This window comes from Gossypium raimondii, chromosome 2 (genome assembly GCF_025698545.1).
Source record: "Gossypium raimondii isolate GPD5lz chromosome 2, ASM2569854v1, whole genome shotgun sequence".
Lineage (NCBI taxonomy): Eukaryota > Viridiplantae > Streptophyta > Magnoliopsida > Malvales > Malvaceae > Gossypium > Gossypium raimondii.
This window is the reverse complement of record NC_068566.1, coordinates 33335184-33405955: the sequence shown is the minus strand read 5'-3', so window position 1 is coordinate 33405955 and position 70772 is coordinate 33335184. Positions and strand designations below refer to the sequence as shown.

The following is a 70772-nucleotide window of genomic DNA, read 5'->3' as shown; positions in this document are numbered from 1 at the left end:
TCAAAATAAGATTCACATTGTGGAAGATCAACTTCTTTAAGCGAACTTAAGATGTCTTAGAATATGAGTATTGGGATAGTTAGCCTCTAAATAGAGTTGTAAGAAGTCTATTGTAAATAAACAATTAGATTTGAGATCAAAATTAAGGGACTAAGTATTTAGTGGCTTAAAGCGTTAGTTGTAAGAATTATTATTTTTAATTTTATTATTAGATTGTTTTATTTTTAGGTTGTTTTATAGTAGTTTAGTTAGAAAATATTAAGTATATGTCCATTTGTGACGCTCCATACTTGGATCAGATGAATATGGGTCAGGCATAGGGTGTTACAATTTGAGTGGTATCAAAGCATAAGTTTAGCCAGTCCTTTGACCTAGAAGAATGGAAAGAAGTACCCTTATGTAAATGGAGATCGAACTGGCTAAATCCCTTAAGTCCTCAATATGGATAAGATATTATATGCAATTTGTTGATGCATGCACCTAGATTGGCGAACCAGAGGTAAGTACCAATAGTTGAATGTAAGAAATATACGTAGAAGTTATAATTAAGAAGATGTGATAGTAGAAATTCTAGTAAATATATGTTTAGAGGATACAAGAATATTACAAATAAGTAGATATATTGATGAAAAGTACAAGTATTAGTGAAAGGAAATTTCCCTAAATAAAAAGGTACAAAAGGAATTAAAGCTTTTTAATTCGCAAGTGGCTTGCCACGTCAATGGCGGGTATAATTCTTCTTAACTAGTCTTTAGGAAGAAGTAGGTATGAACTCACTTGGTCCTTGCAGGTGGAACACAAGGATGGTATGGTGAGTTTGCTTACACAAGAGGAGAGGCTATGATAAGTGGCTCCTAGAAGCCAACTTACTTGGCTTTACTTCCTCTCTAGAGGGTGAGTGAGGATACACCTTGCCTTGTCAAATGAAAAGGGAAGTGAATGGTGTTGGCATGGTTTCCTCACCATGGTACAGAATGAGCTGCAACAAACTGGGTATAGGGGAGGAACCTCTCCAGTATTTAAAAGAGCTTTTGCTATATTCTAGGTTGACTGAAAGTAAAACAAGTATATAATCTCCAATGGTATAACTTCTCCTATAGGAGAGGATGGAATAGTCGGTGGTAGTACATGTTTGACACTTCTCTCGATTTATGCCAAGACCATAAGTAAGGTAAGCAAGACTAATTTTCTGGGGCAACAAGAAAACCCCTATATAGTATTATATTATTAGAGCAGAAAAAAGAGGTTGAGGAAATTAGTTTCAGAGAAAACTTTGGTGCTGGGAGTAGCAGGGGAAACTATACTCTAGTATTGTATTTAAGTGAGAAAAGAAAGATAGGAGAGAAAACTAAAAGATACGTTGAAGAGGAAGCAAGAAAATGGCTTGAAAGAGTATGAACTTCCTCACCATGTCCAAGTTATTTATAATCGAAAGGAGAGCATGAGAAGTTGTGGGAATTTAATGGGTAACAAGAAACTATTCAAACCCACCAATGAGGGTAAGACACTTGTCAGCATTGGAAGAAGGCAACGTCTTTTGGCGGTCTTAAGACGAGGATACGTTCCAACTGTTACCAATAGAGAATAGGTTTTAGTAAGGAAGAATCATTCATAAGACTGTTTAGTAACAATCCTCTTTAAGTAAGGCAAAAAGCTTTGTTTACCATTGGAGTAGGATTTTAGAGTCAGAGTAGTTGCTCGACACTTCGCTAAGATAGTAGTAAAGGATGAGTCATGAGTGAGCTTAGTTGCCTTATGAGATGAATGAATTAACTTATTGGATGGGTAATGTTAGAGTACGAGTAAGCCTTGGAAACTTTGAAATATTCTGCTAGGAATAAAATAAGCTTTAAGTCAACCGGTGCTTGTTCCCGAGCATCCACCAAATTAAAAGATGAAAGAAAGGATTAATGATTAAAGTAGCGCAGCGAAAGAATCAAAGGTCAGCAATGAGCTAGTAACTGAGATTCGCCATTGCTAAGGATCCACAAAAAGGGTGAAGTTAGAGCATGAGTAATTTAGGATTTGCTGAAGCATCCGCCAAAGTAAAGGTTGAAAAGTTGGTAAGCAGACAGTGTTCGCCATGGAACGCTCACCAAATTAAGGTAGTGAAAAAACACCGTGGGACAAGGAATACACGTAGCGGAGTAACTAGGTATCCACTAAGGAATAGAAACTTCTACTTCATTAAGTATAGAAGGAATCCACTAAGATAGCGGAGCAGGGATGAAGTATGGATGTTAAAGGGAACTAAGTTGGGAGAATTTGTAAGAAGGTTGGATGAATATGTATGCGAACCCTATGAGGGTAAAAATAAGAAAGGTTTCTTAAGTTCGCCTCTAAGGTTGGAGTCACGTAAAATATTGGGGATGAAATTTATTTTTTAGAGGGAAGGAGTTGTAAAACCCGGTTTTAAATAAACCCAAAATTAAAAACAATTAAGGGGACTAAATTGAAAGATACCGCAAGTTGGTGGCCTCTATTGGAAGAAATAAAAAAGTTAGAAATTGAATTGGGCATAGTTGAGAACCAAGCCTGGTTCTGTTAGAATAAAACCAGTCGGTTCCTTAGTGGGAGACGTAATAATTAGCAATAGACAGTACTCACGAGGTCGACAATAGAGCGGGAATGGCTATAAATAGCTGGGAAATGGCTTTTAAGGGATGATTTTCTTCCTGAATCAGCTTCATTTTCTCCCTTTCATATTAATCTGTAGCTCAAAAAAGGAATAGCCCTGTAAGGTTTAGCATGGAGTAGACTTCGTAAGGATTGAGGTGGAAAAGTAAGGAAACCAACAACCTGGTAAGGTTCTTAACCCTTTTGGGTACATTAAAGTTAAGGAAATAAAGCTATGAATAGTCAAAACTGTCTTAAGGGTTTTACATGTTATTAAAGTTTAAGCTTTTAAGATAAAGTGCAAGTTTAATCAATAGGTTTTGGTTGTAAATGCTTAGTAGTCAGAAGAGTGGAAGCTTTGGCGCTCGAGGAGGCTAAGCTGTGGAAACGATGAAGTTTCAAGTAAGTTCCTAAAACTCCATGGACGTTATGATTTATGCTATCTAAGCATGCCATGGTTGCCTAAAGATGAAAAATAATGATATGTGCATGCATTACTGTGGGGAAAACCTCAAAGGGATAGATGAAGTTAGGATGGGAATAAGGAGTGACCCTATTAGATACCGCTTTAGGTGAAGCTTTGGGCCTTGTGGAGGGAACACTACGTTGTTCAAGCATCAAGGTTAGGTGGTGTAAAAGTTGTAATAGGAGAAAGATTCGAGAAATTTGTATTATGGAATGGTATTTACCACCACAACGATATCGACTAGTCCTTCGGGCGACACCGTGACGACAGTATATGGTGTAAGACCATAGATGAGAAATGCTATGATAGTTTGGTATGAGGTACGTAGCGTAAGACCATGGATAAAAGATGTTATGGCAACATGGTACACGGTAAAACGTATATGGCATAAGAACATAGATGAAAGACGCCATGGCGGCATGGTATAAGGTATAAAGTATACAGTATACGATGTAAAACCATAGATGAAAGATGCTATGACATTGAGGTATAATGAGTGAGACCATGGATGAAAGACTTCATGGCATCATGTGATAAAACGGCAAGATGAGGAATCAGTGTTAGGCCATGGATAAAAGACTCCATGGTATTTATATAGATAGTCCACCGAGATAGTAAACACGAGATAAAGTCCATCGAGACAGTAAATACGAGGTAAGTCTGCCAAAACAAGAGAAACAAGAAAGAAATGTATAATACCATAGTTGGGCTACTCACCTGACATCACTTATAGTAGTTATTTTAGGTTATTTTTGCACTTAACGAGTTTGTTTTCTAGGTATTATATAACTAATTATTATATTTTTAGTATTAGTAGGTTAGGATTAAAAGTTAATAAAAATAAGAGTTTTTAACACAATTTTTAGTGTTGATGACCTATTTGGCTGACATAGGCCTTAGGAAGGTTTAATTTGGGTATTTAAGGTGTAGGAACTTGAGGTGGGTGATATACAAGCTTCCAGGGCCATGAAAGTACGAGAAAAACATTGAAAGCCACAAAATGCCTTGCGTGGTATGTCACACAATGTCTGTGTTGCAACACGCAACCTTATGTTAGGCCATAGTAGCCTTGTGTTGAGGTATGCAGCTTGAACGTGGGCTGTAAGTAGGGGTGTACAAATTTTGGGTAAAACTGAATTAATTCTGTTAACTGACTGAATTCGGTTAATTGGTCGATTAACCAAATTAATTCGATTGGGAGTTGATTAATAATTTTTTTGAAGTTCGGTTAACAGTTAATTCGGTTCAGAATCGGTCGGTTGACCGAATTAACCGAACTTAATAAATAATATTATAATATCTAAGTATTCGGTGGGTGTCTGTCAGTTCGGTTAATTTTTTGGAAGTATAAATTAATCGATTGATTAATTCTTTCTATGTTTTATACTTCTTTTAACAAAAAAAATTTTTTTTGGTTAATTCGATTAACCGACCAAATTAATCGAAAAAGCTTGGTTCGATTATTTTTTTTAAAATTTTGGTTCGATTAACGGTTAAGGGTTTAAAAGGGTCGGTTAATTTGGTTAATAGTAGTTCGGGTCAGTTAATTCGATTAATAGTAGTTTGGGTCGGTTAACTGAGTGAACACCCCTAGCTGCAAGCAAGGATGATGTCGGCAACCATATTTTGGCAGATTTTCGAATATTTTATTTCTTACTTGTGCCCAATGTATCGAGGGCATATCAGGCATAAAGTGTATATCTTTTAGCCTATAAATAAGAGACTTCTGTACACAAATTAGGGCATGGATCAATCAACCCATTCATCAAACACAAATTTTTTAGTTTTCTTTTCTTTTATGTTTTAGTCAAAACTTTTCTATTCCGATGTGAAGACATTTACGAGTGAAGATTTCTCTAGATCTGCTCTTCAGTATAATTATCAATGAGCATTCTCCTATCTCTCTCTTGTTCTTTAATTTCTATTTTTGTTTCTCTGATCGATTAGCGTTTGTATGAATAATTGAGTAAGTATTATGCATTATTTATATCTTGCATGATTCGTTTATTGAAATAATTAATTAATCAAGTCGATTATTTAACAAAAGTATAAGGGTTCATAATAGGATTAGTTGGTATAAATTATGTGTTCTTAAACTGTTATGCTTGACAACCCTAATAAGTAATCATAGGGGAGACAAATTGGGAGATAAGTTGAATCGAGTAAATCATAATTATTCAGGCAGAGAAAGTGAGGTCGGAAGATAAGTGAGTATCCGCAGATTAATTAATTAGTAGAGCCGGTTTATTAATTATGGATTTAATCGGTCATAGGCTAGAGGCTCGCATTGTTGACACTAAGATTAGGAAAGTCTATTAGATTAGTTTAGGGTAGTTAATTTAATTAGTTTAGTGAAAATATTAATTTGGATTCACACTACTAATTCGTGACTTAATTAGATTACTAATTATTTTCTGTAATTAGTTTAATTTTAATTTCTCCAATTTGCAATCTCTTGGTTACGATCCTCGAAATACTTTCCAGTGTTTCGTTGTAAACTTTACTATATTACAATTTGACCCGTACGCTTGCAGACACTGCTGTTTTTAATTCTTATATTTTGGTGTTATATTTATTCTATAACCGATAACTCGTTTATTGGCGGTGAAGTTGTTGGCGCCATTTTTGGGGATTGAGACAATGAATTTTTTTTATTAGATTGATTAAAATAAAATAATATTAATTGAAAGACGAACGGACTTGATAGTGTTCTAATTTTTATTTAATTTAATTTATTTTATTTTTCGTATTCAAAAAAAATTAATTTTGAATTTTTGTAGTTAAGTAAATATTTTTATTTTTAATTTCCTTGTTGGTTATCAGATTTACTTATGAATCTTGATTTTTATAGGTTAGAGTGCGAACACTACAAATTGAGTTGGTTGTACAGAGATTCAACAAACCAATTGAGTCGAGATTACAAAGACAACCAGTTTGTGTGTTCGGACGAACTCTCACTTAAGTCGAACAACTATACATCTGAGAGTGGTGGAGATCCGACGAATCAACGAAGTTATGATTGCAGGATTGGTGACTAGGATTGTTCATGTAATAGCCTAATTTTCAGTAGTGTCAGAACAGTAATTTGAGATCACTAAATTCGATGAAAAAGTTAGAAAAATTTATTAATTAATAATTATAAGTTAAGCGTGATTTTAGAAATATTTTTTGAATTAGTGAATTTTGTGATTTAAAAGAAATTATTAGGTAAATTGGGTTGAAAATGAGGTATCGAGACCTCGATATTATAAACTGAGCCGTAAATATTTATGGAGTGTCATTAAGGTAGTATTAAAGTTTCGTTAAGAAATTTTAACGTTTCAATGGTTAATTGATTAAAAGGATAAAATTAAAAAAATATTCCCAAGACTCCGGTTCGGTAAATTGGACTCGTAAATATTTATCATAAATATTTACGAAGTTAGTTGTATAGTTAATTAGGTTTTAATTAAGTGAATTTGTCTAAATTGAGGTTAATTATGAAAAGGATTAAATTGCAATAGAGATAAAAGTTTAATTATAGATTAAAGAAAAGTTAAAAGGACCAAATAGGCAATTATGCCTTTTTCTAAAGTTGAGGCGGCATAAGTAGGTATTTTATTTAAAATCTAAAGTTAAAATATATTATAATATTATAATAATATTACTTAAAAGTTAAGTATATATTATATTATATTATATTATATAATAAAAGAAAAATGAAATAAAAGATAGAAAAGAGAATAGAAACAGAGAGTTGAATTAATTGATATTTTGGAATCTTAGAACAAAATGCTACTTGATTTAAGTTGAAATTTTGAAAGTTAGTAAATTTTTAGATGTTGTTCATGTTGAATTAATTGATGAATTAGGGGTTAAATTGATTGAATTTCAAGTTAGAAGTTAGTAAAAGGTTGATTTGTAAAATAAAACATAAGTTTTGAATTAATAGGGACTAAATTGAGAGAATTTTGAAATTAGGAATTTATGGTGAACATGAAGAGTTAAAATGAGTTTATAGTAAGGATTAAGAGATAATATGAAGTTAGATTGGGAAAATAAAATTAGTATTGATAAGGGATTAAATTAGAATTTAGGTAAAGTTTAGGTATAAATGGAAATATTTTGATGAAATTGTCTATTAATGATTTTTAATTGTTTAATTACGTAGCTAATGTCGTGCAAGAGTCATTGTCCAAGAAAGGAAAGGAGAAGGTGGACAATGAGTGATTCGAGAAAATTTTGGTTAGTATTACCATAATTCGAATTTAATTATTAATTGTTATAATTTAAATTAATATACAAGATAAGCAAATTGAGGTAAGTATCATGATTGAATTGAATAAAAAAATACGTATTGATAATGAGTTTATTAATAGTAATTGTTGAATTTTGAATAATATGTTTAATAAATAAAAATAAGGTGAATTTCGATATTGAATTAAATGATATTGAATTGTTTGTGAATTGAAATAATAGATGTTTCAAATTGATTGAATATTTTAAATTGTTGTGGAAATGAATTTGAAATTGGAAAAGTAAAATAATACCCTATTAACTTATTGGACTAGATTGGATACAAATGGCATGCCATAGGATTTGTGATGTGATGAGGAGATTTGTAGTTCGGCCGAGAAGATGATTCTGCTATTATATGCTTCGGTTTATTCGAAGAGGCATCTAATGCCTTATTAGTGTGTTTGGGAGGATATGATATACTGGTGCGTTAAGGAGGATTTATATTATTCCGGGTGTGTTAGGTTGGATATTCTGGTGTGTTTGGTTGGATCCGTGTATCCATCAAAGTCCAAGTCTTGTTAATAGGGGTAAATAATTGAAATTAGAAATTTTGAATAAGTGTGATTGATTGAGCTATGGAAAGAAATGAGAAAGTGAAATTGTGAATTGATAAGTGAATTGGAAATCGAGATATGAGATTTGAAGATATGAACCCAAAGTTCATGAAGTGAAATGAACTATTGGAATGAGATGTGAAAATTTTAATGGAATTGAGATAGTGAAATAAGGTATGAATACAATTAAATACAAGATTTGAAATATTGCTTATTGTTATTAATTATCAAGTTGATTTAAAATATGAGATAATTAATGAATAATTATATACATAAATTAAATGTATATAATTTATTGATTAATTTTATAAATTTGAATTATGGTAATACCATTGAGTATTCTCATACTCAGCTTACGGTTGTTTCTATGCGCAGGTTAGTAGAAAGCCAGTGTCCGGTCCAGCATCCAGAGCAATCTCGACCTCAGATAAATTTTAGTGATGTACCTTTCTTTTGATAATGTGGCATGTACCTAGGTGATGTATAGGTTAAGTATAAGAGTTTTGTGATTACGGTTGTAGAATGATGTTTAAATTGGTTATAAGTATGAAATGGAACTAAAATGACATAATTTATACAAATATGAAATGAAAATGATTAAAGTATGCTATGTCTGTTATTTAGTTGTGAATTAGTTATAAGTTATCTGATATGTCCGGTAATGCTCCGTAACCCGGTTTCGGCGACGGATACAAGTTGGGGGTGTTACAGTTCATCTGGGCTCCATTTTAGGTTGGATTTATACAAGTCCCTTCTCCACAATCTTGAAGTCGAAAAAATTCTGAAACAGGTAGACCAATTAGTGGAACCACTCCAAAAGCAAATAGTATAGATTCCATTGGAATAGATATTAGAACGACATTTGGGAACATCTGAATATCTAACCGAAACTCCTTGTGATTCATATGATGATATATCCAAACAAGAAATCTGCAAATGAGAATTCAAAACTAAATTGAAGTGAAAACATCAACAATTAGTTCAATTAAAGGAATTCTTCTGAAAAATTCTCAAGCAAGTACTCCATTGGAAGAGGTCATACATGATGTATCCAATTCCGATTTGAGAGACCAATGTATCACTAAAAACCAACTGAAATTAAATCTTGAAAATCAACAAGAGTCTGGATCCGAAGATGAGATTGAATTGAATACAACCGAGGAAATCTCTGATATGATTAACATGGATATAGATGTAGAATTAGAGGTAGAGGAGCTACAAACGATTAGGAATGAAAGTGTAGATGAGGTGCCAACCAAAGAAATAGATGAGTTCATCTCATTCTCATTTGATGAAGAAGAGAAAGCTCAAGTTGATCGAACCTCGTGTGATATGGAGGCGAAGTGGCTCAAGGTAATAATACCCAGATTATAATTTGGGGTTGGCTTAGATTTGGCACCAAGTGGCTCGTGATATGGATGTTGTGCTGGTATAAGATAAGGCGAGACCATTGAAATAGACCGAGGATTTTGGTTTATATCTTTTGACGAACGAACAAACGACAAATCAAAATCTTGAGAACCAACTAGAAGGTCTTCTTCGAGGGTGATATGGATCGTCCTGACTCCGAAAAAAGGACTTTACTTTTAAATTTTATTTAATTTAAAATTTAATTTTTCATTTTTTTATTTTTCAGTTAGATTTTAGGATTTAGATCTTTAATTTGATTTTAGAATTGGAAGAAAATAGGTTTCCGGGAGTAACGGAGGAGTTAGAAGTAATTTGGGGTCAAGTATGGACAACTTGAGGACTTCAAGATGTGTGGAAGAAGTGCAGGAGAGGTCGTGTCATGCCATACACATTCTATGGCATGATATACACACTTTAAAGCAAACATAAGGGCATGAACTCACTTCGTGTCGCGCCATGCCTTCCCTATGGCGCGACACACAAGCCAATTTCAACAACTTTCCATTCTTGGTTTGATGCGATCTTTAGAGATATTCCTCAAGTGGAACGACATGTCAAGCCCTAAACGATATATTATCCTTATTAGAAGACACACCCTCCAAGCCTCCACAAGTAATCGAACACCCATCGCTATCCTCTTCTTTGGGATTCTGCGAATTCTCAACCTTTCAACTGTTCCAGGACTGTCCTCTAAAGAGAGATGAAATCTCGATACAGAGGGTTGATTTCCCTTTTTTGAATCGGTCATTGCATAACGTTCCAATATCTTGTCTATTTATGAATCTTGATACAATGCTATCACTTTGTTGTTTTGATCCTTTAGGATTCAAATACCTAGAATAAAATTAGCTTATCCTAAGTCCTTCATGCCAAACTATTGGGTTAACCATAGTTTAACCGATAAGAATGTCCTTACATCATTTCCAATGAGTAGAATGTCATCGACATATAAAACGAGAATGACCATATTTCTATCCTCTAAATGTTTGTAATCGCAAAGTTCATCTATGTTTTGCTCAAATCCAAAATTTTTGATCGCTTGATCAAATCTTTGATTCCATGATCGGGATGCTTGTTTAAGTCTATATGTGGATCTAACAGTCTGCAAATTTATGCTTGTTTCCTTTAGCTATATATCTGGTGGGTTGCTTCATGTAGATTCTCTTTTCAAGATAGTTGTTCAAAAACGTTGTCTTGACATCCATTTGTAAAATCTTGTAATTGAGAGCCATTGTAATGGATAATAATATGCAGATTGAATTGATTGTTTGTAATCAAGTAAATATGTTTGCATTTTTATAACATTACATAACAAATCTTAGATTGTGCTATACATGTTATTATTTGTTACTACTATTATTGGGGAAGAAATTGTTGTTTGTGGTTGGTAGCAGGTGCAGGATAAAGAAGAGAAGAGAAAAAGGATAGGAAAATGAATGAAGTGAAATATTGCCATAATAAAATGTTGGTTAGATTGACAATACAAATGCCATGGCAATTTCAGGAAGATGACGCAACACTCAGTCCACGTCACTCTCAGTTAGCTGTACTTATACCAGATAAACCACCCTTTAAAAGAGGAAGCAAAAGGTGTGTGTTGAGAGGGAGGGAGCTACTCAATAAGGAAGAAAGAAAAGAGAAAAGCAAATCGAGGATTACGAAAAAAAGAAAAAAGGAGAGGAAAACAATTTTTAATCTCTTTACATTAGATTCTTGTGAAATCTTAGAGAAAGAGTGGTGAGGGTAGAAGCTTACGAAGTAGAAGAATTACAGACACAAGGAAAGGGAAGAGAAATCTGCCTTGGGTTTTGCATCAAATCTCATTATTAAAGTGAAAGCTGGAGTAGCGAAAGCTTCCTGCAGTTTTGCCTTCATTTTCTGATTTGAACCTATGATTCGTAAATTTAAACAATGATGTTGAATGGTTTTGTTATGGATTTGAATGTTCAGCCCATGAGCTAATTTTCTCTGGTTTGGAATTATTATGGGTGAATTTTTATTAACTTTAATGCCCTTGTTTTGATTTTGAGTAGGGTACTATTGTTAGAGTATGCCCAAAGATCAATCATGAGATGGTTGTAATAACATACTTGATTTATCATGTTTATTAATATAAGGCGTTACCATTATTATTTGATTTCTTTTACGTGTATATAAATAAACTGCTTTATAATAATGTCCAGAGAATAATATGATTATTCTTAAAAGTTCCTTAGTCAAGTATTATTGTTGGATAGGACAACGATAATGGATTAAGACTAACATGTAGTTGATTGATGATAAAGAGTTGTTATTGATATGGAATGTCGAATCATTACATGAATATGTGTGTTAGAGAAAACATATTGGGTGACCCGTTATGAGTATGTTTCTTGGATTATTATGTAATTGTCACGACATTACTCATAATGATTAATATTTATATGATCCTCGGACTTGAGATCATCATAATCCCAACATCGTGAGTTGTATATTTTGATACTGATCAAGCGTGCATCGTGGCTCGGTTGTTCTATAAAGACGATGTTGGATATACCACAATCTATGTAGAGGGATATGATTGGTCGATATAGGATAAGTCCCTCCTACATAATAGGAGTAATATCTTAGGCCACTTGATTAAGTGAGACTAGAAATGCATGGCCATGCTCAAATAAGTTGATATTAGATGTCATACTTATTTGTATATCGTAGTCTGCTTAAGATATCAAGGAACATGGAATGGACAATGCAAGTGTGTCTATTCCATGACTTGTGTCCAATCCAGATATAAAGGACTTAAGGATTATTGCATAAAAGGTTAATCATAAAAAAAGGTTATGTCGAATCATGATCTCTTGTGACTTAGGTAGCAATGATGCATTGCTAGATGCCACTCATTGTTTGTAGCATTAGAATCATTCTAGTGTTACTGCTAACGTTACAGGAACCTACAGGGTCACACCCTATAGTTGAAATGAACGGAATAAACCATAGTTGGTATTGTTTTTGGGTCGCTTGAATTAAATTAATTATAGAATTAATTTAATTCGGTAATCAAATTTCCAACACATTATGTACAAGGTTGTTGTATGTATAATGACGACATGAATTTGGTTAGCATAAGAATTCAAATAAATATATGGTTTACCGAACTTATATTATAATTAATGTAATTATAATTTTCGATACAAAAAATATTATTATATTTATTTAATTCCTAAAAACCCTAAAACAAAAGGATATATATATAATCCCGTTTTTCTTTGTTTGAGCCTAGCAGCCGTCAAAGAAAAATAACTCTCAAAACTGTTTTGGGGATTCCTTCCGTTTGTAGTCAACTGGGTGGATTACGTAGAGGCCGGGATCATGATAGATTGTGACTTGGTTTGACAGCAGATCAGACTACTCGTTGTTGAGGTGTTGCTGTCTACTCTGAATAAACATTAGGTAATTTCGTAACCTTGATCACCCCGATTCGTTCCTCACACATGGATCCATGGTTAGGGTAGCCGATTTTATTTTTTTCGCTGCGCCGTAGGGGTGCTGGCGATCCAACAGTGGTGTCAGAGCCACTTGTGTGATACGGACTCGGGTTTAAATACTTCGGTGATGCAATTGTATGAGATGCATGCTTTAATTTTAGTGAATTTCGATTGTGTAAATCGTTTAATAGTAACCTGATAACCGTTCCTTTTAACAATGGATTAAATGTTAATCATGATGTTATGGCCTATTTGGTTTTATGTTATTACAGTTAAGTGTTAACAGATCTATAATGGTGCGATGGTGGTGTTGACAGTTTCCAGAATGGATTACATGTTTGTGGAACAAGGGTTGTTCCGGCATGAAACCTCAGGGATTAAAATCCCGAAAACACGATTCTGTTGATAAAAGTTATCAAATCGTGAGGTTTCACTTGAATGAGGTATGGGGTTCGTACCGCGGGGGCTCCGCCCCCGCACCCCCTATTCCTGTCATATTTTGGGGATGGGTATCTAAGGACGGCTCCAGTCACGGGCTTTCGGCTCGCTCCCTCTGCCGCCTCAGCCCCCATCTTCTTAATTTATGTTTATGATAAATAAAACTTGGTAGGCCACAAAAGTTGAAAGGATATGTACACCTTAATAAAGTGTTTAATTATGTATGCTATTTTTGACTTGCACGGTGTTTGAAATGCATAGTTATAGCCCAACGGCCCATTTGATAAAAAGGTTGTAATTTTATAAATACGGCCTGCGTGTCGTGCCTTGCTACTATTCTCTTGTATTTCTCTTCTCATCTTACTCCCTCGTATGTAAAACGAGTTTCTACATATTGTAATTTGTAAGGGTTACTGTGGGCTAGCCGAGAAGGAAGATGGGCCAACCAGTGTGGACTGATAGCTTGAAAATCGGCTTACACCTTTAGGTTTCCTTTTGGTTCTCCCATTGGCTTGGGTTGCGCCACCTTAGTTTATGGGCTATAACTATTGCATTTATTTATTGCTTTATTCCTGTATGAGATGCTATGGATGTCTAAAGCATGCCAAATTTTAAACATGTTAAAATTTGATAATAATAAACCACATTAATTGATGAGATCAATTAAATGGCTAAATGGACTATAGTAAACCATAATTGGTGAGATGAAACGATCTTAATAAAATCCCTCTATTAAAATATTAAATCAACATAGCCGTCCAATTTTGCCCTCGTTAAGGCCTCGATCAATACTGTGTAGGTTTGCTAAAGCGAAGTACTAGTATTTATCTTGGTTAAACGCGAAGAATAAACAAGTGATATTCGCAGGTTAAAATTGGTTAATGACTTGACTAGGTTATTCTAATAGGATTAGAAACCTAGAGGCAAGTAATTTGGATAAATCATAAGATAATTAGAACAAGAGTTGTTCACCAAACTTTAGGAGTTACATATGATGTAATTAGCAAGTGTTGCTTACCTAGATAACCATAATCTTGAGAGTAAAGCCAAAGCTGACTTAAGAGGAGGTGAAATATGAATCCTTAACCCACTTGAAATGCTTTTCTAGAAAGCCTTTCCGAAACTAACGTATGAGGGTATTAGTTTTGTAGTAAAATAGTGGGAACATCATTTAATTAAGTCCTTTTAATGATTAATATAAATTTGATAAATTTTCACACGCATAATTTCATTGTTGTAGATATATTATGGCTGCAAACACAAATACACTATCATTGCGATCGGTCCTTGAGAAGGACAAGTTGAATGGTTTAAATTTTCTTGATTGGTTCCGTAACTTGAGGATTGTCCTCAAACAAGAACGGAAATTATATGTCATTGAACAACCAGCTCCTAACGAGCCACCCACTAATGCCTCGAGGGCTGATAGAGACGCTTACAGGAAGCATCTCGATGACATGGTAGACGTTGGATGTCTTATGCTTGCCACTATGAATCCGGAGCTTCAGAAGCAACATGAGGACATGATTGCTTATGAAATGATTGAGCACCTGAAAGAACTTTATCAAGGGCAAGCACGGCAAGAGAGGTTCGATATCTCTAAGGCCCTATTCCAATGTAAGCTGGCTGAAGGAAGCCCAGTAGGACCTCATGTCCTTAAGATGATTGGCTATATTGAAAGCCTGTCTAAGCTTGGGTTTCCATTGAGCCAAGAGTTGGCCACTGATGTTATTCTGCAATCGTTGCCAGATAGCTACAGTCAGTTTGTCCTTAATTTCAATATGAATGAAATTGATAAGACTCTGCCACAGTTGCTCAGTATGTTACGAACTACTGAAGGCAACATGAAAAAGGTTGGACCCAAGCCTATACTGATGGTCCGTAATAATAAGGGCAAGGGAAAGGCCAAAGTTCAGACAAAGCCCAATGGCAAAGGTAGGACCAAGCCTGGAAAAGTAACGGCTACATTGAAACCTAAAGGAGGGGTGGCTAAGGAAGGAAACTGTTTTCATTGTGGTGTGACTGGACATTGGAAGCAGAACTGCCCTATCTATATTGAGGAAGTCAAGAAGGCCAAAATAAGCGGAACATCTGCTTCAGGTATTTATGTTATTGATATTAATTTATCAACTACTACTTCATGGGTATTAGATACTGGTTGTGGTTCTCACATTTGTACTTCATGTGGACCGCAAAGGAGTAGGACTTTAGCTAGAGGAGATGTGGACCTCTGAGTTGGAAATGGAGCAAAAGTTCTTTGCATTAGTCGTGGGAACATATAATTTATCTTTGCCTAGTGGACTTGGTTTATGTTTAGAGGATTGTTATTATGTGCCCAGTTTGACTAAAAACATTATTTCAATTTCTTGTTTAGACAAAATTGGTTTTGAGATAATTATTAAGAATAATTGTTGTTCCTTTTATCTCAATAATGTTTTCTATGGTTCGGCACAATTGAATAATGGCCTCTATGTTTTAGATCAAATGAATCCCATCTACAACATAAATACTAAAAGATCAAAAATAAATGACTCAAATCAAACTTATCTATGGCATTGTCGTTTGGGCCACATAAGTGAGGAACGCATATCCAAGCTCCATAAAGATGGTTTCTTGGATTCATTTGTTTTTGAACAATTTGAAGTATGTGAATCTTGCTTATTGGGAAAATGACTAAGTCTCCTTTTCTTGGTAAAAGTGAACGAGCTAGTGATTTATTGGGCCTAATACATTCTGATGTATGTGGGCCAATAAATATACAGGCTAGAGGAGGATTTCATTACTTCATCACTTTCACTGATGATTTCAGTAGATATGGGTATGTCTATATCATGCGCCATAAGTCTGAATCCCTTGGAAAGTTCAAGGAATTCAAAAATGAAGTACAAAATCAACTAGGAAAAACTATCAAGACACTTCGATCTGATCGAGGTGGGGAGTATATGAGCTTAGAGTTTGATAATCTTTTGAAGCAATGTGTGATTGTCTCACAACTTACTCCTCCTGGTACTCCTCAATGGAATGGAGTTTCTGAAAGAAGAAATCGGACTTTGTTAGACATGGTTCGATCCATGATGAGTCATGCTGATCTGTCGACTTCCTTTTGGGGACAGGCACTTGAGACAGCTGCTTTCATACTAAATCGTGTTCCATCTAAATCGGTTCAAAAGACACCATATGAGATATGGACTGAGAAACGTCCCAGTATGTCTTTTATGAAAATTTGGGGTTACGAAGCTTATGTTAAACGTCAGACGTCTAATAAGCTTGAACCCAAATCTGAAAAATGTATTTTTGTGGGGTATCCAAAAGAAACCAAAGGATATTATTTCTTTAATCCCACTGAGAACAAAATACTTGTTGCTCGGACTGGTGTCTTCCTAGAGAGAGAATTTGTTTCTAGAAAAGGAAGTGGGAAAAAGATTGAACTTGATGAAGTTCGAGAATCGCAAAATACCACTGAACCAGAGATAGAACAACAGCAAGTTCCACAAGGGGTTGAGGAACAAGTAATTGCTGTAGAAACACAACCACCGCGTAGATCTTTAAGGGAACGCCAAGCACCTGAGAGATATGGATTTCTCGTTACAACGCATGGTGACGTTCTACTGATAGATCAAGATGAGCCTAGGACTTATCAAGAAGCGGTGACGAGCCCAGACTCTGAGAAATGGCTTGAAGCCATGAGATCTGAAATGGATTTCATGTATGAAAACCAAGTATGGACTTTGGTTGACTCACCCGAAGGGGTTAAGCCCATAGGGTGCAAGTGGGTTTTCAAAAATAAAACCGACATGGATGGTAATGTAAAAACATACAAGGGGCGATTAGTCGCTAAAGGTTTTCACCAAGTTCATGGTGTTGACTATGATGAAACCTTTTCTCCTGTAGCTATGTTTAAATCCATCAGGATCTTGCTAGCTATAGCTGCATTTCATGACTATGAAATCTGGCAGATGGGCGTCAAAACACCTTTCCTTAACGGGAAACTTGAAGAGGATGTGTACATGACACAACCTGAAGGTTTTGTCAATCCAAAGGATGCTGGAAAGGTATGTAAGCTACAAAGATCCATTTATGGATTAAAGCAAGCTTCTCGAAGTTGGAATCTTCGTTTTAATGATGCAATCAAAGAGTTTGGTTTTATAAAAAATGAAGATGAGCCATGTGTTTACAAGAAAGTTAGTGGGAGCACTATAACATTCTTGGTACTGTATGTGGATGACATACTTGTCATAGGAAATGACATACCTATCTTGCAGTCTATTAAGACTTGGTTAGGAAGTTGTTTTTCTATGAAGGACTTGGTGAAGCAACTTACATCTTAGGAGTAAAGATCTATAGAGATAGATCAAGACGACTACTAGGTCTAAGCCAAAGTACATACATAGACAAAGTAATCGAAAGGTTCAGTATGGAAGAATCTAAGAGAGGATTCCTACCTATGAGACATGGTATTTCACTCTCAAAGGAAATGTGTCCTTCAACTCCACAGGAGAGAGAACGCATGAGTAAAATTCCATATGCTTCCGCTATTGGATCTATCATGTATGCCATGTTATGTACCCGTCCGGATGTCTCATATGCCTTAAGCATGACGAGGATACCAAGTAGATCCGGTGAAGGTCATGGACCACGACCAAGAATATCCTTAAGTACTTGAGAAGAACTAAGGATGTTTTCCTAATATATGGAGGTGAGGAAGAGTTAAGTGTAAAAGGTTACACTGATGCTAGCGTCCAAACCGATCAGGACGATTCTCGATCACAATCGGGTTTTGTGTTTTTCCTTAATGGTGGTCTTTGTGAGTGGAAGAGTTCAAAGCAAAGCACAAGATGTCGATTCTACAACAGAGGTGAGTATATTGCGACCAAGTGAGGCGACAAAAGAAGCGGTTTGGATCAAAAAGTTCCTTACTGAACTAGGGGTTGTGCCTAGCATATCAGATGCTATAGAACTCCGATGTGATAACAATGGAGCCATTGCACAAGCTAAAGAACCTAGATCTCACCAGCGATCCAAACATATACTTAGGCGCTACCATCTTATTCAAGAGATTATCGATCGAGGGGATGTAGAGATATGCAGAGTACCTACAGATGATAACATTGCTGATCCCTTGACCAAGCCTCTGACACAGCAGAAGCATGATCGTCACACTAAGTCACTTGGTATTAGATATATAAGTGATTGGTCTTAGTGCTAGTGGGAGATTGTTAGAGTATGCCCAAAGATCAATCATGAGATGGTTGTAATAACATACTTGATTTATCATGTTTATTAATATAAGGCGTTACCATTATTATTTTAGTTTCTTTTCTGTGTATATAAATAAACTGTTTTATAACAATGTCCTGAGAATAATATGATTATTCTTAAAAGTTCCTTAGTCAAGTATTATTGTTGGATAGGACAACGATAATGCATTAAGACTAACATGTAGTTGATTGATGATAAAGAGTTGTCATTGATATGGAATGTCGAATCATTACATGAATATGTGTGTTAGAGAAAACATATTGGATGACCCGTTATGAGTATGTTTCTTGGATTATTATGTAATTGTCACGACATTACTCATAATGATTAATATTTATATGATCCTCAGACTTAAGATCATCATAATCCCAACATCGTGAGTTGTATATTTTGATACGATCAAACGTGCAATCAGAATCGGTTGTTCTATAAAGACTGATGTTGGATATACCACAATCTATGTAGAGGGATATGGTTGGTTGATATAGGATAAGTCCCTCCTATATAAAAGGAGTAATATCTTAGGCCACTTGATTAAGTGAGACTAGAAATGCATGGCCATGCTTAAATAAGTTGATATTAGATGTCATACTTATTTGTATATCGTAGTCTGCTTAAGATATCAAGGAACATGGAATGGACAATGCAAGTGTGACTATTCCATGACTTGTGTCCAATCCAGATATAAAGGACTTAAGGATTATTACATAAAAGGTTAATCATAAAAAAAGGTTATGTCGAATCATGATCTCTTGTGACTTAGGTAGCAATGATGCATTGCTAGATGCCACTCATTGTTTGTAACATTAGAATCATTCTAGTGTTATTGCTAACGTTCTGAGAACCTCTGAGGTCACACCCTATAGTTGAAATGAACGGAATAAACCATAGTTGGTATTGTTTTTGGGTCGCTTGAATTAAATTAATTATAGAATTAATTTAATTCGGTAATCAAATTTCCAACACATTATGTACAAGGTTGTTGTATGTATAATGACGACATGAATTTGGTTAGCATAAGAATTCAAATAAATATATGGTTTACCGAACTTATATTATAATTAATGTAATTATAATTTTCGGTATAAAAATATTATTATATTTATTTAATTCCTAAAAACCCTAAAACAAAAGGATATATATATAATCCCGTTTTTCTTTGTTTGAGCTTAGCAGCCGTCAAAGAAAAATAACTCTCAAAACTATTTTGAGGTAATTTCGTAACCTTGATCACCCCGATTCGTTCCTCACACATGGATCCATGGTTAGGGTCGCCGATTTTATTTTTTTCGCTGCGCCGTAGGGGTGCCGGCGATCCAACAACTATTTCATTCGATTTGTGATTATTTTTTATGCATGCATGCAGGCTCGAGACATAGATGATTATGTATCATGTTATTAGATCTAATTTAATTTTAAAAATATTAATTAGATTGGATTATGACTGGTTGACACAAGCATGTATTTGAAAGAATATTTGTAGCACTTTAGACATAGAAGTTGCAATCTGTACAGGGAAAGGGAGAAAAATTTGGATATCATTCCTGAGTTTTGTAGACATACAAGTTCCTACACTGAGTTGGAATACATAAAGTCCATCTCAACTTTCATAGCTATTTCCCAGAGCTTGGAATCAGCAATTGGCATTGCTTCATCATATGTGAGTGGGTCATCATCTTTCTGTTCAGCAGACTAAGTGTTAAAAACACTTCCGCCAGATTGAAAGAACTCAGGCCTACCAAAGACCCTTTTTCTACAATGAAGCACCCTATGTTGCTGATCGTCTGCAGGTCTACTATTAGGAGTTGGTTCTGGAACCATTTCATTAAGGTTTTGTATATTTCTCAAAAGTTTCTTACGTACCTCTTTACTTTGAGGTTTGAAGTCATTCATGCAACTTTCTTCAAGGAAAGTAACATGAGTTGAGACTATTACTGTTTGATCTTTTGAGTTATAAGCCACCATTTGTTCCCTTTGGGTATCTTATAAACATGCACAATTCTATCCGCGGGTCCACCTTCCTAGCATTTTTATCCAATACATGGGCCGAACATCCCCAAATCCTAAAATTACCAGGCCTCAATTTGTATGGGGTTTTTGATGCTGCCTTAGTTGGCACATCATTTAGAACATATCAAGCTGTTTGTATAGCATATACCCTGAAAAAGATTGGCAGCTTCGAATAACTTAACATCAAGCGTACCATGTCAAACAACGCTCGGTTCCTTCTCTTTGCCACGCCATTTTGTTATGGAGTGTCCGTCACGGTTAACTGGGATAGAATCTCATTCTCTATGATGTACTCTAATAACTTATTAGATAAATATTCCCCACCTCGATCAGATCGAAGTGCCTATATAGGTAAACCTAGTTATTTCTTCACTTTCGCACAAAACTCTTTGAATTTATAAAGGTTTCACTCTTGCTGTGCATCAGGTATACATACCCATATCTGGAATAGTCATCAATAAATGTTACATAATACTCGTAACAACCTCTTGCACTAAAGCTCATGGGGTCACATACGTCAGTGTGCACAAGTTCTAGGGGTTTTAAAAGATCGTTTAGTCATTTTACCTTCAAAGCAAGATTCACATTATGGAAGATTAACTTCTTTAAGCGAACTTAATATTTCATCTTTCACAAGTCCAGTGATTCTTTCTTGGTTAATATGACCAAGTCTCAAATGCCAAAAATATGCCTCATTAGAGTGAGAAGTTTTATGTCTTTTATTCGATTTTTTAGTCTCAAGCAATGTGTACATATTTAGTTTGATAAAATAGAGATTATTTTCCATCTATCCATTATAGATAAGATTGTGATTTCTAAATATTGCAATTCCATTATTAAAAGTCACGGTCAAGCCGTCTTTATATAAACATGCAACGAAAATTAAGTTTCTTTTAAAACTTGGTACATAGAAAACGTCTTTTAAATTCATGAGTTGTGTAAGCGTCAAGTTTTTGTTGCTAAGGTTATATGCGGCCCAAAAACCAGTAAAATCCTTTGACAAGCTTTTGAACACCATATCAATTTGATTGTTCTAGTCCAAATTTGCCTCATTGTCCGCAGCCTCGGCAAAGTATCCCATAAGAGTGATAATATGGTATTTGACCGGAGTTTTGGGCTTTTGATGGGCATTCATCAAGCTAATTATGGCAGATTGTCGAGGCAAGACAGCTTGGCCTCCGAACATGTCTTCTAGCCTATCTAGAATTGCTTTAGCAGTCTTATAACTCTCTAGTTGCTTATATAGAGTACTAGTCACGCTTGGCAGCATATAGCAACAAGCTATCTCATCAAACTGTTCCTAGCGTTTTCTAGCTTCAGCTTGAGTGGCTGGTAGGCACTTATTATCAAGAACTGTTTTAAGTTTCTCACAACTTAGAAAAATTATCGTGTTCCTTTTCTATTTCTTATAGTCATTTTTGTTCAATTTATTTTTAGCGAGTATGTTTAATAAGGGAGTTGGTGCCATTTTCGAACTGAAAATAAAATATTCATAAATTAATATCTTTGTATTAAAAAAATGTTTGAAAACAGTTTACAACATTATGATATGCATTAAATTGATGCATGTGTCTTACATTAAACCTTGAAAACATTTGTAAGTAGTTGCAATGATAATTCCCACACCAATTGAATCAAACCACCGTGGGGTTATCATGATCATCTAGTAAGAACATGGATTTCCATCCAATTAGTACATGAACCTAATTCCTTAGGTATTCACATGTACTAATAATCATGTAACGTTTGGCCATCATTCTAACTCAAACAGAGCTTTATGGGGAGTTACTTAACTAGAAGATCTTGAGTGTATAATCATCAACTCAACACATATTGCATTATTGTAATGTGTGGTTTGTGCAAGTGTACACAGTCGTTTCAAGTAATAAGTAAAAGAGTTTTCGTCTCCATAGGGGCTGCGTATGTTAATCAATTAATTGGAAAATTAATATTAACAATTTGGTAAGAAAAACTCAATATTCTTGTGGTGATTGATGATTAAATTAAATTAAATAATCTAGAAAGTGATCCCTAATGCAAATTAATCTAAATGCAATGTATGCAATAGGATGAATGAGATGGGTTTAGCAACAAATTCATAATCTTTAACAATTAATAACATGAATATGCTAGAATAATCACATCATTCAACTTAATTCATTTTTATCATGCTTAATAATGTTCTGGAAAATATTCCATTGCAACTCGATCTTTCATAAGCTAGAAACCAATTTAAAGTCATTTCGAAATCTTTTACTTAGAAAAACATGCATACTGCCATGATCATATTTAACTAAGGGTTTCTTAGAATTTATGTGAAGTAACAGGGACGGGTTAGGTTTGAAACAATTTAATCACACAAATCTAAAAGCTATGCAAGGTAATAGAGCTCTCCCGAGTTGTTATGAACCTTTAATTTAATCGGGTTAGGATCTAAATTAAGAATTCACCTTTTAATTATTGTGTCCATTAATCACCATCTGTATAGGATTGATCAACTAATTCTAATGCATTGAATCACATTTTCATGAATGAAATACATGCTTGAGTTTAATTAAAAGCATGAATGACTGGGGCACAACTTTAATTATTTGATGCGATCATTCTAGCTAAACAACTTTAAGCTACCATTGTTGATGAGAAAATAACAAAACAAATTGTGAACATGATTAGTATTAAAAGTAAAACAATGATAAGGAAGAATAAACTCTAATTGATTTGATAGTTCTCTAGAATTTGATCATGGCGGCTTCCTCCAATCTTCGTGTTGCTCCTTCGTAAAATGCTCCTTAAGGTGGCCAGCCAGGAGAGTATTTTCTCAAGGATTTGCTAGCTAATAGAAAGGGAAAATGGTGATGGCTACGCGTGAAAGGAAGGAAATGTGATGAGAATGAGAAATGAAGAATGAATGTTAAGTGATGGATGATTGATGAGGTATGTAGAGGGTAGTATTTATAGTGGATGGATGACTAGTAAGTTTGCTAAAAATAACTAAAAATCCCTTAGGTTTCTCTTTCCCATGGCCGACCATAAATTATAGAGATAGGTGGTTATTAAGTTGCTTGATTCATGCATGAAATCATGCTTGAATCAAACAAGGTGGTGAATAGTTTCAAGGGTAAAGCTTGTGTGTTGATTTTTTTATTTATTTGTAATTGTAAGGATGTCTAATAAATTTACCAAAAGTGGATTTTGAACTGCCCAAATGCCCTTGCCGACTTGGGCTTCATTCTCCCTTATTTGGACGGGTTGATGACCCAAATACTTGCGAGGCTTGTTCATCAATTGCACCAACCTTAATTGGATCAAATTAATTTATTCATTACTCATTTTTCCTTGCCTTTGCCATCCATATAGAGTGAATTTGGCTCATGTCCATGTAGCTTTAATAAATAAGCTATGCATAAGTCCTTGATCCAACTGCAACAATTAAATCAAAATTAATATGTAGCATAAAATAATTAAATTATGCACTAATTTAATGCAAAATAGCACAAAATTTCATTCTTAATTAAATCATGCCCATAATCTTAATATGAAAAAATTTACCTAATTAATTATTAAATACTCAGAATTAATATTATTTTTAAGTAAAAAAGGTGTCATAAACTACTAAAAAACCTGTATAATTTAGAGTTTACAATCATGCACCACAAATGAGTCATTGTGGGACAATCTCACCAAGTAGCATGCTTTGACTAGTTGTCCACTTTTGAAGATAGAATTTCTTGACCTATTGCATGATAATGCCTACCACAAGAGCCGGTCCAATTATCATTTGATCACAAGAGGATTCTTCTTTCTTTTAGGAAATCTCCTTAGTGAAATCCACATAGCAATCCTACCGTGGGGTAGTGCACTTGCCATGCCATCACAAGAGACCATTGATGGAGGCTATAGGTCTTATTTAGGGACCTTCTCCCACTCAATATTTAAAAAACATGTAAGGTTTTTATAATTTCCAGTTGCAATCATGTGTGATCATTATATACATGACAAATACATGTGTAATTCTTTCTTAAACTATATGACATGCTTATCTCATGTATGCATGACATGCTATAAAAAATTTATAATTTTTCACATTCAATTATTTACAATAGTCAATCAAACAATTTTGATTCTCCACAAATTTCTTTTAAGGGAAAAACCGAAGAAGTGAATGTGAACTGTGCACCAGGTAGGTTTCCAGGAAAGGGAGGTGAGTCATATTTTACCATTTAAAAATCAAGCTTTTCCTTGCCAGATCCAATCCCAGATAAGCACCTTTTCATTACCACACTTCTCATAGTAATTGAGTAACCTAAAGAAGTGAATGAAACAATACAACACATGTATTTTTGCATTACCACAATTCTTATCTTTAATAGATCAATAATGAAACATCTCATACATATATATCACAATTATATCATAAATAATTATTAAAATATATATAAAGATATGGGTAATAAAATAAAATTGACAGCCAAGGTTTCCATGGTTCTATTTCTAGAAAATAAATGTCAAAAAATTACATAGTTTTTCAACACAAGGCATTCCTTGTGTCTTCGACCACCATCGCTCCATCTTCTCCTCGTCATGGACTCCTTTTTGGAAAAATTATATTTATGTCCTATGTTTGTTTCCGGCTCACAAGAATTCTAAAAATAAAAAATAATCCTACGTGGAGATGATAGTCCATTCTCTATTTCCTAAGAACCACAACATTGGCAAAAGAATAATAATTATATAAAATATATATAACGTTGCATTTATTCACATATATCTCCATAAACATGCGAATAATTATAAGAATGTCACATCTTATCAAATATTACTCAAACAAGATCAAGAGAGAGATTCGACCTTGGTTTAATCCATAAATATGGCACAAACTGGTTTTGATACCAATTGTTGGAAAAATTCGGTTCGAAAACGGTTTTCTTGCCTAGAGGAAAATTATAATTTTGAAAATCGACCCGGTTTGTGATATTTATAGCAATAAACCTTAATTGAAATCGTACATGTGTTTTTAGATTAAGTGGATCCTTGATGTTTTCCGACTTTTAACCAAATGATCTTCTCTGTTATTCTCGTACCACGAACTGCTTCGAGTGTTGGCTTGAACCAATTGAATCAAAACACAAAACTAGAAAAAGTTTTCCTTTTGGGGTGAAAACTAAAATTCTCTCTTCTTTAATAGAAACCAGTAAAATTGTTATTATGGAAAAATATATTTAAAAGTTGGGAATAAATTTTCTCTATTTTTCTGCAAAAATAAGAGTCTCTTAAAAATTGTATAAATAGCTCTACCGGTGCCATCAATTTATAGGAAGAGAAGGTAGAACCCTTTTAGAGTTGTAAAGGCTTATTTTAAATAAACTTTTTTACCATAACACTATTTTTGTATTCACTTGCTTTGCTTTTGACCCTCACCATGCTTTTATCCAATTTTGTTTGCACGTACTATAAAAGTCTATACCAGCCATATCGAGTCATCTCTTCACTATTCACTCAAGTTCTTTTTATACATTTTTTTACTACATCTACCCTATTAGTCATTTGGAAAACGTTTGGAGAACATTTATACATAATTATTGATCATTTGGAAAACGTTTTCATACATTCTTCACTACCTCTACCCTATTAGTCAATGTAACTAATCGAGTTAAATAATTTATTCGCAGAGAATCTAATTCATCAAACATCATTCAAAATTTGTACCTTCAAAGAATTTATTGCACCAAAAACATGCCACAAAGCATCAATTATCAATTCAATCACATTCAAGCACCATACAAAAACAACAAAAATTTAAGAAACAAAAGAAAAATCTTTTTGAAATTTTTGAAATTTTTTTAAAAATAGAGAAAAAGTTAAAAATAAACATACCAAAACAAAAAAAATTAAAAACTATATGCATCCCCCACACAAACTTAAGTTACACATTGGGGCACATTGTCCTCAATGTGGGCCCAAACTAGGAGTTTAGAAGGTACCAGACTTCCCAAAAAGGAGTGTCAGATTAGCTCGAGTCATTCCCATTCTAGTTGAAGCTTGAAGTTGTTGTGTAACTTTCGAGTGGATGGATGCACATAAAAACAAACAACAAACACACATAAATACATATAAAACTAATAAAGAAAAAATAAAAATCAAGTCCAAATATGAAAATAGAAGAAAAAATAGTTTAGTAGTTTATAGTTTACATGCTGCATAAAATAAAATAAAATCAAAGAAATGCAAAGGCGTGTAACTAATTGTCATTGTCGGAGCGCGAGTTTGGTCTAGCTATTCTTTTCCCCTTGCCTATCACCATCGATCTCTTGTTCGATTGATGTGTAGGTAGTTTTGGGTCTCGAATGACAAAACCTGCTGTGAGGGGCACTCGGGTGCATCTGCCTCCTCGAAGTCATCTTGGTATGGTTCCTGGGTGTCATCCTCTAGCTCTTTGTCATCCTCCTGTTCTTTCCTTTCTTCCTCATTATTGTTGGATGAATCGCTCGACCATTCGGGCCACTATATGCCCTTTATCCCCTGGCTCATCGCCAATTGGTCCATGAATGGCTTCAGCACCTCAAACAATCGAATGTTATAGCGCACGTCATGACACAACCTACGTTGCCACTGTGTAGCTTTATAGGCCTTTTTCATCGTAGTTTTCTTCTTTAATGCCAGAAGCATTTCCATCTTGTGCTTGTGCCTTTGGTTCCACTCTTGTGTTTGCTTCCTTTGCAGCTTACAGAATTGGAGCATCATGGTATCACCTATTATACTCCGTGTTGGGTAGTGAGATTGTTTGGCCAAGTCTATTTTCACCCCATTCTTATGGCACAAGCCTGTAATTAAGTAAAGGAAGTAAAATCGACTTTACTACCTCTAACACATTTCTTCACTTTCCTATTGATCCATGTGTCGAGGCAAACCAGCTTGCGTTGCAAAATAGAAAACAACAACACTACTCGAAAGGCATTAACCGTGTTAGTGTTGAGCAGGGGAACTAACATGGGTCAATATAGATTGTATCCATAATTTAGCAATGAGAAACATGATTGCTTGATTAAATGAGAGAGGGAAGTTTTTTTTTATTGCTCTCTCTTCCATTTCTCTTTACCTTCCGTTAGGTGGGAAGGTTGGCGTTCATGTCAATATTATTATAAAATTAGAGGTCCATTTCCTCGATGTCATCCTTTTCGTAACATAGGACGCCATAGTGCTCACTAATAGACCTAGGGGATGTGTCAATATGTGTACCTTGAATCGGCACACGATTTCACTCATAAAGCTTTAAATTAGTGTAAAACCCTAGAACTACAAAGATAACCACTGTCAATTTAGGGACTAAGCAAAAGTCAAACCACCCATGATAGTAGACTAGGTCCCAAATTTCATTGCATAAAGAAGCAAATGGGTTAAAACCACATTCAAGAATGAACGTGTGACCTTAAATGGACAAAAAATGTTTTTCCACCTTTTTGTTTTCAAATATCTCCAGAGCTATCACCGGTGGTAGAGGTCGTAAAAGAGGTACGGGTTAGGACCTAGTTCGTTTATTTTGACGGTGCGGCATGTTACAGCCTTACTTATTTAATCAAGCAATTAACAAGAACAATAGACTAACCAACTAACGACAACCAAATCAACAATAAAATAAAACTAGTAAAAACTTAAATAAAAAAGTGTAAAGAAAATAAAGAAAAAGAAAAGTTGAACCATAAAAGTTTTTTGATGGCAATGGCAAATTGGTTTGGAGTGATGAAGCACATTTGTTTCAAAGCAACAAGAGCGAAAACCTGCAAAAAGAAGAAAAGGAAACAAAAAATAACAAAATAGAGGGAGTTTTGAGAAAGGATTGGGAAGAGGTTTGAGAAAAGATTGAGAGAAAAAAATGGTAGGGTAAGTGTTTTGGGGTGGCTAGGGTTTAGGATTTTGAATAAAATAGGGAGAAATGAGGGGTTTTAGGGTATCATGATACTGGAAATAGGTATTTTTCCTGACCTGACATAGGCATCGCGATACCTAGGGGTGGATATCACAATACCTTTGCATTTTTGGACCCCCAATTTTTAAACTATCCAGGGTATCGCGATATCACTAGGTATTTTGCCAAAATTTTCATTTTTGAAACTTCCCAGGATATCGCAATATCGAAGGTGGGTATCGTAATATCTATATTGTTTTCGGCCTCCCCTTAAAACTGTCCAGCTTATTGTAATATCCCCCATTGGATATCATGATACCACTATATGAAACCTCAAAAAATTTCAAAATTCTCATTTTTAACTTACAATCACACAAAATATATCCTACTAAGTTCAAAATAAAAACATCCATGAATTTAAACCTAATCTAATCACAAAAAATAAATGGAGTCCATGCTCAAATCATTTAATTATTTACAAATTAAGTTTAGATTGCCACAATCGACAAATTAAAATTGAGTTTTCGGGTGATAGGTTACGCCCTCGTAGTGATGCTTGTATATTGTTCCCAACACTTGCACATACCTTGATCTTTAATGCCAGGTTAGGTGATGTGCCAATCACCTCACATCAGCTACTTTTCTCTCACTCGAAAGCCTTTCAACTTTGTCTGTGTCCCTGCAAAAGCACACCATTCTAGACAAGCTTCAGTGTTAGTAACATAAGTAACAACATTAATCATTCGACAATCATACCCCGAACATATAGATTTCTCTTTGGAATTTAAATTGGGCTCAACACACTTAAAAACCTTGACCTCCCCATCGATATTCATGGTCAACTCTCCTCTAACTATGTTAATGGTAGCTCTCAAAGTTGCTAAAAATGACCTTCCAAGTAAGACCGGTATCTCAACATCCTCGTAAAAATTAAGCACTACAAAGTTGACAGGAGGAATAAATTGTCAGACCCTCACTAACACATTCTCGATGACTCTTTTTGGATGGACTAGTGATCGATCGACCAGGTGTAATGTCACCGAAGTCTCTTTAAGGTCCCCTAAACCTAACCTCTAGTAAATTGAAAGAGGTATAATGTTAATGTTAACCCCAAGATCATGGGGACTTTTCTCGACATGACAACATTGCACTCGACATTTAGGGGGATTTGTTCCCCACAACTAATATTCTGCTTTCGAGACATAACCTCCCTAATAACTAAACATATTTTGGCATTTTTTCTAATAACCCTAGCAATGGGGGTTTAACATTCAGTTCCTTGAATATGTTACGGAATTTGAGAAATTATTTGTTTTCTTTCTCTTTCATTTCCTCTAAATGAGTAGGGAAAGGAATAAGTATTTGGCTCAATTTTGGGTCGTTCTCTTGCTCAATTATTTCATCCACTCTATCTCCAACACTAGGAGTGTGGGTGTTTGTGTCCTTCTTTACCTCATCCCCACTTAACAATCTCATCAGATCTTTTATTACCACCCCAAACCTAAGGGTAATGGCTTTGGCATACTCCTTCCCCTCCCTCTTCGAGTTTGGTTTTGTATTACTCAGTATATTTGAGGAAGCTTTGTTTTGCAACATTTTGACAATTTGGTCTAATTTTCCTTGCATTAGGCACACTTCCACTTACACTGAATGCAAGCCTTCCTCAAGTTTACTTACATGAATGGGTATTGGAGGGTCGCCATTATAGATACAATTTTTGTTGGGCTCTTGGGCTACCCTAAATGGTTGCGGAGGTTGGTATGAGGCATTAGACCTAGGTGGGTTGAAGCTAAGTACTTCTTGGTTGGAGGGATCCCCTTGGTTCCCTACCCATCTAAGATTGGGGTAATTTCACCACCCTAGATTTTAGGTGTTGGAGTACAAATTATACCCCCTATTCCCTAAGTAGTTGGCCTTTGCGTGATTGATCTCATTATGGCCTCCCTAATTGGTGCCTTCACCCTAATTTCCTGCATTTAGATTAGTTAAAGTGGGCTGGTTCAGGTTTTACGATTTCGCCAAAATCATTTCGAGGTAGTTTAACCTCTCGAGGATATATTGGAATTTATCCTCACTACTGACTGCATTCATGGTCGATTGCTTATTCTGGTATGTGAACCACTCAGCCGACCATATGTATGAATTCATTGCCATATCTTCTCTGAGCTGGTACCCCTTAGCATAAGTCTTTAACATGAATGGCCCCGCATGACTGTCTGTCAAGACTCGATAAAAAATTAATGTCAAGCCCATTATAAAAACTTGTAATTGTAACCAATCTTGCAAGCCATGATAGGGGCACTTACTCAAAAATCAATTTGAAGTGCTCCCGCGCTTCATATAGCATTCTCCCTCAAGTGGTTGAAAGTTAGTGATATCCATTTGGAGCTTCATAGTTTTGCTCAGAAGGAAATATTTGGCCAAAAATCAGCTCGCTTGCTCGTCCCATGTATTGATCGAGTTCATCAGCTATGAATCTAACCACATAAAAACATCGTTAATCAACGAGAAAGGGAATAGCTAAAGACATATAGCGCCATCGGTTACCCCGTTATATTTGAAAGGATTGTAGATGGTTAAGAAATGCTTAAGATGTTGATTAGGGTCTTCATTCATTCATCCACGAAATTGAAGATTCCTTTGGATCATCTGAATCATTGTTAGTTTGGTCTCAAAGTTGTTAGCATTAATCATCGAACAATTAATGCTTTCTCGGATGACATCAAGGTTGGGCATGGTGTAATTTCACTACGTTCTCTCTGTCATTGGACTTTAGTGTGGTGGTAGTGGTGGTTCCTTTACTTTGGCTTTGTCAAACGGTGGGTCTACTAGTGGAGGTTGGGCTCTTCTCGGAACTTGTCCTTTTTGAGCGTATGTTAAGATTCTTTTCGATTTCGATTCGAATGATACGATCCCATTACCGATTTGAGTCATACACTACTCTCAGCAAAAAGAAAAGAAAAGAAAAGAAATTAACAAAATCAATGAAATTTGAGTCATGCACTACTCTCTACAAACAAAAGAAATTAACAGAATCAATGAACTTTACAAATAAAAGAACAAACAAAGAAACAAAATAAAGAGTCATATGTATAAATCAAGCTTTGGTCACTTATCTCTCTAAAGGCATGCAACAACATTAAAACCACTTAATCTAACATCGACTCCCCAGCAACAACGCCAACAACTTGACCGCCCCTCACTGTCCTCGCGAACCACAAGGAAAATCAACACCAAAACAACAATCAATCAGACACTAAGTGCGCTGTCTGCAAGTGTCATAGGTCAGTTGTAATATATTTGCACAATGGGGTATTGGAGTACTCTGAGGATCGAACCCAAAGAAGTCAGTGATTAAGTGAATTCTAGCTACAAACATGCAATTAAAAAGTCTAAACAATTACTCACTAGATGTTATAGTATGACAATACATAAATGAAGTTAATAATTTCACTAATTTACAAACTAATTACAAAAGGACTAAATTGTAAAGCATGCAAAGTTACGAAACTAGGCAATAAGTGACAAATGATGGTTTATTTATTTTGATGTGGTTCACCAACTCTCGAATTAGGGACCTAAATTGCTTAAACTCCTAAAATGGCTAAATTTTACATCTCGGTCTCAATTTTACCAAGTTAGACAAGTTAGTTTGGTCTCAATTTTTTTGTGACGTTTAGAGATTTTTTAAAGATTATGAATCTTTTTAGTAGCCTATTTTTAGTCAATGTTGTTGAATCTTTTCGTATATAAACACTAGTTTTCAGTTCAATAAAATATACACTTTCAATAAAAATTACTTCTAGTTTTCCTCTTGCCTTTGTTGTTTTCTTTTCACAACAAGTTTTTCTCAAAACCTGCAATAGGAAATATTGCCTAGAAAGAGGTTCAATAGAACTTCGACTCTAATAGGCATAATGCTAAATTGAGCTTGAACTCCTTAAAGCTCAAAAGTTTATCTTTTAACATTAAGATCACTTTTTAAAAAAAATATGGAAAAGATATTATTAGTGAACTTTTAAATTCTTTTATATATTTTAGAATTTACTTAGCTATCTAAAAATAATAAATCATTAGTAATCCATTACTTAAGTGTAGAGGTGATAATGGGTCGGGCCATAACAAAATTTTAGGCCCGTTTGATAGGCATTGGGCCCAACCCGTAAATGGGCCTAAAATTTTGCCCAAGTCTAGCCCGGATAAAAAAGCTAAAACTCGAGCTCAGCTCGGTCCACCTGTATTAATTTTTTATATTATTTTTATATAAAATAAATTTAAAAAATATAATACATCAATTACACTGAAAATATTAAAAATAAATATTTTCCAACAAATTGAAAATAAATTAAAAAAAAAGTCTTTATACTTAAATAACACTAAGATAGGTACAACTTAACAAGAAAATGCCTCTAAAATAGTAGCAAAATTAACAATAAAATAAGAGTTATACAATATCCAAACAGTAACAACAAAATACTAGCAATATAATAGTGAAAAACAACAGCAAAACACTATATTTTTTTGGCAAATTCGGGTCAGGTCGGGCCAAACCCAGGCCAAAAAAAGCTCGGCCCATTTGCTAAACATACCTTATTTCTTGCCCAAGCGCATTTTCTAGTCGATATTTTTACCCAAACCCTTCCACTTTTTGGACAAGCCTTCGGGTTGGGCCAAGTGGCTTGACCCATGATTAGGTACACTTGGGTGTGCTCAAATCTGATTTCATAAGTTGAAGAAGTTAACTTACAATTAATCTTGAACTACTAGTGGAAAATTAGACTTACTTTATGAAAACAACCATATTTTTAGGCTATAGAACTCAAACTCATAAGATTCAAAATTTATTGGGAAAATGAATCGAAGATATATGATTTGGACACACGAATCATACAAAAAGAGGTTAGTATGTCTCATAAATTCCATTTTAAGTCCAAATCTAAGAATGTAGTTGTTTGGATGCTCTCTTTCGATCTATGATTTGGACACACGAATCGTAAAAAAAGAGGTTAGTATGTCTCATAAATTCCATTTTAAGTCCAAATCTAAGAATGTAGTTTTTTCGACGCTCTCTTTTTATAGTCGAATGAGCAAAATGACATTTTACAATTTTCTAGTTTTCGTCAATTCATCAAAATCCATCAATTTTTTCTTTTCAGCCAATATTACATTCTATAGAGAAATCATATGGAAGAGCTTAAACTTATTTCAAAATCTCAAAACATACAAAACACAATATCCCAATTCTATAAGGACACAAGGTGGTTGGTGGCTTTCTGAAGCCCTGAGCTTCCTTCCTCTTGAATTTAATCAAAACTATCAAACTTGAAACACTATTTTAAGACTGAAATTAATTAATTAAATTGAAGTCAATTTTATAATTAAATTTTTACATAATTCAATTTTATTCTCGTTAAAATTATATCAATTTTACTAGATCAAAATATATGTAAAATTTATTTAATTATAAATTGTTTTAACTTCAAATAATTAACAATGATTATCTATTAATTTAATTATTTACTTTGAACTTGATTATTTAATTTATTCATCCAATTAAATAATAATTCAAAATAATTAAATTAATCTTTATATTATCTCTTTTAAAAATGAGAAAATGCAATTTATTTCTAGTTTTTCAAAATTTATTTCTCTTTTATTTATCTATTTGTTCATCATTTAACACGTATAACTGTGAAAAATAGAACGTCGATAATGATGATATATCGCAAAGAAAAGAGAAAGAAAAATAAAGAACACAAAGATTTTTACGTGAAAACCCTTTCAGGAAAAAACCACGGGTAGAGGAGAAAATAATTCACTATGTCGAATTTGAATGATTACAAAAGGAGTATGCTATGTCTATTTATAGGTTTGTAAAACCATATTCTAATAAGAGTGTAGTAAGATTGAAACACCTTATTCTAATCAATATCAAATAGATGGAGTTTAATAAGGTTTAAAAACCTTACTCTAAAATAAAAAAAGTGTAGTTCTATATGGATTTTACTTTTATTTTATTTTATCACTATATTTTATTTTAATAAGGATTCGGGTCACTCAATTCTAACAATCTCCACCTTGACATGAATTCCCAATGAACAAGTTCTTCATCGCGAACTCTCAACGAACAAGTTCTCCACCTATTCCATAAAACCCCTTAAAGGTTGTAACTTCAACAATGAATACCAACCAAGTCTAAGCAATGCTCAAACTTGGTTATGAGAAGTGACTTAGTCATCATATCTGCAGGATTTTCATGAGTACTAATTTTTCTCACAACAATATCACCACAAGAAATAATATCACGAACAAAATGATACCGAACATCATTGTGCTTTGTTCTCTCATGAAACATTTGTTCTTTTGTAAGGAATATGACACTTTGACTGTCACAAAATACTGTACTGATTTGAAGGTTTTCATTGAGTTCACTAAAGAGTCCCTTCAACCAAATGGCTTCTTTACAAGCCTTAGTAATTGCCATATACTCAGCTTCAGTGGTAGACAAAGCGACTATAGTTTGCAAAGTGGCTTTCCCACTGATTGCACAACCTCCGATTGTAAAGACAAAACCTGTGAGAGATCTTGTTCTATTAAGGTCTCCAGAAAAATCAGCATCAACATACCCAATGACTCTATCTCTAGCTCTTTCAAACTGTAAGCAAACATCAGTAGTACCTCGTAAGTATCTTAAAATCTATTGAAATGATTTCTTGTGTTCTTTACCGAGATTCGTCATGTATCTGCTAACTGCACTGACTGTATATAATAAATTTGGACGTGAACAAACCATAGCATACATGAGAGATCCCACAGCACCAGAATATGGAACATATGACATGTACTCAATCTCATCATCTGATTGTGGAGACAAATATGATGAAAGTCTGAAATGGGTTGCTAAAGGAGTACTAACAGGTTTAGCACTCTGCATATTAAACCTGCAAGGAAATTTCTCAATTACCCCTTCTGACTTAGGTATAATTTACTTACTTTTCTATTTATGAGAATCTCCATACAAAGTATCTTTTTTGCTAGTCCCAAATCTTTCATCTCAAATTCTTCACTTAGTTGGGCTTTGACCTTTCTTATCTCTCATTTATCTTTCGCTACTATCAACATGTCATCAACATTAAGGAGTAGATACACAAAAGAACCATCACTGTTTTTCTTAAAATAAACATAACTGTCAAAGATACTTCTTTTGAAATCATGAGAAGTCATAAATGAATCAAACCTCTTGTACCACTGTCTTGGTGACTATTTCAAACCACAAAGGGATTTTTTCAGCAAGCAAACATAGTCTTCTTTTTTTGAGACTGTAAAACCCTTTGGTTGTTTTATGTAAATATCTTCCTCAAGTTCTCCATGTAAAAATGTAGTTTTTACATCTAACTACTCAAGCTTCGAATCATGCTTGACCATAATATCAAGCAAAGCTCGAATCGAACTATGCTTCACAACTGGAGAGAACACATCTATGAAGTCCACTCTTGGAATTTGACTGTAACCATTTGCAACAAGCCTTACTTTATATTTGGGTTCTTCAACTCCTGGAGTCCATTTTTTCTTTGTAAACACCTATTTACAACGAACAACCTTTTTGCCTTTAGGAAGTTTCATAAGATCCCATGTTTTGTTTTTATAGAGTGATTTTATCTCCTCTTACATAGCAAACATCCACTTTTCTGAGTCTTCACAGTTAATCGCCTTAGAATAATTAGATGGCTATTGGTTTGCATCTATATCTTTAGCCACATTTAAAGTATAAGCAACTAGATCAGACTCGGCATACTTGTTTGGAGGTTTAATCTCTCTTTTAGTTTTGTTTTTGGCAATAGAGTATTATGGTAAAGAAGTAACTCTATTCTGAATTTCTATACTGGCTTGAGGAGTCAACTCTGGTATAGATAATAGATTAATCTGATGCTCCACCTTCTTTTGATGTTCTTTATTGGGAGAGTCTTTAAGAGATAAGTTAGCTAGCATAGCAGTTTCATCAAAAACAATGTCTCTGCTAATCACAACTTTTTTAATTTCAAGACACCATACCTTATACCCATTTACACTAGCTTTATAACCAAGAAAAACACATTTAATGGATTTCGGTTCCAATTTTCCATTATCAACATGAGAATACGCAGGACACCCAAAGATTTTTAAATCAGAATAATCAGCAGGATTATCAGACCATACCTCTTATGGAGTCTTTTTCTCAATGGCAATGGATGAAGATCGGTTGATCAAATAACATGTAGTAGAGGCTGCTTCGGCCCAAAACGACTTCAGTAAACTAGCATTCAACAACATACATTAAAATTTCTTCATGATCATTTTGTTCATTCGTTCTGCAACGTTGTTTTGTTGTGGAGTTTGACGAACTGTCAAGTGTCTCATGATCCCTTCTAACTTGCATAGTTCATTAAACTCATCAGAACATAACTCTAAGTCATTGTCAGTGCGGAGGTGTTTTATTTGTTTTCCCACCTATTTTTCAATCATAGTTTTCCAAGACTTAAATGCGAAAAACACATCGTTTTTCTGCTTCAGGAAGAATGCCCAAACTTTTCTGGAAAAATAATCAATAAAATTTAGCATATAATTAGCTCCACCTCTCGAAGGTACTCTAGATGGCCCCCAAAGATCAGAATGGATATACTTCAACGTTCCTTTCATGTTATGGATTCCTCTAGTGAATCGAACTCTCTTTTGCTACCCAGAAATGTAGTGCTCACAAAACTTCAGTTTGCAAATTCCTTACCCACCAAAAAGTCTTCTTTTGCTTAATTCTGCCATGCCATTCTCACTCATATGCTCTAGGCGCATATGCTACAGTCTAGTAACATCATCATCTGACAAGGAAGAGGAAGCGACAACTGCATCACCAGTAACAGTAGAACCTTGCAAAATATATAACTTGTCAGTCTTTCTCTGCCCTTTCATCACAAAGAGGGAACCTTTGGAAATCTTCAAAACTCCACTTTCAGTTGTGTATTTATACCCTTTTGAATCAAGAGTACTTAACGAAATTAAATTTCTCTTCAATTGTGGAACATGTCGCACGTCACCATCACTGTAATCTTCTACAACATCAGCTTCACTGAATTTTTTTGGTTGTTTTCCCTTTTGATTCGCAACCTCCCTTTTGATCTTGTTTTGCAGCTTATAGCATTCATATTTAATGTGCCCTTTCTTCTTGTAGAAGTTGCAAGTTTTACCTCTATTTGAAGACTTCGATCTACCCTTAGATTTACCGCGAGGATTCCGTTCCTGTGTCCTTCCACGATCATCATCAGCATTCTGATCTTGTCTCCCATGAACAATGAGACTCTCTCCTTGAGAGTCGGGTTTAACCACAAGATGCTTCATCTTATCATACGAGGTCAAAGAATCATAAACCTCATCAACTGTGAGAGACTAGCAGCTATATAAAATCGTGTCTCTAAAGGTTGAATAAGACGGGGGAAACGAACAAAGTAGAATCAACCCTAGATCTTCCTTATCATATTAAACCTCTATGGCCTCCAAGTTTGAGAGAATTTTTTTAAACATTGTTAAGTGTTCATTCACAGACGCACCTTCCTCCAAACGATGAGCATAAAGACGGTGCTTCATATGCAACTTGCTGGTTAGAGTTTTCGACATACATATTTGTTCCAGCTTTTTCCATAATGTTGCGATGGTCTTCTCCTTCATCACATCTTGTAAAATTTCGTTAGACAAATGCAGATGTAATTGTGTTAACGCCTTTCGATCCTTACATTACGCTTCTTCTCTTCCTCTGTCAATGTCGAAGGCATATTATCTATCCCTAGCAGGGCATCCTCTAAGTCTATCTGCGCAAGAACTGTCTGCACCTTTGTCTACCACAACGTGAATTTGGTGTTGCGATAACAACGAAATTTCATACTTCAAAAATGTCATTACCGTGATTGAGATGAACAACCCGAAAGCTCTGATACCAATTTGTGAAAAATAAAATGCCGATAATGATGATATATCGCAAAGGAAAAAGAAAAAAAATAAAGAACACACAAATTTTTACATAGAAATCCTTACGGGAAAAAACCACAGGTAGATGAGAAGACAATTCACTATGTCAAATTTGAATGATTGTAAGAGGAGTAGACTATGTCTATTTATAAGCTTGTAAAACCATATTCTAATAGGAGTGTAGTAAGATTGAAACATTTTATTCTAATCAATATCAAATAGATAAATTTTAATGAGGTTTAAAACCTTATTCTAAAATAAAAGAAGTGTAGTTCTATATTGATTTTACTTTTATTTTATTTTATCACCGTATTTTATTTTAATAAGGATTCGGATCACTCAATTCTAACAATAACATTATAGAGTTATAATTAGGTAGCAAAGGGATCAATTGAACATATATATTGCGAGTTGAAATAACATGTGATTAAGTTTCAACTCTTCATTTATTAATTACATTATCACTAAACCATAAAACTTACTATTAAAGTATCATGATTGAACTCCCAAATATATATATTTACAAATAGTTGTATCTGAAAAACTTTTGTCCAATAATCTGCACCTACAATCCTTTTAGATTTTGTTTACTTAACAATTTTGATCATTTTTCTTAAAGTTTCCTTATATATGATTATGTGAATTATTGATCATTCATTAAATGATTCAAGTCATTATTACTCGACCAAATTTTATCTACACCAACCATATAACACCTTTAAGAAGATACCTTTGGCTCTTTATTTGAACTATGGTTCCATTATCTACCTTTTGCTTACTACTTTGAAACAATATGTTTTGAATATATCAAAAATGCAAGTCAAACATACATAGTCTTTCACTTATTTAAGATTAAGGTAAATACATAATGAATGGCACAAGTGAATTAATCTATAAACGAAGTTAGAAATAGTTCATCTTGAGTCCAGTCCAATGTACTGTCAATATAGATAATCAAATCTATGTCTCTATCTTAAGAATCAATCCTACTCCAATAGCCAAAACAAACTATCTCTCAATTTGAATTTATGGCCAACATAATAATTCTAATATGAATCGTTTGACCGTGATAATTCCGTGAACTACAACTTTTCATTTAAATTTCCAACTAGCACATTGTTTTCAGCACATAAAACAATCCTTATAATACAAATTTAATATAAGTAATCAATAGAATAATTTATTAATTATGATAAATTACTACATTTAAGCTCAAAAAACCTAATAATAATATGGCTTAAAAAAGATTCATCTCTCTAAAAGGAGAAGCTTCTAACAACTAGTAGACGTGTACGAAAAATGAGTTGATAACCGTCTTTAAATCAATTAATCATTAATCAACTGAACGACTATAAATACCGGACCTTGACGTCACTTCAAGCATGACCTCTCTCTTACATATTTTCTCCATAATCATCTATCTTGCTAAAGCATTGACTTACACAAGGTTTGGTGCCTCTGTCTTGCAAATAATCCAGCCATACAACTCGATCTATTCCTCAGCCGGGCTACTCACACAGAATAAATAAATAAAAGAGAAGCAATGCAAGATTGTTCCTTGGGTGAAGCAGTGATGATAGTTCTGCTTGTCCAGCTGGACCATTGGTATCTATATACTTTGTCAACTTGCCCACCTTTTGATCATTCATACACAATATTTATAAGTAAAGTTTGGTATTTAATACATATTGAATATATTCATCGTTAAACCGAACCATCCTTCTGTATTGATTCCATACTACCTGCATTCACATCTTCATTAATTATAGACCATTTATTGATTAACTTTTTACCTTTAATTTAATTGAAGGACGATGCTGTGCCTCTACTTTCTATCTACACTTTTATTGTCCTATATATAATAAAAGTAAAGCAAGAGATTAAAAAAACTAAAGAAATGGAAAATGGAAAACAACTTGAATTTCCACTCTTTTTCTGCACCACACAATCTTCCTTTTCATCATCCAATTTTGTAAAACAAGTTATTTTAGTTTTTTATTTATCTTTTTTAGTCTTCAAAGCTAAAATGAAGATTAAAAGAGACAAAAATTTAAATGGAAGATCAGAGTTAGAGTTGCTACAATTTCAAAGCTCTCGCGGACTAAATCTTAATTTGATTAGTATTGATATTGTTGCTAGTGCATGAGGACGTGAATTCGAATGCGCTCAAACACATTTATCCTCATATTTAAGGAGTTAAGGAGAGATTATGCATAGTTCTAAATGTTATATATATATATATTTTTTGAAAACTCTCTATCTATATTACTCATTTCCAAGTGTAAGTCATTGTACATTTATTTAAATGTTCACTGGACTCGGGGTGAGCGTTCAATTGAGTCGAGTGAAAAAGTTTCGAGTTCACGAGTCCTATTTTATCATCCTAACTCGATTTGAAATTTTTTAAATCAAGTCAGGTGAAATGAAATTCAAGTTGAGTTGAATCGAGTAAAATTGTTCAACTTAAATTAAAAAAATTAAACATGTCAAATTAAAATCTTGTTACAGTATAACTAATTTCATGTTAGAACACATAAATTTGAAACCATATATATTTGACAACTTTTTCAAAACAAAATAAAAAGAAATATTTTACTATGATAATCTTGAATCGTTAATTCTTATTTAGGTCCCAAAATTATTATTTAGAATTTTTTTAATTTTTTAACTTTCTCTATGTATTTTTAATATTTTTAAATTTTTATACTTTTTTTAAAAAATATTTGAAATTTTTATAAATATTTTGAATTTTTGAAAATTACTTTAATTTTTTGTTGTAATTTTTTATTGAGAGAGACCAATTTGCTCATTTTCAAACTTGACAGGGGCCAAAAGAGTATTTGCACCAATCTATTGTTCAAATTATTCGAGTTATTCGAATTGTAAAGTTCAACTCGATTTGAACTTAAAACTAGAGTTACTTATTTGAATTGACTCGATTAACTCAAAATTCGATTTTTTTAATCGAATCAAATTTTGTTCACCTATATTATAGACTAACGTGGATATTGCCGATTCTATCTATCTGCCACTAGTTGTTAATTAAGAGAACAAATCATGGTTCTGAAATTCCTGAGGAACTATCCAAAAGAGATATGGCATTATAAAATAATAAAAAGAAAGAACAGCAGCACTAAGTATTCTCATCAAATCATGCTACCCGTTCACTGATTTTCAACCCTGTCGAATGAGATTTTAGCGATGTGGGATTAAGTTTGGTTTCAAATATGCCCACACAAAGCCCCTAGATTCCATTCATTCGCCATCGCCAACCTGGTTATGTATAGCGTTTCACATGCCTTTTTTTATTGAACGGTAATGGAGGCTAAAGGAATATATATAGCTGCAATACAAATGGAATAAGAATTGGTCCCTTCTTTCTTTCTTTTTTACTTTGTTTATATTTCTTTACTTTACTTTCTTTCGTTTTCTTTTTCGGGTTTATTCACCAAACGTCCGCAAACTATTACTAAGATTCTAAATTGGTCCTTGAATTTCAAAATAGTATAGTGTCAGTATTGTATCAATCAGATCCTTCTATTAGCTAGCTATCCAACCCAGATCTAATGCTATATCAAATTGTAAATATGTGTGTACTTATTACATGGACAATTTGAATTTGACATATTAAAGAACACGATTAATAAAATTTTAGGACAATTACTTTTTGTTTTCATTTTAACTCATCATACTTAAGTTGCCCATACAAGAGGTACTTATGCGCTTACGATTTGATCTATATTTTAAATATGAGTCATGTCGATTTGAGGTGATATTTAATGCCTAAATTGACAACTAAATTGATAGAAGGGCTTGATTGATACAATACTTGAAAATTCAATTAGAAAATTTTAAATTTTGAGAACAAATTTAAAATCTAGGTCATAATTTAAGGGTTTCTTATGAAATTAACCCTTTGTTTTTCATATTCACTTCGGAACAATATTAAACAAAATATTAACCACAAATATAAGTTTGACATGAATTTAACTTTATAAATATAATAAATATGTGTTAATACCGAAAAATAATACCTAAGATACGACTTTGTTGTAAAGGTGAATAATATGGTAAGCAAGGAAGTCAGCTTTCATCAAATGTGCATGTGAATTTGACTTAATTCACTTCCCTTTTTCATGTAAGAAGCTATAAATACGTGTTCTTAGCAAGTTTTCTTTGCAAATCACACATTCCATTTCTGGGAACAAAATCAGATTATTACACAACTGGGGAGTTGTGCAATCTAAAGTTTGTCTGAAGATGGAACAGCAATTCAAGCAAACCAGGTATGTATGTATGCATCTCTCACTCTTTATTTTTGTATATCGGAGTACATAACAATTTTTTAATTTTTTCTATTTTATCGCAATATAATCTTATTTAAAGTATCCGTACCTTCATTCTTCCTTCTTATATGTAAGGAGTCCGTTTTCCGACCAACCTCGATTTGGTTCTTGGCAAAGAAGAATTAGTTATTAGATTCTCCCTTTTTTTTTTAACAACTTTAAGATTCTTGTTAGATTAAAATTTAAGCAAAGAGCCCCCCCCCCAAAAAAAATCAGAATCTGAACTGAAAATATATATTCTGGAACGAACTGTTCTTAATGTACCTAAAGTACTGCAAATAAGGTCCCAAAAATGACAATAAAACATCACAAAATGTTGAACCTGAAGTAGTGTTTTTAATGTGGAACAAACATATAAGTGTCGTACATATATTCATATTCCACGTTCATTTTGACTTTTTTTTTTTTTTGGTTGTTTTCTTAGGAAACAGAACTGGTTCCAGAAGCAGTTTTCGAGTCGAAACGGTGAAGATAATCGCCCGAAACCAGGCGCACATGAAGCCGCCATTGCGGCGGCTGCATTTGCTATTCAATCAGTCGAAGAGGCTAAAGCAGCGAAGCTCAAGAGAGGGAGCTTCAAGAAAGAAAATAGCAGGAATGGTGTGCTTCATTCTAATAGAATAACCACTCAATTCTCCCTCAAGAAAACTAAAAGTGCAGGTAATTTTTCCAACAATTTTGCATAAACTTTTATAAACATGTCTATTTTTTGAAGAAACTAATGAAAACTAATGTAAAAAAACAGTGGAAAATTCCAAGGATAAGCCAATGAAACATAAATGTAAGGAAGTAGAAAGAGTACATTCATATTCCAAACCAAGCTCTCAATCTGCTACAATTCCAATAGCACCAGGAGATGAATGGTAAGTATTAGTTCGCTTGATTCATTTAATTATTCTCGAACTGAGTTTGAGTCCTAATAGCTCAAGCCATCAAGTGAGCGAGTGCAAGTAAGTTTTTAACATTCTGATACTAAATTACGATTTTTATGCCAAATAAAGATATGTTCTTAAATGCTTTAACAAGCCTAAAATCCTTTAAACTAGCTAGAATTTTCGACCCTTTTCATCTAACTTTAATCATCTCAGGTATGACAAGCTGAAATCAGTTGTTTGCGGAGGCGACAAGTTGCCCAAAACCTACGGTTAAAACTTATTGTATGTGCTCGACATAAATATATTCAATTTTTCGTAACTTCTTTTCCTGTATTTTTTGGGTTTTTAGAGATTTATATCTTCCTACAATATTCAACATAAAATGTCAAATTAGATCTGTTTAAGGGTTCATATTTTTATTTTATTTAGACTTAGATAAATATGAAGTATATTAATATCATACATAAATCTAATTTGACCCATTAATACTTTAAAAATTTTGAAGACTCGAAGTAATAGATACTAATACCATTCTTGATTGTTGAGAGTGCAGAAAACACTGGAGCTGAGAAGGGCAAGTAATGTACAAGATTTACAAAGAAAACAGGACAGTAATTTAAATTCATCACTGCGTGTGCAAATATATCAAGAGATTGTTAGAAAATATGAACATCACATATATAATATAATTAATTATATGTTATTTTTATTTACTATCATAATAGGTTAGTCCAAATTAAAAGTGATCTAACAGAAATGAGATAATGAAATTAGCTTTTAAATTAATATATATATATATGTAGAATCAACATGTTTGTAGCTACAACATGCAATAATTATTGATGTATTTTGGAAATAAAAACAGTGGTATTCAGTATGATACAATGAAGAACTATTTTTTTAAAATAGTACATTATCTATTCTCAAAATGCTTTAAATAAGTGCACCTCCCTTGTTTTTTCATTGGCTTTCGCATTAGAAGGATTGGAAGTCCCCTTTTCAGTGGATTAATCTTGACGTTGTTTTTAAAATTGTTTTTTTGAGGTTGTTTTTACTTGAGCCATTGGAGTTACCTAATAATTTTCTTGTGGTACAAGTTAGGATTTTAGTCAAGAAGCAAGAATTTGAAAGCTTTGAGATTAGAAGAGCTTTTGGGAATTTGATGTTTAAAGAATTTGATTATACGAGATATAATGTGGTATTTATAGCAAATAAAGTTTGACAATTCTCAAAATAAAAAATTCCTCCAAGATAATGAGAGAGAAAAATCTCCAAAAACAATTCCATTAGCCTACAAAAATTTAACCAAATCAATTAGTTACACAATTATCCTAAATACATCACAATGACATCAAGTCCAATCATGTGGATGTCTTTCATGTACTATCAACTCTTCAAGCTCGACAAACCCCAACTAAGCTTTTCAAACTCTTAAACATGCTTGAATACAAGGTTTTGGTGAACAAATCAACTAGTTGGCTTTGAGTGGGCACATACTTCAATTCAACAAGCTTATTCTCAACTAATTCTCAAATGAAATGGTGTCTGATATCCATGTATTTGGTTTTTGCATGTGGCACTAGATTATTTGAAATGTTTATGACACTAGTTTTGTCACAATAGGTCGTGAAAACTTGTATAACAATCCCAAACTCCTTCATCATATGTCTCATTCAAAGTAGCTAAGCACAATAGCTACGAACAACAATGTACTCTGCTTCTAGTGTAGAAAGTGAAATTGATCCTTGCTTTTTGTTGTACCATGAAACTAAATTTGATCCCAAGTAAAAACACCCTCCAGATGTATTTTTACAATCATCCATATTCCCAGTTCAATTAGCATTACTATACCCTATTGAACTCAGCACACTATCTTTAGAGAACCAAATTCCAAGCTCAGGTGTTCCATAGACCTACCTTATAATCCATTTGACTGCCTTGACATGAGATTCTCTTGGATTAGTCTAGTATTTGGAAATTATACCCATGCTAAAACACAAATCGAGATGACTAGCATTGAGATAAATTAGACTTCCAATCATGCTTTTGAATGTGGTTGCGAAAGTGGGCACTTCATCAACATTTGTGCATAATTTTTCATTAACAACCATATGTGTCCTAGCAGGCTTAGAACTCTCAAGTCCAAACTTCTTCACCATATTCCTCGCATATTTCTCATGAGATAGGAATGTCCCATCCTCCAATTGCTTGATTTGGGATTCAAGGAAATATGACAACTTCCTTACCATGCTCATCTCAAATTTGCTTTACATCATTTTAATAAATTAGTCCTTTGTAGTTGTTGATGTAGCACCAAATATTATGTCATTAACATAAATTTGGGTCATGGTTGTAGTGCCTTTGTGCCTTCGGATGAATAGAGTCTTGCCAACTGACCCCCTTTAAAATCTTTGGACAATTAGAAATTGAGATAGCCTTTCATATCAAGCTTGAGGTGCTTGTTTTAGACCATACAATGTCTTGCTCAGTTTGTAGACATGCTCTGGGTTTGTTGAAGCCTCGAACACTTTAGGTTGTGCTGCATAAACTTCCTCTAAAAATCCATTTAGAAAGGCACTCTTAACATCCATTTGCTATTGTTTGATGTTAAGATGTGTTGCCACAACAAGCAACAATCTAATTGCTTCAAGTCTAGCCATAAGAGAAAAAGTTTCTTCAAATTCAATACCTTCAACTTGAGTATACCATTGGGCTACGAGTTTGCCCTTGTTGTAGATTATGTTGTCATGATTATTGGTATTTTAGTAAAAAATATGAAATAGAGAAAATGTGAAAGAAAAAAATATATTGGAAGAACACTATAATTTGTTGTATTGTTCAAATTATATAGCTAAAAAAATAACAAAATATATCCTGCTAATATCTAGCCACTTAACTTACACCTAAAATCATACCACAAAATTAAAAATCCTTAAAAACTTGGTATACAGACCTATTATTCAGCAAGTCTAAGGCACATTCTCAACACTCCTCCTTACCTTAGTAGTTGCAAAAGCCTGATTTATTTCTTGAAAATTTAATCTAACTTTTGGAAGAGAATTGGTTAAGATATCTACAATTTGATCTTCAGTCTTGCAAAAAACCGACTTGATTTTACCAATCTTCTATTCTTTTTTCAAATGATAATCATCAATCTTGCTGTGCCAAGTCCCAAGAGCTTATTTAAGACTATATAAGGAATTGTTTAACATGTAGACTTTCTCTGTTTAACATGTAGACTTTCTCCTCCTGTCTCTCGACTTGGAATCCCTCGGACTTCTCTTCTCTCATTGCTTCAATCCACTTGTCATCTTTCTCAGCTTCTTTAAACTCAACAGACTCAAATATAGCAACATTACACCTTTAATAAATTTTAGATAAATATCTTGTGTCACAAATTGAAACATCATCTATGTTGTCATCAAAGTACTGAGGAGTCTCTAGCAATTGCTTCATTGTTGGCTTCTCCTCCATTAGATTTAGAGCAAATATTTTTGCTTTCATTTTTACTTTGAATACATCTCTGCCTTTTGAGTCTTTGATCAGGCACCATTTGTCTTCAAATATGACCTTGAAACCTTTTTGAATCAATTGCCCAATACTAAGAAGATTTTGGTCAATGTTAGGCACATATAGAACATCAGTTATGAGTTTCAAACTTGTTAAACTTTCAATAGCCACTTTTCCTTTTCCCTTAACTTGAATAAACTCACCATTTCCAACTTTTATTTGGAAATGATAGTTTTATCAAGTTCTTTGAAAATTGTTGGGTCATTGGTCATGTGATTTGTGCAGCTGCTATCGATCAACCAGGAATCATTGGAGGAACATGTCGCCATAAAAAGGAACTCATCTTCTTGTTGCTCAGTAAATGTTTTTGTCTCTTCATGTTATTGAGACTTACAGACCCATTCTATGTGCCCAATACTGCCACATTTTCTGCATTTGATATCAAGCAACCACCAACGCTTCTTTGGGACATGATGGATATGTCTCATTGTTGTTATTATTGCTGGTCTTATCTTTAGTTTTCTTGTTTTTACCTCCTAAATTTTTAAAATTTGCCCGAAAAGCACCTTCTACTAATGCTTCTTGTCTCATCTTTCTCCTTTATTCTAGAGCCTGCAATGCATTCACTAATTCTACCAAGGACATACTTGACAAATCCTTAAATTCTTCTAATGAAGAAATTTTAGACTCATATTTTTTAGGTAAAGTGACAAGAATTTTTTTCACTATTCGATCATCAGAAAAATCCTTACCAACAATATTACCTTGTTTACTATGCCCTCTGTCGAAACCATTTTTTTGATAAAAGAGGCCGTCGACTTTAATTTCGAAAACGAAAATGAACATGGGAGCCGCCACCAATCCTTTTTTTATGAGGTGTGATCGGGTCACCTCGTAACAGTTTTTTTGAATAAATGACTTGATTTATTAAAACAACGATTTTGGTCCACGAAATTCAGAAAGATGGGTTCGGGAGTCGGTTACGTACGAGGAAGGATTAGCACCCTCGTAATGCCCAAAAATTAGTACCTAGTTGATTAATTAATGTCTTAGTGTCAAAAATTAAAAACTTTGAAGAGATTTAAAATACGATCCTTTGTTAAAATATTAAAAAGTTTGAGAAAGGAGCATATTTCACGTTAATCGAGAAAGAGAATTACGTCCCGTAAGTTAGGACACAATGTCTTCAACCCCGATACGAGAATGAATACCGAAAAATTTACTTATTTGGAAAATATTCGATTATCTCGGTTTTAGAAAAGGAATCATGTCCAGTAAGTTAGAACACGATCTTTTATTAATTCCCGAGATTGTTAAAAAAACTTATATTTAAAAAAGATTCGCGTATTCAAATTTATCAAAAAAATCGAAACCCCGTAAGTTAGGGAACGACTTTTCGAATCTCAAAATACGACATATCATTTATTTAAAAATTTATGTATTGAATAAATGTAACACGAATTGGTAGAAATAAAGTACGGTGTTAATATGCATAACAAAATAATAATAAATGCGATAATATAAATAAAAATAATACAAGCGAAAACAAAAATAAGATAAATAATAATAAAATAGGACAAACCAATAATAAGTAAATAAACAAATAAAAACTAACACATTTTAAAAAATAATGGACAAATAAATAAATAAATAAATAAATAAATATTAAGTAAAACGGTTTAATAAAAAATAAATAAATGAAAATATTAAATATATATATATAAAAATACGATAAAAAATGAAGACAATTTTAAATACTAAAGCACCAAGAAATAATAACTATGTATTTAAATGGATAAATAAATATAGTAAAATATATAAAATAAAACAAAATATATATATAAGGAAAATGATAATAGTAATAATAATATTATATTAATTAATTTAATAATAAAATAGCAAAAATAACAAAACGAACTAAATTGAACTTTAAAACAAAATTTTGGGGCAAATTAGAAATAAATAAAAGGAACATGACCAAATTGAATGCTCGAATAACAAGGAGGGACCAAATGGGTAATAAACCCCACCCTCCAAAACGCACAGTTTCAAGGTGGACCAAATTGAAAACTGAAATAAATTATAAGGCAAAATTAAAAAATGAAAGAAACTTGGTTGTATATAATGAAAAACGTAGAATGGCTAAATGCGCAAATAGCCCATTAGTAAAAAACATGTGGATCCTCCTAGGTGGGTCGACGCGTGGGTCGCCTCAAAACGACGCAGTTTTGGCGCCTGAGAGGCCTGCCCAAAACGACGTCGTTTTGGGGGCCTATAAAATCCAAACTTTTAACAAAAATATCATTTTTTCCTCTTCTAAAAAAATACCCAAAATGCTCTCTCCCCTAGCTTCTAGGCCGGCCAAGGGTTTGGCCATCAGCCACCTAATCGACCGCCGGTCGTTGGCGACGGTGCCGCCTTCTGCGGTGGTCGAAAGGCCAAAAATTCCTCTTTTTCGGGAGATAAAAAAAGGTAAGCTTTCTTTGTGTTTTTTTATGTGTATATAAAAAAGAAAAAAAAACAACAGATTCGTAAAAAAAATAAAAAATAAAAAAGAACCTTTGAATTTCTGTTTTCTTCTCTGTTTTTTTTTTGCTATATTTTTTTGTTTGATTCTTTTCTTTGTATTTCAAGAAAAAATCCGATGAGCCCCTTACAATCGGTTTTAGATGGCTTTTATAGCTATTTACAACTCTATTTTAATCTATTTGTCACTTATGTTGCAAGCAACTTGAGGGCGGTGGAGCAGTGGCGGTGGCAGGGCTGTCAGGGACTAGGTGCAGCGGCAGACTTGTAGTGGCAGGTAGCTAGGTGCGGCATATTAGGGTTTAGGGGGGCTAGGGTTTGTTTTTAGTTTTATGCTGTTGGGTTTGTTTAGTTTTGGGCTGTTTGGGTTTGGGTGTAATACCCTCTACCCGTATTCGTCGTCGAAATAGGGTATGAGACATTACCAAATTTTACCAAATAAATTTTTCGTATTACTAGTTAAATACTATTCACTTATTGAAACATGTCATGACGTCCCTTAGATGGGCCTTCGAAGCCCAAAACATACATTAGGACCAAACCGAGATTAAATCGAAACCATAAGAAATTTTTTGCAAAATCCCAAAGTTTTTTTTTTAACTCAATATAACCCCTTTATAAATATCTAATCTTCCCAGCAATTTTAAACCGAGACCAATCCAACACAACCAATCCATTTCAACATATTTTCAAGATAGATTTAACGTATTCATAAGGTAACCTCATCACATACCAAAACCAAAATTTGTTAGCCATACCAATGGCTAACCATAAATTCATTTCAAATTAACATTTACTTTATTAGCTTATACATGCCATTGATTTACAAAATAAATTTTCTTTATATACCGAGATCTTGAGGTTGATAGTGTGATACGTCTCTAACCGAATCCGACCTCCGAGCACTTAACACTAAAAAACAGGGGAAAAAGAAACAGGGTAAGCACTTTGTGCTTAGTAAGCTCATGTAACAAGAATTATACTTACCTAATATTTTCAATACAATGCAATAAACATTCATACACCCATTGAATACATTATTCCCCTATCATGCACAAACTCAACATTCAAATTAGTCCAATAATTCCATGTATCAATAATATATATATCACGATTGATGAGCTCATCAATACCATGATTTTCATTCCCCTGTTATTTTTCCATATTTATCCCGTTGAAATTCTCGAAATTTCGATAGATTTTCAGGGGTACACTTTAGTGTACAAATTCGGATCCATCAATTCATATTCATGTGCGCACATTTCCATTTCAGAGAGCACACTCACGCGAACCTCATCCTTACAGCGGGATTACCTGTCCAGGCTAAATTCCCTGTAATATAAACTCATAGAGTATTGTCGGGATTACCAGTCCAGGCTAAATCCCCTGCAATGACAATTACTCTAATGAGCTTGGATCTGAGTTACCAGTCCCGGCTAAATTCAGACCCTAATTTGGATTACCTATTCGGGCTAAATCCATTTTCCATATATTCTTCGGGAGGGCTATATCAGAATAGGATCACCCGTCCGGGCTAGATCCTTTTTACTGTCAATTCCTTTTCAGAGATCCATCGAATTTTCCTTCCATTCAACCGGGATTTATTTTCTCTTTCATCAAGAATATCAATACTTCATCAATTATCATACAATAAACATCCAAATCATATTCACATCAAGAAAAATATATTTCAAGCATTTAAGAATATAATTCAAGTTACATGAACTTACCTCGATACTTGTTCGTAAACAAAATCTACTAATCCCAAACTTTTTCTTTTCCTCGATCTAGCTTCAGATTTGAATTTTCTAGATCTAAATAAATAAATTTAATCATTGATCTAATACATTTCATGTTCATATGTAACATTCTCTATAATTCCATTATTATTTATAGTGCATTCAAAGCTGTCTCACTAAGTCATAGTCACTAAATTATTTATATCTTGAGCTACGGAACTCCAAATTAAGATCCACTAATTTTCCCAAAAACTAGACTCATATATCTTCTTACCATAAAATTTTCAGAATTTTTTGTTTAGCCAATAAGTACATTTTATTCTTTAAAGTTTCCCTCGTTTCATTATTCGACAGTTCCGACCCCTCTTAACTAAAAATTAATTATCTCCTTTTACAGAATTCAGATGATGTTCTCATTTGTTTCTTTTGAAAATAGAATCATTAAGTATTTTAAACATATAAATTTAAGCCCCTAATTATTTTTCTCCAATTTTTTTATGATTTTCCAAAGTCAGAACAGGGGAACCCGAATTCATTATGACCTTATCTCACAAAATCTATTATATCTCATGATTTACAATTCGATTTCTTACACCGTTTCTTTTATAAGAAACTAGACTCAATAATATTTAATTTCATATTTTTTTTCATCCTCTAATTCGATCTATAAATTTTTTGGTGATTTTTCAAATTTAGACTACTGCTGCTGTCCAAAACTGTTTTTGTGCATGATGTTAATTACCATTTTTCCCCTAAGCTTTCAGTAAATGATAATTTCATCCCTGCTCAATTGAGCTTATTTTTATAAATTAACACTTTATTTTATCACTTTAAACTACTTTAAAACCTTTCGAAATCAGAATTTTAGCACTATACTTTAATTCCAAACATTTTCACAATTAGGTCCTACAAATCAATTTCTTTTGAAATTACCTAATAAAATCATCTCATAAACAAATTAAAGCTTCAATTTCATGCTATTTCATCATAAAATTCCAGCACATATTCATAGAAACTTTCAATTTCATTCATAAAATAAAAAACTAATGAATTTAGTAATAGGACCTAGTTGTAAAAGTCTTAGAAACACAAAAATTACAAGGAAAATGTAAGGATTAACTCACTTGGTGCAAAAATTATGAAAAATCAGCTTGAATAAACCCTTAGGACGTTTTTGGCTGATGAGAATGAAGAAAAATAAAGAGAATTCTAAATATTCCAATTTGGTCCCATTTTTATGTTAGTAAAATTTGTTACTTTCCTATTTTACCCTTATTTCACAAATTCTCCTGATTTTTCTCAGCTTATGCCACCCAAAATATCTCCTTTTGGGCTTATTTGCAATTTATGTCCCTCCTTATTTAACAATTGAGCTATTTAATCATTCTAGTAACTTTTACACCTTTTTCAATTTAGTCCTTTTCACTTAATTGACTACCCAAACATTAAAATTTTCTAACGAAATTTTAATACCATATTACTAACACTTCATAAATATTTATAAAAATATTTTTGACTCGGTTTTACGAGATCGAGGTCTCGATACCTTGGTTTTACCCAATTTCTTCAATAATTTCATTTTCTAACTAACCACTAAATCGGTAAAATTCTTCTATCTATATTTTTATACGATTTTCCTATCATATCAATATTCATGCAAAAATATTAAAATAAATTTATTTTTAAATCAGATTTGTGGCTATGAAACCACTGTTCTGATAACCTTGAATTTAGGCCATTACATTGGGCCTGCTGTTTTGTTTTGTAATTTGAACTGTTATTGGGCCCGGGCAAATTGGGCTGATTACACCCTCCAACTTGTCAGAATAGTTTTTAATGATTTATGTTTCTTTCATTTTCAACATTTCAAACTCTCTGATCAAATTGAGCACCTGTATATTTTTTGTTCTTTCATTACCCTGGTATTCTTTCTTGAGGTAGTCCCAAATTTCTTTCGCTGACCCCAAATTTATGATTCTTGTAAATATTTTGTTTAAAATAGTAGAGAAAAGACATGCTTTAGTCTTGGACTTCCTTGAATTTTTCTTTTTGTGAGTCTTTAGTTGATTCATTGTTGGATTTGCTGGTAATGACGAAACATCGTAGTCTTCTTCTACTGCTTCCCAAAGATCCATCGCATCAAGATAGATTGTCATTCTAACAGCCCAAACTTGATAGTTATCACCATCAAAAATTGGTAGAACAATATGAGAAAAGTTGTGTCAGCTTCCATGTCTAAAGCTTATGTATTTCTCTCAACTCACAGATCCTTTAAGATATATAAGAGCTCTGATACCAATTGTTGGTATTTTAGTAAAAAATATGGAACACAAAAATGAAAGAAAAAATATATTGAAAGCACACTATAATCTATTGTATTATTCAGATTATATAACTAAAAAATAACAGAAAATATATCTTGTTGATATCCAGTCACTTAACTTACTCATAAATCATGCCACAGAATTAAAAATCCCTAAAGACTTGGTCAACAGACCTATTATTCAACAAGCCTAAGGCACATTCTCAACAATGCTCATATGTTTTATTTTAAAAATCTACTTTGTGTCAATTGTGTTACAATTAGAAGTCCTAGGCACCAGTTTCCAAATCTCATTTCTCTCTAATTGTCTTAACTCCTTCTGCATGGCTTGGATCCAATTAACATCCCTCAAAGCATCCTTTACTTGTTTTGGCTCGATCTCGGAGGTGTAGCAAGCAAGTCTCACCATGGCTTGATAGTTTTGCCTTGGCCTAATCCTAAATAAAGTTCTACTCCTGTTTTGAATACTAAGCCATTAACTTGTGAATTTCCCAACCACATAAATAATTAACTTATTGTAAATTGACAAACAATATAAGAGATATAGCGATGAAGCATGACTATCTTAAATAATCTCTAAAATAGTTGCTACAATTCACAAGAGAATTCAGAAGTTAAAAGTTATATGGCTAACAAAAGTAAAACTAAGAAAAGTAACTAAATAAAACTCAAAAGCTCTCAAAATAAAGGGAACACCCTTTCTTCTGTTATTTAAAGGCTTTTCTAGGATAAAATCTCGAACCAGTATTTAGCAAAACTGGGCTAAGGCCATGGCTTGAAGAATCTACACCAAGATTCAAACTTCTTCACTTTCTAACTTTTTACTCACTCCACTTATTACAAAATCATTTTCCTCCCTCGAACTAAATCCAATGCCTACAAAAAGACCTTGAAAAGAATTATTTATTTAAAAGCATTAAAAATAATATAAAAACACTAAAATAATCTAAAACTACAACTAGTTGTAAAATGAACCTATTAACTCAAAATTAACTAAAAACCTACTTAAGAATAATGCAAATGTGAGTGAATTAAGGTCTAAAATATGCAATACATACTCGCACATCTACTCTCTATTTTTATCTTTTATCGTTACTTTTTTCACATCAACAAAATATAATAACCCCTAAATTCCTAAAAAAAATTAATTCATAATTATTCCATCATTGAATGTTAAAAATTCAATCTCATCTCGAGATTAAGCTAAAAATTCAAATAAGTCCAAGCATTTTCAAAGACTTACAGACCAATCACCCTGAAATTCAGATCAAGGGAGTTGAACAAAATTGGGTGTCTATATTCTTTAGGCAAGAAAGTGAAATGGGGTTTTATGATTGAAAAAGGTTGGCTTAAGGGTGTAAAAAGCCCTCAAACTTTTTCAAGAAAAGCAATTAAGTCTCTGTTTTTTTTTTGCACTCAATTGGGTATTTGAACTTTCAAAATGCATAAAAAATGCCCTTAAATTTAAAAAAAAAAAACAATTAACCCCCTACATTTTTTTTCACTTAATTGGGTACTTAAACTATCAAAATGCATCAAAAAAGCCCTTTGATCGTTAACTTTAACAATTGACCTTTAAAGTTAATTGCTCCTAATTTTTTTCAGTTAAAGCCACCTTTTGTTACAACCACGACGTGGCGTGCGGAAAAAATTATAAAAAATAAAAATTTATAAAATTTATAAAAAATATTAAATTTTAATAAATAATTAAAAAATTAAAATTTATAAAAATCGTAAAAATATAAAAATTTTAAAATTTTATAAAATCGTAAGAAAATTATAAAAATTTTAAAGAAATATAAAATTCGTAAAAGAAATTATAAAAATTATCATTCCAAAAGAAGCATTTTATAATTTTTCTATAACATTTATTGATTTTTATTTTTTATCATTTTTCGCCACATGTCACGCAGTGTTGCGACACATGATGGCTTTAGCTGGAAAAATAGGGTTGTTAACTTTAATGGTCAACTGTTAAAGTTAATGGTTAAAGAGCTTTTTTTATACATTTTATAATCTTTTATGATTTTTATAAATTTTTACAATTTTTATATTTTTTTACAATTTTTTTCTAATTTTGAATAAAATTTAATAACTTTTATAATTTTTATTGATTTCTATTTTTTATAATTTTTTGTCACATGTCACCTGTGGTTGTGACACGGGATGGCTTTAACCGAAAAAAATTAGGGACAATTAATTTTAACTGACAACTATTAAAATTAACTGTCAAAGGACCTTTTTGATACATTTTGATAGTTCAAGTAACCAATTGAGTGCAAAAAAAAGGGTGCTTAATTAGTTTTTTTTAAAAAAATTGAGGGTCTTTTTTATGCATTTTGAAAGTTAAAGTAATCAATTGAGTGCAAAAAAAAAAAAAAAGAGTAGGAGCTTATTGTCTTTTTTTTTTCTTTTTTTTAAGTTTGAAAGCTTTTTGTAACATCCCAAAACAATTGGGGGTTAGTTTAAAAAAATGAAACTTGATTAGGAGGTCTAATTTGAAAATGATGTGTTTTAATTTAGTTAGGACCTAAATGGAAAAAGGGTAAAAGTGAATTAAAATATTAATAGTGAGTCTTGACCATGAGTAGACCTATCTATGGGCCGTGCCGAGAAGGCCCACCCGAAAAGTGGGAGAGTTTAGGTAAAAATATAGGCTCAAAAAAAGGGTTTGGCAAAAAAAAAGGTCCGTTTAGAAAACAGGTCAAGCCTCGGGTAAGACTTTTTTGGCCCGGCTCGAATATACAAAAAACCTATTGATTTTTTTTCTCTATTTTCTTGTTATTTTTTCTTATTATTTTGCTACCATTTCACTACTATATTGATACTATTTTGTTGTTATTATTGAGATATTATATAAATTTTGTTTTATTGTTAATTTTGTTACTATTTTAGAGGCATTTGATTGTTAAGTTACACCTATCTTAGTGTTATTTAAGTGTATATACTTTTTTAAATTTATTTTCAATTTGTTGGGAAACATTTATTTTAATATTTTTAGTTTTTTTATGTATTATATTTTTTTTAAAATAATATAAAAATTAATACAGGCGGGTTGGGGCCCAAGTTTCAACATTTTTTATCCGGCTCGAACTTGGGAAAAATTTTAGGCCTATTTTTTGGGCCGAGGCCAAGCCTAGCAAACAAGCCTAAATTTTTGGTTGAGTTCGGCCCGGCCCATGGACACCTCTAACCATGAGTATTAATTATGATTTATAAAAATAAAATAGAAGAGTATTAAAAACAATAGGTTAAATAAAATAATTGATTAAAAGTATAAGCTAATAAAGAATAGACAGGCTAAGTACGAAATAGATATATACAATTAAGTGGCTAAAAACAATATGAATTGAGTTTTACTATTAGTAGTTAAGAGTTTAATAAATTACTTAGAAAGTTAAAGTTTGAACCCACTTTTTGCATTTTTCCTCCTTATTTTTCAAGCAATTAAGAATGGAAACCAAGTTAGGATAAGAATTAGTTATGGTAAAAAATGAATATGATATAGGTAGTAGCCTAATGGTTAAGCTTGCTCTTTTCTCCCTAACACACCTGGGTTTAAGTCATGCCAACTCCTTACCTTTTTTGTTAATTTCGGTAAAATGGTTTAATTACTAAAATAGCCCCTAAAGTTTTTTTAATCTTAGCATTTAATCCTTATCCTAATCATAATAGGATATTGATTATCTTTTTCAAATTTATCTAGAATTCATATCTTATCCTTCTTCAAAATTCAAATAGAATTTATCTTCCTTATTTCAAATCTTAATAAAATTTATCTTCCTTATTTCTATTTATTCCCTTTTCTTCTTCGTCTTTTCCTTTGAAAATATTTTCTCTCCATTATTGATAATTATTTTTGTTCTCAAATCAAAATCTATTCCCAATTTCAACTCATTCTCTACTGATTGATTTTTCCGTCAATTACATCCCGAATTGTCATAAAATTTCAATAAGAATTCTCATTTCAATTCATTAAAACTCACCAATTTTGGAATTTTTTTCGTTAAATATTTTAATCCCCTATTAATCTTTAATGTTTTTGCCAAAAACCTCCACAAACATTGAAAATTCATTCTTGATTCTTGTATTTTGTCAATTGAAAAGCCCTTATAGGTGATTAGATCGAGCTTGAACGAAGGGTAATCGCCCGAGACCCCGAAAAGTCAAATGTGTGTTCTTTTACGAAAAATCGAGTCAAAATCTGAAACTACCCAGTCGCACACGGCCTACTACACGGCATGTGGCCTGCCAGTGTGGATCATACAGCATCACACACAACCATGTCCCCCTGTCTCCCCGCACATCTTCGTTTCGCACACAGTCCAGTCACACGACCAGGTGGCTCCTACACTTCACCCATCCGTCTTGCACATGTCTAGGGCTTCACACACGATTCGATCACATAGCCGTGTGGCCCCTAAATCTAAAAAATTACAATTTTTCCTTATCTTTTATTATTTTATGCAAATCAGACCCTGAGTAGGTTTTTAATTACTTCTAGAGAACTAGATTACGCAATTAGGTCCTAGACTAGGGTTAGAATGATTGAATATATAAATGAATGAATTTATGATTTTAATACTTTTGATTGATTGCTTGATCCATGAATGATTTTATGTTTATCAATGTTATAAATGTCGAATGAACGTCTCGTATGCCTAAGTGATTGAACTATTGATTGATGGATATAATCGTGAATATCGCTATTATGCAATGAAATAGAATGTTGAAAGTATTAATGATTGAATGAATGAATGCATTAAAGAAAGATTGCATTGCATATGCATGTGGTGGGAGGGGATGATATTAAAGGAGGAAGAACGAGAACTCTTATTGACTGCATATACGAATGATTGATTGTGTATCCACAGAACTGCAGATTCCAACTACAATCTCACTGTGCTGCACGATCCCTTTAACAGCTATTATCTGCGAGCAATCGTAACTCCGCAGTTATATGAATGTCCGCTGTGTATTCATAGTCATAGCAGATTCCAACTGCGATGGTCTTACTGTATACCCACAGTTACAGCAGACCCTAAATGTGACGTTTTCGCACTATGCTATCACGATCCCTCCAACAGCTTTCTACTTGGAATGGCTATGTTTTCGTAGTTACCAATAACTTTTATCTGCAATTACCAAATTTCAACAAATGTAGTGGTAAAAGTCCACGAGCGGAGTAAAAAGGTAGAGGGGGTTCTGAGGAACTCCCTATTTAGAGAGCTAGTGGTTAGGGGTAGGATTAACGAATGTTAAATGAAACGTTAAAAAAATGTTGCATGATATACTATGCATACTCATTGAAAAGTACATGTTGAAACGACCGAATTGATAAATGTGCACATATCTAAAGAGAGTGACATTACGGCTCTATAGTTGAATTGTTCAATTAAATTCAACTGAATGTTAACGTTTTGTTTGTCTAAGTGACGAAAACTAAATTATCGTATTGATCGGATTATTATGTGAATTTGATTATTATGATTGATAGGACATTCAAATATTGATTTGGTTTTATTGTGAAAGGACTCACATTGAGCTTCCATAGCTCACTCCCCCTAATTTCCATCTTTTCAGATAACCTAATGGACTAGGACGCATACTCAACATCTGAAGGGTTTCGGCTTGTTCTTGCTAATGATCTGTTATTATTTATTTTTATTTTATTAAAAATCATGGTATGGAATAATTATTTTTAATTACTTCAATTATGATGCATGTTAGTAATAGTTATTTATATAGATTGAATGGTTTATACTTGATATTTCTTATTGATAATGATTTTAGAATGTTGTTTATTTATTAAGTGTATTAAACAAGTTAATTTAATATAAAAAGATTATTGATTTTCCATTGTTATATTGATGTTAGTTTTAGAGTGATCAGAATGAGGTATTTCCTTGTATAAAACAGATTTAAAATGGAAAAATTGTTTTGTTAAAAGACCAAGCCACCTCGGTGGTGAATGTGATCTCTTCGATTCGGGTCTAGGTCAAGTTGAGGTGGTTATAGTTTTACTCCAAAATTAAGGATTTAAAGGAAATTAAAAAAAAACTTAAGTAAATATTGATTTTTGATTTTTAAAACCAATAACACATAAGCTTTTTAATAAGAAAAGTTAAGGGTATTAAATATTTAGATAAGAGATTAATTTATGCCAAATTAAAGTATAGATATTTAATCTTAAAATTCAGCAAAGTAAAAGAACCAAACTTATCTATCTATAATACAACATATACATATGAATTAATTAGAATAAAATTTTAGAATATCTTTTATTGTTATTTATATTACAAAATTGACATTTGAAAAATAATTTATTATAATTATTATGTGATAATAATAATAATAATAATAGTAATATTAATTAATATGATAGTATATTAATGTGAAATTAATTAATTTGGTCATATCTTTTAAAAATTTAGTTAAAAATAACTTAATATATTATTAATTAATAAAATTATAAATCCATAAAATTATTGAAAATAATACAAATAAAAATTTTAATTAAATAAATATTTTATATATAAATATGATCTTAATTTAAATATGATAATAATTAATTGGGTTAACATCACTTTTTTATAATTAATAAAAATAAATGTGTGAGATTAACCTTGTATATCTAAAAGGATAATACCAATATATTAGTAACCTAATCTATAATGCATAAATTTATTTATTTATTTATTCTTAATTTATATGTCCAAACTCAAAAGAAAATAAATTTATTTTAAACTTAAATTTAATATTTAAATTTTTATAAAACTAATTATGTATAATAAAAGCGGTTCGGTTCAACATAAATCCCAACTTGAAAAATATTATGACTTATATCAATTTGAGAAATTATAATAAAGAAATAGATCAATTAAGAATTAGTATTTTGTATTATCTATGTTTCTCATATTTTTAAAATATATAAATCAATAATATAATATAATATAATAATTTTATTAAACATATTTTTATTAATAATGTAATGGTTATTATCTATTGGGGATCGACCCGTATACGCAACGAGAAAATAAAAGTAAAAGTAGAGAAAAACAAACACACAAATATTTATGTGGAAAAATTCCTCCGAAGAAGAGGACAAAAAATCACGGGCGGGACGTGGCCAATCTTCTCATTGGGATGTCGTGGTCAGCTTGTAAATACGAGGCACACTCCACATTATCACATAATTAGACTTTGAATCCATATTAAATTACACCTATTATTTTAGATTAATTGTCAGTTAATTAGTGTTACAGTTATATACCAATTAAAACTAATACTTAGCACTATAAATATATTAATGAGCAAGAGATTTTCATTTCAAATAACATCTAAAGAATTATTAAAAAATATTTTAACATTATTTAATTGATTTTGTTTTCCATCAATAAAAATGCATAATTTTCATTATTATTTGAGATGTTTAGTTATTATTATTTACTATTATTTTATTTTAATAATATTAACATAATTGTGAATATCAAAGGCAATAAATTATTAGAGTAATAATTTTTGTAGATGAAATCTTATTTCATATTTAAATGAAAAATATTTCATCTAAGTACTTAATATTTTACCATAAATTGTTTTCCATTTTTTATTTCCATTACTTTTAAAATATTATTTTATTCTCTCAATAATTTTTATTTTTTTATCATTTAATTAGCAAATATATATTTTAAAATTTATAAAAATATATTATTTAATAATTTTAAAAATAACACAAAATTATTTGCAATGCATATAAATACGTGACGTAAAAATTAACGTCACATCAGATCAGCTATCATGTGTTATTATTATGGGAGAAACTAAGAGCGTGTTTGGTTGGGTGTATTGGATTAGCCAATACACCCCTAATCTGTGGGCCCCACTAATCCCCACTTAATCCCGTGTTTGGTTTGATGTATTGCCTATTACAGGCCTATTACAACACGGATGTATTCCTCATTTTCTCTGCTTCAACAACGATTAGCCATTCCGTTTCAAAAGTAAGGATTAGCTAATCGCTTCTGTTTTACCCTCCCCAGCCAAAATCTGCTGCTCCACCCCACCCTCTCCCTCCCAACATCAACAGCAGTTTTCTTCGAACCAAATCTCCACCGTCTCGCGTTTGGGAAGCGAGAAAGTGCGAGAAAAATGAGCGGACCGGGGAAGAAAGTCGTCGATGTCGCGTTCAAAGCATCAAAGAACATTGATTGGGAAGGGATGGCTAAGCTTTTGGTCTCCGATGAGGCTCGCAAAGAGTTCGCTACTCTTCGTCGCACTTTTGATGAAGTTAACTCTACTTTACAAACCAAATTCAGCCAGGTCTTTTTCTTGTATTCTCTCTAATCCCTAGCTCCTTTTTAGCATTTTTATTGATTTTTTTCATAGATTTGTTGGGTTAATCCGTTGATTAGATCTTAAGGTTTTAGTTTTTTAATGATGATTTTAATATTTTATATTGAAATAAATTTTCAATAAGGTTGAATTTTTTTGTTCAAGGTTTGATTTTGGAACCTTTTTTTTTTCATTTTTAAGGAAATTTTAGTTTTGTTCAAGGTTTCAGTCCTATCTTGTTAATAATCCGATTTCTTAAGCAGGAACCTGAACCCATTAACTGGGAGTACTATAGAAAAGGAATTGGCTCTCGCCTGGTAGATATGTACAAAGAGGCATATGAGAGTAAGTTAATTTGATAGTTATCATATTTGGCCTACTCTCTATCCAATTTTCCAGTCATCCTATATATGGTTATGCTTAGATCAGTTGCAGGTCTATAAAATCATAAATTGTTTGGCTTCCACATGTTTGTGTTCCTCATGCGGTGCCACTTCCTGAATTTGTTACTTTAAAGATCATCTCTATGGTACAAGGGAACTATTACTTAGTTGGATGCTGATATGGTCACCTTAAGTAGCTAGCTCTTTCCTTTCTTCACTCTCAATTTTTGGGGTTTTGGAAGGGGTATTAGTAAAGTATGGATTTTATTGCTATTGCTTTATATTTCTCTGACTGTTTTTTACGGAAATATCAATGCCTGACCTATATCTGGACCATAGATATGGGGATATGACCCTTCAAGGACCCTACAAATTCTTGGAAAAAAGTTAAACATACCCATTTTGGACATTTAGCTTTGATCGACACTTGCACTCGAGTTTATGTAATACGCTTATCAATCATTTTCCACTCCAGATCTCCTTGATCTTTCCTAGATCGGCCCATGCCCCATACTTCACTGAAAGTTAAATGGAAATCAATTGCCAATGAGGACATTGTTTAAATTGGCTGCTATTTTGTTTGCAAATACAATTCTTATTTGTGTGCAATTCACTTGTTGAATGCTATTAGCATTTAACAATTTCAGATTAATGCCGTAGATGTTTCATTTCAATAATGCTATTATGTGATCAGATTCTTGTAGACACCAAAACTTGAGATACTCCTATACTTATGTTCAAAGTAGAATGAAGAAAATATGGACATCTAGCTACTCAATTCTCACTTGTCTGCAATTTCTAGCAGTCGAAGTAATCATATTTATCATGCTTGTTGTAAGGTTTGGATGGAGTTTTGAGGGATTCACCGTTACAAATGTTATATACTCTTCCGTTGCAGGTGTAGAGATCCCCAAGTTTGTTGACACCGTCACTCCTCAATACAAACCAAAATTTGATGCATTGGTGAGAATCAACAGGATAATTGACTCTCTTTTACCCTGTCTCCAAGTTTTTTCCTTGAATGATGTGCTATTTATTTGTGGTTATAGCTTGTAGAATTGAAAGAGGCAGAGGAGAAATCCTTGAAAGAGTCTGAGCGATTGGAGAAAGAAATTGCCGAGGTTCAAGAACTTAAGGTAATAAATAAAACAATGCCGAAATGTGTGTTGTTGTGTTCCAAATCACAATTGCTGAATTTTTTATCTTTTTTTATGAACAGCAAAAGATCAGCACCATGACCGCAGACGAGTACTTTGAGAAACATCCAGAGCTTAAAAAGAAATTCGATGATGAGATCCGAAATGACTACTGGGGCTATTGACATCTTTGTGAATTTAATGGCCAAGCTTTTGGTCTCGACTAGAATTTCTGAACCGTTTCTGTTGTTTTAACCCCTTTTTCTCTTGTGCGGTGATTTGGGTTGGAGAGATTAGGCTGTAATGATAAGAAAATAATTGTGTGAGAAAAAATTATCCAATCATTTGAGAAACAAGGTGGATCTTGTAAGACATGCATTCTATTTAGCAGGCATCCGCAGTCATACTTTCATGGCAAAATTTTTACTGTCTGCCCTCTTCATTCCATTCTGTTTTATGTTTATTATTTGAATATTATCTAGATACAATTGAATTTGGACACCTATTTATCTAGATCCATTCTATATGTATTTTTAATAAGTGGTTATTTATATTATTAGTATTTTGAAATTTTAAATTATATAAATTAATATAAAAAGGTTTTTACATCAAGAATGAATTTATTGATTCAAGTGCATCTAGACAATCATTTATCCAAATTCATCGGGACGTGCTTTTTAGTTCTTTTAATATTAATTATTTTAAATTGTATAAATTCATATAAGAAAATTTATTATCAAGAATTTTATGAAATTATATATTATTATTAAATTATATGTAATAATAATTATTTTAAATTATACAAATTCATAAAATATAATTTATTAGTTATAATTATTTTAAATTTTATTAAATCATATATTTTAATTAAAATATATTTAATATTAATTATTTCAAATTTTCTTTTATAGTATCATATATTATGATTTGAGTAAATTCATATAAGAATATTAATTATTAAGAATTTTATTAAATTATATATTTTAATTATAATATATTTAATAATAATTATGTTAATTTATATTTTATAGTATCATATATTATGATTTAAGTAAATTCATATAAGAATATTAATTATTAAGAATTTTATAAAATTATATATTTTAATTATAATATATTTAATAATAATTATGTTTAAATATGATTAAATTATTTATTATTGATATTAATAATCTTATTAAAATTTAAATAACAATAACAATAATAATTTACCAAAACAAATTTCGCTAATTATTAAGAATTTTATTAAATTATATATTTTAATTAAAATATATTTAATAATAATTATGTTTAAATATGATTAAATTATTTATTATTGATAATAATAATATTATTAAAATTTAAATAACAATAACAATAATCATTTACCAAAACAAATTTATGCTAAGGGTATTCTAGTCATTTAGTTTTTTCCATTATGCTATTACACCTCTATTCCATTCAACCAAACACAAGATTACTATTACGCCTCTATTCCATTACATTCAACCAAACAGTTGATTTGCTATTACACCTCTATTCCATTACACCTCTAATCCAATACAGCGAACCAAACATGCCCTAAGAAGTTGCTTTATAGGATTAGAAATTTAACGATAAGTATCAATAATATTTTATAATATTTTAATGAACTAAATGACAGTTTTACCATTTTGGGACTAAGACGGTCTTCTTCTTCGCTCCAATTAACTTCAATTTACAAGTTCAAAATTAATTAATTAATATTTTTCAGAGCTATTTTAGTACTTAACCTTTCAATATTTTATGGGTAAATCATTTTATTATTAAGAAAATATTTTCAAAGAACAAACTTAATGTTTGGTTTTATCTTGTTACTGAAAGCCATGCATTTTATTGCTTAGTTTCTAATATGTGCAGATGGGAAATAATGACATTAAGTATCATGATTGATAAGTGACCAAATGATTGATGAATTGACCCAACGAAAAGACATTAGCCTCACATTCGCTGCTCTCTTAAATGCCTTTGGCTGTTATAAGGTTCAAATCATTGTAAATGTGAAAACGACAGGTTGCTAGATCTTCGATTGCATTATTGATCCTTGACGGTGATACCGATACTGTGGAAGAAATATTATTGTACTTATTTTTTTTATGTTAATAATTAATATAAGATTTTTCTACTACCAAACAAAAATGAATTTAGGAAAGAGAAGTTGAGGCTGATGAGATTAACATGTGTTAATATGTTGGAATTTAAATTAATTTCACTTTGTCATAGGTGTAAATTTATGAACAGGTAATCACTCAATTCATTTATCTATCAATTCTTAAAAAAAAAAAATGAAGGATTTCGATTGGTCAAAGAAAGCCAACAACCAAAAACTTGTTCAACGCTCCCCTCAAGGTAAGCAATGTGCAATAACGTCTAGCTAGAACAAATGGCGATCAAATGTTGTTTTCTCCGGGGGCTTGGTGAACGCATTTGCCAATTGATCCGCAACATGAACATATATATCGTTAATTGCGAACAAAGGGATAGTCCACAGCAATATGTTTCATGCGACTCACTACACCAAAATAGGGATATAGCGGCGCTTTTAGCGGCGTTTGGACAAAAAACGCCACTAATAATCGAGCATTAGCGGCATTTTACGAAAAACGCCGCAAAATATCGAGCATTAGTGCCGCTACATAAAAAAACGCCGTTAAAACCAAGCATTAGCGTTTTACAAAAAGCGCCGCAATCTGATCACGTAACACCGCTTTCATATATTTGGGAACATTAGTGGCGGTTTTCCCAAGCGCCGCTAAAACTCGTTCTTCAATGCGTTTTATAAAAAGCGCCGCAATGGAGTAACACAGAACGACGCCATTTTCATATATTTGGGAACATTAGTGGCGGTTTTGCCCAAGCGCCGCTAATACTCCATTCTTTAGCGGCGTTTTACAAAAAGCGTCGCAAATAGAGTAACACGTAATCGCGCCGTTTTCATATATTTGGGAACACTAGTGGCGGTTTTGCCCAAACGCCGCTAATAATCCGTTCTTCAACAAGCGTTTGGCGTTAAGTGTCGTAAAGTACCGGTATTTTAGTTGCGTTTTTGCGTCAAGGCCGCTAATGGTCTTATCTTTAGCGGCGTTTTCATAAACCGCCGATGCTCTGCTCTAAAGCGGCGTTTATGGAGAATCGCCGCTAATGTTCCGGTCTATAGCGTTCTCGGAGAAGCGCCGTAACTCTTAGTCTATAGCGGCGTTGGTGTAAAACGCCGCTAATTAGAAATATTAGTTCATTCTTTTATATATTCTCAATTAATGTTTGAATTATATTATTATATTATAAGTTATATATTATGAAACATATATATATATTAATATTGTGTTAGTTACGTATGTACATTTGTTTTTAGCTTAAAATAGAGCATATATTGGGATCTAAATTAAAGTTGTTATACATTATATTAATTTCAATAATTTCATAAGTTATAAATTATAATGTTGGTTATATTTAAATTATACATATCTGCATAAAATTGAAATTATTTTATAAATTCATATTAATGTATCAATTTAAAATAATGTCATAACAATTATCAAAAAAAAATCTACTAAAATCATTAAACTTATAAATAAAGACATAAATAAAATAAATTAAAAATTAGCGGCTCTTATACGTAAACGCCATAGAGAACAAGATTTGTATGCTTATTGCAAAAACGCATAAAATATGTAACCAAACGACTTCGCTTTTATATTGTTTTACTGGTATTAGCGGCGTTTTTTTGTAAAAACGCCACAAATGAAAGTTATGTATTTTAGGGTTTTGGGATTAATATTTAAGTTTTGTTGTATACGGTTTGGGGTTTTAGGGTTCGATACATAATGTTTATTAATTTAGGATTACAATTTTATGTTTAGGGTTTTGGGTTTAGGTTTATGGCTTGAGGAATAGGGTTTAGGGTTTGAGTTTACATGTTAGTTTTAATGCGAGGTTTACGGCTTATAAGATATATTAATGATCAAATTTATTGTTTTACGGCTTGATGTTTATGGTTTATGGTTTGCCCTTATTGATTTGAATGTTACAATGCTTGGTTTTTGTGTTCGGATTTGCATGAAGAATATGAGGTAGCTAGGGTTTAGCCCTTTAATTTTAATGTTTACGGGTTATAGGGATTAATAGCTTCGGGTTTTAGGGTACAACAGCAAAAAAAAAAATTAAAATTAGATGAACTTTTTACTTCTTATTATGTCACTAGTATATAGGATTATAAGAGACAGGGTTATATATATATATAATATGCCACGATATGCATATATATATGTTATATATTATACATATACTGCATAAAATTGAAATAATTTTATAAATTCATATTGATGTATCAATTTAAAATAATGTCATAACAATTATCAAAATAAAAAATCTACTAAAAATCATTAGACTTATAAATAAAGATAAATAAAATAAATTGAAAAATTAGCGGCGTTTATACAGAAAACGCCGCTATAGAACAAGATTTGTAACCGAAACGACTTCGTTTTTACACTGTTTATTGGTATTAGCGGCGTTTTTGTAAAAACGCCGCAAATGAAAGTTATGTATTTTAGGGTTTTGGGATTAATATTTAAGTTTTGTTGCATACGGTTTGGGGTTTTAGGGTTTGATACATAATGTTTATTAATTTAGGATTATAATTTTATGTTTAGGGTTTGAGTTTACATGTTAGTTTTAATGCGAGGTTTACGGCTTATAAGATGTATTAATGATAAAATTTACTAATTTACGGCTTGATGTTTATGGTTTATGGTTCACACGTATTGATTTGAATGTTACAATGCTTGGTTTTTGCCTTCGGATTTGCATGAATTTTACGAGTTAGCTAGGGTTTAGCCTTTAATTTTAATGTTTACGGGTTATAGGGATTAATAGCTTCGGGTTTTAGGGTACAAAACCAAAAAAAAAAAAAAAAAATTCTTTCTGCTTTTTACTTCTTATTATATATGTCACTAGTATATAGGATTATAAGTGACAGGGTTATATATATAATATATGCCACGATATATATCTATGCATATATATATGTTATATATTATATATATAGTACTGCATAAAATTGAAATAATTTTATAAATGCATATTACTGTATCAATTTAAAATAATGTCATAACAATTATCAAAAAAAAATATATTAAAAATCATTAAACTTATAAATAAAGACAAATAAAATAAATTGAAAACATAGCGGCGCTTATACAGAAAACGCCGCTATAGAACAAGATTTGTGGCTTTATTGCAAAAACGCCGCAAAATGTGTAACTGAAACGACTTCGTTTTTATACTGTTTATTCGTATTAGGGACGTTTTTTGTAAAAACGCCGCAAATGAAAGTTTTGTAGAATATTGTATTGGGATTAATATTTAAAAATTTTAATGTTGTTAATGTTTAAATTAATCATACTGTATTAAATTAAAATTTTTTATAAATTTTGTCAATTAAAAAAGTATTAAGTAAGAAACTTATTAAAAATAATAATTATTCTTAAAAAGAAAAAAAAATTATAACAACTGAATTATTAGTGGCGTTTTTATGAAAAACGCCGCAAATATATTTAATTGAAACGGCGTTGTTTAGTGAGAGATCAGATTTGGGTATACCCCTCTCCCAAATACCAATTTCATTTTCCTATTCTAAAATCCCTAAGTTCAAATCCCTAACTCATAAACGGTTTTTGCTTTCTCCCATTTCGAAAATCAATTCAGTATCTCTTTCAAATTTACTTGTTTTGTTGTTTCAATTTCTTGCAAACCGATAAAAATCGGGTTCGTACATTCCATAGACACGCATAGCTTGACGGAGAACGCCGAGGAGGATCGTCGGAATTGGTGGTCGGGGGAATAATTGTTCAAGGTTCGCTTTCCCCATTCTGCCTCCGTATACATTGGGTTTTCCCCAATTTTTTAATTTTATTTTTCCTTCCCTGTTATTGTGCTGAGAAACTGACATTAAAAAAAATATACTCTGTTTAATTATAGGGTTTTCGGTCTTCCTCTTCAATTTTTGTTCATTGTTTTGAAGGTAATGTAATGCTTCGAATGTTTATTTATTTTCTGAATGGTTTCATTGGTATTATTCTGATTTTATAGGGTTTGTGTTTAGGGTTTCATTCAATTCCATTTCGTTGCTTCCTTTTCTGTTTTCTGCATCGTTTAGCAGGTGAGGGATTTAGGTACAATTTCTTTCTGATTCCTTCTGTGCTAATACAAGATTAAGTTGAAAAGCATTGACGTGTGTTCTGTGCTAATATATTTTTACCATCATATTGCTAAGAAACTTAATTATTTTGGTTGTGTTGTGTGATTAACTGCTGCATCATGGCATGGGCTCGACTTAGAAGGGGACGCTTCTGAATTAAATAATAGACCTGCTAGCTAACATTTACTTGCTCTTGTATGTTGCTTTGCCACATGTTTCATTCCAGTACTTTTATCCTGGTAAATATTAGATTAAACAGAAACCACCACATATAATCTAATTCGTACATTGATTTATTTTAACTATCAATGTAGTTAGTGACAGAAACCGTTAATTGGAAAGTTTAATTGAGTGCAAATTTAATATAAGGGTTAATCAATTTTTTGCATTTTCTTAATGGTTTTCTTTACATATAAGCCTTTTATTTTAAGAATTTAATTTCTCTATTTTAAAATTTAAAATTTAACTCCAATTGTTAACACCACTAAAATTTTTGTTAAATTTGTTTAAGTAACATTTAAATTTTTTTAAAATATCGATATGATAATCATGTAACAAGGCAATGAAGCATTGCAATGAACGTAAATTTAATAGATAATTTTATTTGTATTAACAATTTTAAAATTTTATTGTATTAACAATTTTAAAATTACTTTATTTTAATAAAAAACAATTTTAGTCACGTTTATTAAATATTTTGGTAACATTTTATAATTAATAAAATCCCAACCAAATTAACCATAAAAATATTTAGCAAAAATTTATTATGCATTTTTCATATTCGTATGTTCTAATTAGTTTATTACTTTTAATCAAAATAATAAGAAGAATCTTATTTAGTCGCTAACCTCTACCGATGCTATAAAAAGATTCCGTGAAGAAAGATAAATGCAATGGACATTATTTCTAGCATTTTGCTATAATGTAAGGTAGGGTTTGAAAATTAAAATTTCGAAAAAGATTCCGTGAATAAAGATAAATGCAATGGACATTAT

At 32.4% G+C, this 70772-nt stretch overlaps 2 protein-coding genes and 1 non-coding gene across 4 annotated transcripts; all 3 read left to right on the top strand.

Moving 5' to 3' along the window:
• Positions 1-30682: 30682 nt before the first annotated feature.
• Positions 30683-30789, top strand: LOC128039387 (small nucleolar RNA R71). The gene has a single exon (XR_008193892.1). It is a non-coding gene; the product is annotated as a small nucleolar RNA R71 (small nucleolar RNA).
• An 11666-nt stretch (positions 30790-42455) lies between these two features.
• LOC105788445 (hypothetical protein) lies at positions 42456-44518 on the top strand. Its single transcript, XM_012615354.2, has 5 exons — positions 42456-42677; positions 43162-43397; positions 43483-43600; positions 43826-43894; positions 44166-44518. The coding sequence occupies exons 1-4, from the start codon at positions 42652-42654 to the stop codon at positions 43884-43886; spliced, it is 441 nt and encodes a 146-aa protein (XP_012470808.1). The 5' UTR covers positions 42456-42651; the 3' UTR covers positions 43887-43894; positions 44166-44518.
• A 17072-nt stretch (positions 44519-61590) lies between these two features.
• On the top strand, positions 61591-63838 carry LOC128034717 (ATP synthase subunit d, mitochondrial-like). Of its 2 annotated transcripts, none has more exons than XM_052623546.1 (5): positions 61591-62029; positions 62305-62386; positions 63323-63387; positions 63474-63560; positions 63650-63838. In XM_052623546.1, exons 1-5 carry the CDS (start codon positions 61859-61861, stop codon positions 63743-63745), a joined length of 501 nt encoding a protein of 166 aa, XP_052479506.1. In that variant the 5' UTR covers positions 61591-61858; the 3' UTR covers positions 63746-63838. The 2 variants fall into 2 exon arrangements, with proteins under 2 accessions (XP_052479506.1, XP_052479503.1); XM_052623543.1 differs by having other exon boundaries at positions 63644-63838.
• Positions 63839-70772: the final 6934 nt, after the last annotated feature.

Coding starts and splice junctions, on each gene's coding strand:
- LOC105788445 (XM_012615354.2), top strand. CDS start 42,652: ATGGAACAGCAATTCAAGCAAACCAG. Junction 42,678..43,161: donor CAGCAATTCAAGCAAACCAG/GTATGTATGTAT, acceptor TTGTTTTCTTAG/GAAACAGAACTGGTTCCAGA. Junction 43,601..43,825: donor ATAGCACCAGGAGATGAATG/GTAAGTATTAGT, acceptor TAATCATCTCAG/GTATGACAAGCTGAAATCAG.
- LOC128034717 (XM_052623543.1), top strand. CDS start 61,859: ATGAGCGGACCGGGGAAGAAAGTCGTCGATGTCGCGTTCAAAGCATCA. Junction 62,030..62,304: donor TACAAACCAAATTCAGCCAG/GTCTTTTTCTTG, acceptor TTTCTTAAGCAG/GAACCTGAACCCATTAACTG. Junction 62,387..63,322: donor GTACAAAGAGGCATATGAGA/GTAAGTTAATTT, acceptor CTTCCGTTGCAG/GTGTAGAGATCCCCAAGTTT.